We start from the raw sequence: 72,089 nt of genomic DNA on the forward strand, positions 1-72,089 counted from the left end.
TACCCGGTTGCCCTTTGCGGTTACCCTTCGCAGTTGGCCCTATCTTTCAGTCGGCCTTCGCCTCGACAGTCTCTCACAACCATCGTTTTCTTCATTATTCCCTTCGTTGGACTAAAGCTGTACTCGGAAATGGAGGACTACTGACACGGGTAAGCCCATACAGGCTACAGCCCACCATTTAGGACCCAATACATAACTCAAATATTAAGGCCCAATGCTGCTGGAGCTCAATATGGCATTAAGAACCAATAGCACCTAAACACGTGGCAAGAGAAAGACAAGCCACATAAGTAGACAAAGATCCTGCAAAGTTATTACATTGTACGTTAGCCATTAATGAAGGCCCTTGCAGTATTTATTGCGATAAGCTGTCCCTGTCGAGGCAGAACGGTCTCACCATGAACAAGGCAAGCTAGAGCATAGACTTTTGGCCATAGCGACAGGTCGGAAGGGACAACGAAATGATTACCAGAGGATATAAGTAGACGTTGAAGACAAGAAGAAGGTTAAGCTTTTTATCTCTAATCTATCTCTACATTCCACATTTTTTTCTAACTTGCTCGTCGGAGGGTTCGCTGGAGGACTCCCCGTTCCCTGTTGAACTCTTGTGCAGGTCTTCTGGTGGGCTTGACACCTCGGACTCTGGTTTGGGAAGCGTGGATCAATCCGACCTGTTCCATCCGGAACATGCTGCATCATCAGCAGAGGCTGTAGGTGTGGACCATCACGGGATGATGGAGAATGGTTGAGGTGGTCAAAAGAGGAAGTCGACGGTGGTGTGGTGATTAGTTAGAGTTAAAATTTTTTGATGGTTTGGAAATTAAGCTCTTAGATGTGGAAGATAAATGATATTTTAGTATTTTTATTTTAAGATAAAATGTAATTAAAAAAAGGATACTTCGTCCATAAATCTAAATCTTAATTTTCTTTGGCAAAAGATTTAGGTACTGAAATACTTTGTCCAAAAGGACAAACTTATACAAAATGACCAAAATTCACCTTTATATATATATATATACACTAGCGGTGGGGCACAAGCAATGCGTGTGCAACTCAAAAAAAAATTATAATATAAAAATAATGGTTGTTCTTTAATTAGAGTAATGTTAGAAATACAAAAATGTTTTACCAAATCTCTCACATAGGTGTGGGACCCACACAAACCCACATAATTATTCAATCCAAATAATATTGTGATAAAGATTACAAAAAAATTAAATAATTATTTTTAATTTTAATATCTTTTGGCATCCCCTTATTATTTATAAAAAAAATTATTTTTTATTTGTTTAACTAAATTTAAAATTGTATTGGTACATAATTTTTCAAGGTATCCTATCTCTCTATTATCTACAAATAATAAACTACTAATCAACAAAAAATAAACAAATAAATTGAACCTTATCAGCTATAACAAATAAATTTAAAATTTTGATTTGTCTTCAATTATATTTCTAAGTTTCATTTTTTAATTTTTTTTAGGAACAATCCAAATAGTTTTGTTATAATGATCATGAAAAAAATTAAATATTTATTTTTAATTTTAATATATTTTGGTGTCCTCCTTATTATCTATAATTTTTTTTTTATTTGCTTAACCAAATTTAAAATTATATTTGGACATAATTTCTCAAGATATCTTTCTTTCTTTCTTTTTTTTTTAATTTAAATATTTTTTGGAATCTTTTTATTATCTACAAATAAACTGCTAATCAATAAATATAAAAAATAAACAAATAAATTGAACCTGATGGTCTAGAAGGAACAATTATTTTGTATTCATATTTTCTCAGGTTCTTATGTACTACTTAAAAATTAACTAAGCAACAGGCTAATAGAACAATACCCCCATTTGAATTGGTTTATTAAAATTTTTATGATACATCATAATAAAATAATAAAGTAATAAAATTTTTTAAAAAATTGAGAAAAATTGAAGAAAAGAGTTTCCGTGAAATTTTTTTTAGAGAGAAATGGAAGAAGAAAAAAAAAATTTACAATATGCAATCTGTATTTTATATACCAATAACATAAAAATAAATTATATAAAGAAAACATACCTGACAATATTTATTTTTATATTTTTTACTTGAGTAGCAGTCACTTCCAAAATTAACAAAATGATTGAGATTAAAAATAAAAACAACAATAGAGTCTGATCCATTAAAATCAAATCCACCACCAATCTTCCAACCATGGTTGAACCCATTCAAATCCGACTCATTTGACTTCAAACTGTCAGACGAATTGATTGAATTGGTTAAGAGAGAGATTGGAAATCCCTTGAAAAGTTTGTGCAAAGGGATGAAGTAAAAAGTGAGGGAACAAACATGAGGGATGAAGTAAAAAAATATGATTGGGCAATTAAAGTGAGAGAAGATATATAGGTGTGAAATAATAAAATGTGAGGGAACAGAACATGTAGGGCAGTTGAGACGTAATTTTTTTTTTAAATATATAATTTACAGGTGACAAAAGCTTCAAGAGACTAAATTGAAGCTTCACTTAATAGGTTATGTTGTAAGATTTTACTTTGATTTCCTATTTCTATTCTTGACTGACTGAAAAATACCCAATTGTGTCTTTACACAAATATGGTGAGGTTCAAGAAAACCCATATACTACATCAAATTGTATATCGTTATCTTTAATCTGCATGGCCTATTGCGCAATTTGATGAAGTTACACAAAAACCCATTAAAAATTCACAGCAGGAACTTGACACACAACCTTCAAAGTCTCCAAAAAGTTTCAAAACAACGAATCCACAGAAGAACAGAACCACAAAAACTGATGCCCATTAACAAAACTCAGAGAAAAATGCACAAAACCCAATAACATAAAAATTGAAACTGAATCAAATAATTCAAAGAAAATGCAAAGAACTCACCAAATGTCCACAATTCAAAGTGGTGGGAAAAGGGAATGAATACCTTGGAAGAAGGCTCAAAGATAGACCCAAAAATTCCAGAAGATGATGAAGCAGAGGACTCCTTGGAACCGAAAAGATTAGAAGTGAATGATGAAGATGAAGGAGAACCATTTGCTTCTTCTCGACCATATTTCTTTATCTTTATCTTTATCTCTTCCTCTCTCTCTCTCTCTCTCTCTCTCTCTCTCTAAAACTCTCTTCGTATACCCATAAATGAGAGTAATGGAAGAGAGAAAGTCAAATATATAGAACAACCACCGTCAAAGAATACCCAGAAAGAATGAAACGACCGACAAATTTTGTAGAGAAACAAACAGAAAGTGCAGACGAAAACAAATGAAGAAGAAACGGAGAGAGAGATCGTTGATGTGTTTGTGTTTTTGTGTGAAAGAGAGAGAGGGAAATGAAAACTGTTTCTCACCAATTGAGTATTGGGTAGTTGATGAAGGAAGAAAGTGGAAAACGTGGGATGTTTTTTTTTTTTTTTTTCTTCAAATTACTTAAATTCCACGTGGCAACATATGGTAGAGGCTTCAATAGACCAAATTTAAGCCTCACTTAATATAATAGTATAGATAGTTGTAGACACCCCATTTTTGACCGTCCTCAAGACTTGGACGTCACCGCTCGAACACTCGGTGATTACTCATGTTTGTGTTTCATTTTGAGTTCCCGGAGGTCTCGGCTACGCGCCTTGCCTCAAGATCTCTCAACTCGACTGTTCTGTGTTTGGTTTTGCACCAAACACTTGTGTTTTTGCTTCTGAGGGTAGAAAGTAGCTTGTTAGCTACCCCTGACACCCACCGGCCTTGGTTTGAGGCAACCGGCCATGCTTTGAGGCTACCGGCCATTGGTGAATTATATCATTGGCCGGTCGGCACTCGGTATGGCCGGCCGGCCATCTGTTTGGCCGGTGACCTCCTTTTCTGGCTGGTAGTGCCTTTTTTACTTTTTTCAGGCATGGTGCATGCCAGCTGTGCCAGCTGGAATGCACCAAACCTGCCCCGGGGCATACATGTGGCTGTTTTGCCCCTTTTTGCACCCTTTTGGTCAAAGCTTCTTGAGGAAGCTTGACCCTTTGTCAAAGCTTCCTCAAGAAGCTTGCCAGTTGTCCTAGCTTCCTCAGGAAGCCTTGCCGCCTTTGCCCCCTTTGACTCTTTTTTGTTTAGCTTCTTTGAGAAGCTTAAAAGCTTTCCCTTGTCTATATAAGAGACCTCCCTTCTCCTTTGATTGGGTTGAGCAAAAAACCAGAGGGATATACATACATACATCTGAGATATACCTTCTCTCTCTATATCTCCCTCTCTCTCATCATTTGTTTGTGTTTGAGGGCCTTAAAGTGTATTTTATCCTTAGTTTTGCACACAAACACACACTACTACACCATACTTCAAATTTGAGAGGCTTTGAGGGTTTGTTCTTGAGGTTTTGGACTAGTTTTAATCAAAAGAAGAAGGCTGCACTTGCTGTTCATCAAGGGTTCTTCAAGGGTAACTCTTTTACTTTAGATTTTCCAATCTTGCACTAGACTTTTGCCTATCTTGCTCATTGTTTTAGACTTTGTGTATAACTGAAAAAAGTCTTATATTTTCATGCTTAAGATACTTCATAAAGGTTGTTTTGGTGTTGGGGGTCGATCTCCCCCTCTTAGGCCTTGTTTGGCCCTTTTGGTGCTCTCTTTGCTAAGCTTTGGTTACCCTCGAGTATTAGCCTTATCACCACTGAAATCCAGTGGATTTTCAGTGGTAAAGAAGAGGTTTTGAAGTCTTGCATAGGGGAGGGACACCCCTCTCCCTTTATCTCTCTTTTGCCCTCATTTTTGGCTCATAAGGGTAGCATGTATGCTTGGTTGTATTTGGCCCCCATTTCAGAAGTTTTTGGATGTTATTTGGTCCCTTATTGCCTCTGTTTTTTGTCAGATTTGTGGTCCCTTACATGCATAGTATACTTGCCTTGCATTCCTCCATTTTGCCTAGAATTAAGCCATGCATTTAGGCCATGATTCTTGCATGCTCTAGCTTAACTCCATGAAGGTCTTAGCATTATTTTTCCATGCTCAAGGACTGTTAGGGGCTCTTTTAGTCATATTTGCCATGTTTAGGGTAGCCTCGTTGCATTTTGGCTTGTGAGCCTTGAGCATGTGGGTCTCTAGCATGCTTAGCCTAGCTTATTCTCATGATTTGGAATCATTAGGGACCATGTTTCAGTCCATAAATCATGCTTGTATACATACACTCATCATCTCTTTCATGCTTTAGGGGAGCTGTTTTGTTGTGCCTTGAAATGAGCATTGTACATGCCTATATGTTTTAGGCTTTGAGTTGCCATAACAGTGGGTTTTGGGACTTATTTTGGTACATTAAAACTCTGTTTCTGATTGCATGATGCATGCCATGAGTGTTTGGGGTAGTTGTAGTGGAATGCCCCTTGTTTTGGACCTATTAGTATGCATGTTTGCGTGAACATTTATCCATCCTTTTTGGCATTTTTGGTTACTATTTTGGGAGTGGGTTGAGGTCTGCCCTTTGTGTCTTAGGTCCACCATTGCATGATCATGTTGCATTGGTTTTATGTTTGCATTGTATCATACTTGTATGCATGCATATTATTAGCTAGTTGCATTTCATGTCTTAGCTTACATGTTTCATTGCATTGCATTGCATCTTACATGCCTAGCATTGTACATTTGCATGTTTAGCTTGCATCACATTTTGCATTTTTTGCATCTTAGCCTCGTGTTGCATCTTTGAGCCAAGTTTGTGTACATACATTGCATTGTTTGGTTTGGGGTGTCAAACCAAACTTGAGGGGTGAGGAGTGTCCGTACTCCAAGTGACGAAACACATCTCAACCCTCGGTAGCCAATGCCCTTGATTTCAATATGAAAGGGTGTTAGCATTCATTTGTGTGTTGCATGCATTTACATTAAGTCGCAAACTTGGCCTCTTAGGCCATCATGCATCGAGATGCACAATTGATGGCCCGAGGGTCGAGGACCACGCTCCCTTGAGTTCATTGCATGATAGGGAGTGTAGCCATGCACACATTTGTTTGAAAACTCCATGCCATACACTGCTTGCCCTCTACTGCTGTCAGCTGCAGGTTTCAGCAAGAAGAATTGGCCGGCCGGCAGTGTTGGGTGCCGACCGGCAAAACATGTTTGGCCGAGAGCATAAGATTTGGCCGATAATCCCATTCCCATGGCCGGTGGCATTTTGTTCCGGCCGGTGACATTCCACAACGCTCAAGAAGCAGTTCTAGGGACTTTCAGAATTTTTAGAGGGGCAAGGCAGTGTAAACAGAGGCAACAGTGCTATGGCAGTGAGTTTCCGAGCGAGACGAGTCAAGCATGCATCATCCGCGCATCTCGAGACGGGGCTGCGGCCACCCTTCTTTCTGCATTTAATTTGTTAATTAATTAGAAATTGTGTCATAATTAATTTAGTATTATTTATTCGGACTGTAATATTTATTCGGACCCTCCGAGTGAGGGCAATTGTGTAATAAGTGTGCGTGAATGTGTGTATGTCTCCCAACCACACGTCTTTCTTCCCTTTTATTTACTAGCTTTCGATGGTTAGTCTAGGGCATGCTTCAATTAGCATATAGTATGATAGCATGTTTGCATCCATTCATTCGTCTTACATGCACCGGGCTCGGTACATCATACTAACTGCACTTGTATTTCAATTCCAAAGTTGAATACATGTTAGTTGTAGCATCATCACATGCCATCTTAGAATAGCCGAGCCTATTGTAGTTGCATCTTGTATGTGTTGCATTAGCCATCTTAACATGAGCTAGGATCATGCATTGATTACTAACTAGCTTTTGTTTTGGCTCGGAGTACTAGGTAAGCAGTTATGCTTTAGCATACCGCATGCGTGTGAGTGTTGCCATAATAGCATGATTACCATGAGGCTAGCTGCTTATGTGATATAACTGCTTGAGTGCCTGTGGGTGGAGGTCGAATTACCTAAATTGGAATAATGCATTAAAACTGTGAGTTTTAAGCCCACTAGATAGTGACAAAATCATCTTTTCTAAATCCCACTTGAGGGTGGCGAAATCTACATTTTTTAGCCTACTTGCGAATAGCAAACCATTTTCGAAACAAGCATGAAATGTTTTGTTCCAATTTAGGCGATTTGGTCTATACTTGTTTGTTGTGCGCACAACATAGTAATTCTAGGCTAATAACCAGAATAAGAACACATAACGTTTTCAAAATCGGATATCATGGTTAGTAAAGGCCGATCTTCGGATCGGGCGAGAGGGGGTGCTCATAGCTGACCTTCCCCAATCGTACCCAAGTTCCCGAGCTGAGGCAACTTTGGTGATGACGGACACGTTACCTTTGGCACCGAGTCAGGGTTTCCTAAATTTCTCAAAATAAAATATTTAGGTGGCAACTCTGTATCTGGCAAAGCAGTCCATGTTTGGCACTTCTTTTCAAAAATCTGTTTCTCAAAATGATTTGCCGAATTTGGACTCTTTGGTTCAGATTAAGAACCGTGACAATTTGAGAGTCCTGAACTATAGTGAGCCCAAAACGAACAGAACGGGACTCATCCTCCCGGGGCGTTCGGGGACGTCTACAGTTTCTAGCAACTCCGCTGGGGATTTAAAGAGCTTAACTCGAACTCGTGATATCCTGTTTTGATTTCATTTATGTGTCTCTTTGCATTGCATGTGCATTGGTGCGCCTAGGACACCATGTTTGCCATCTGCCATTCCTGAACGGTTTGCCGGAGGCTTGACTTTGTCAAAGCATGCCATAAGGCTAACCGGTTGTGGGCTCTAACAGTATGGGAACACAAACCCCGGTTTTACTGGGGCATCCTTTTTGACCATTCGACCTAGTGCATACTCGGAATCCGTAGTGACTATTCCAAACTAGGACAGGTTGCTTACCTGATAGGTTGTTTGAAACCGCTACGTGCGTAACGAAACCCTAGCTCCTGACAAAATAGGATAGGGAAACCCTACCCCAACATAGGGGTGTTTTGGCTCTCACTTATCTACTATGTGCTTTAGAGTGTGCCTCTACAGGGAATGCATGTATTAGTTTGCAAGTTTGAGTATCAGGCCTGTGGGCATCAGTATCAGTATTTGGGGAATCAGTTTTACTCGAGGGTATCAATTTTGGGACAGATATTTGGGGAACAGTTATCAGTACTGAGTATAGTCGTTCCACTATCCGTTCCAGTGAAATTGGGCTGAGATACTGTCTATTTTCTCTTTTGCTAGGTTAGAGCAGCAAACTGGAGTATCTACTTCACACCAGGCTTCTCCCCCACCAAGAGTTCGACAGCTAATGTCCAGGAAGATACGAACGTTCCGACAAGGCCAGCTCCGTCCCCAGTTCTACCCCAGCTATCTAAAACACCCACCAACCTACCAGACCTCCTCTTTGATGTCGAGACAGACCCCACAGCATTAAAGTTGAGCAAGCTCGAAAAGCTGTTCAAGAGATCCCAAGGAGTCAAGACCATCCCTGACATCAAAGATGGATATACCGACGCAGCTGTGACGCTGCCTGACAGATTCAAAATGCCGCACATTGATCGATTTGATGGGTCCGGGGACCCCATGGTACACCTGAGATTGTTTTTAGACATCTTAAGGCCAATGGGCCTCAGCAGACTTCAGAAGTTGTCTCTGATCGGCCGAACCCTGTCGGGTGTGGCAGTCATATGGTATGCCAAATTAGAAGATGATGTCAAGAGAAACTGGGACGAGATGACCAAGGCCTTCATTACGCAATACTCATACAATACACAAATCGAGATTACAACCCGTGATCTCGAGACAACAAGGCAAGAGCCTAAAGAGAGTTTCTCAGAATTTGTGACTGGATGGAGGGCCAAGGCTTTGATGATGACCTTAAGGCCTACAGACAAGGATCAAATACGGATGGTTGTGCGTAGCCTCCAGCCCAAAATAATGTAGAAGATGATCGTGCTCCCCTTCTCTACCTTTTCAGATTTGCATGAGATGGGAGTACAGATCGAGGATGCCATGAAGCAGGGCCTTATTGACCAAGAGAAGGAGCAGCCTAGGCGGGCATTTTCCCGCAATTCGAATGCAACCACCAGTGGTGATGCAGCCACAAGATCTTCTGAAGTGGGCATGGTCACCACCACCACATCAAAAACAGCTACCCCATTCACCGGTGCGTCCAGAAGTAGCTCACAGACGGCCAAATATCCACCCCGAGTCAAGAGGGTTTTCACCCCACTTTATATGCCTTTGTCAAAGGGTCTAGAGGTCTTAATCCGGAAAGGACATCTGAAACTGTTGGAACAACGGCCTCTACCCGATCCTCTCCCTCCCAAGCATGACTGGACTAAGTATTGTACCTACCATCAACAAACCGGTCATGAGACCGATAGCTGCTTTCGTCTGCGCCATGATGTACAAGATTTGTTTGACAACAAGGTCATTGCTGCACAAGCTCAGCAAAGTCTATCACCACTAGATCAGTGAACTTGGGGGATAGTACGAATATGTGATCAGGGGATGAACAACCTGCGGGCGGCACTCAGTTTACTCCAGATGTGGCATTTGGCATGCACTGTTTTGAGCATTTGCGAATGCTAGTTTTGTACTTTCTGACTTGGGTATTGGATCAGTCTTGTCATTTCGTATTGAGTTAGTCTTTTCTTACTGAGTCAGTCGGGTCTGTCTTGTTGTATCGAGTTAGTCCTGTTTTGTTAGAGTCAGGTGATTTCGGGGGTGTTACCTCGGACATCACTTGCTTGTTTTGTGTTTGCCTTTTTTTGCTTTCTTTTGAGTCTGTTTCTGCCTTGGAGCCAGTTATGCCAACAGATCTGAATGGAACAGCAGTGATTTTCACACTCTTGTGTTTGCTTCTGCCGTGTGCCAGTTGTGACAGAAATTCTAAATAAGATGGCAGTATTTGACTAGAAGCTGTGTATTTTTTGTGCCTTGCATTCATTGTATCGGCCTAAGTTTTCCAAAACTTTTTTTGAAACATTGTGATACAAAACGAAGAGGAAGGAATTCCTCGGCTTTTGCAAAATTTGATCAATTGTGAGAAAGAGAGACATGCTAAGCCCTTAATGATCAAGATCATGCTTGTTAATGTGAATACTGAGAAGGACCCTGACTTGATCCAGACTGGTTCCACACTATCTTCAGCGCGAGCGATTTTTCGCTTCTTTAAAAAACTTTCAAAAACAAAATGTTTTGCGCGATCTTGCGAAGACCTGTGTGGAATCGCTCTTGAGATTGTGCAGCTTAGGATCGCTCTCAGCCTTAAGACTTAAGCCCTTGCTTTAAAACCTTGAACCACAATTCGAAGTGTTCAACGATCGACCATCAAGGGAGGCCTGTGTGGCCAGATTGGAAGCAGCCCTTGGGCAAGAGGCACCAAAGTCAGTTCAAGAAGATCAGATCTCATCAGAAGAAGCTTGTAAAGCTAGAACAAAAGCACCCCTCTAACTAGAGGCAAAAATGTCTGATGTGCTCGAAGAGCCGAAGATGGGTCCTTCAGCGAATCAATACAGCAGTCATTTTCCTAAACTCAGATGACTTCAGGATCTCAAAACCATTTGGCATGGACTTGTTACAGTTTTACCCTTTGAGAGGCTCGCTGGGCCGAAAACCCGGAAGGGCGACCCAGGCAAAATTTAAAGCAAGAGAAAATACAAAAAACAAAATGCAAAAGAAATGAAAAGAGAAAAAAAAAAAAAGAAAAAAAGAGAAACAAAGAAAAGAAAAGAATTGAAAAAGGAAAGAAGAACAAAGCTCGCAAGGTCGAAAACCCGCAACGGGTACCTTAGCAAAAGTTAGAGCGTAAAAAGTGAAGGTTAAATACCCGAGTGTACCTTACCCGAACTACGTAAGGCTTAATTCCCATGATTGGGATACGTAGGCAACTTCGTCTTGAAGTCCAGCCACAAACACTTCGGATTCGACCATGTCCATGTAATGGTTTTGGCCATCATTATCTTCTCTGTATCCGAGAATTTGGTTGTGTTCGTCACTCTGAGGACTGACTACAATGCGCTGTGGTGCCATTCAAACAAGGGGCAACTTTCCGTTGCCATTCAATGCGCTACGGTACCGTCCAAACAAGGGGCAACTTTCCGTTGCCATGCAGTGTCCTCCAAGCCAGGGGCAATTTTCCTTCAGATCTAAGGTTGTGCATCTCGAGAGTAGGTTCCGTGCTCGTTGAGCAATGGTCATTTGCGAAAATAGTTTTTGAGAATTTTTACTGAGGTCGACTAATTCTCTTGAAAATTATTCCATTTTTCCAAAATTGAACCATTTCTTGGACCTAAAACAGGAAAATTTTCAGTGCTCATAGCCTGACTTGCATGGTTTTCAAATAAAAAATCGAACAAGTGTGTTAATCTAACTCTCATATTGGTCAAAATTGTTTTAGTAGAAAACCAAAACAAAAATGGTCATAATGATGAACTAAGGGCACAGTTTAGTTGGGCTTCCTGTCTTTCTCCCATCGCCAACATACTTGCCAAGAAGGACACAACTGAAGCTGACCACAACAAGGGCTGAAAGCTCTCTCGGCAACCTCCAAGTAACGAGGTATCAAGCCACGTACGAAGCATAAATCGGAGTAGGTCAAGATACTTCATTCCCCATCCGGAACCTTGACTGGACGTCACCAGAAGGAATAGCCGCGAGCTGATACTGTTGGGCGTGAACCCACAACTTCTTATTCATCTATCAACCACCCTGGGGAGGGATGAAAAATGAGAGAATAAAGAATAGAGAGATGTGAGTTGAGAGAAAAAGTGAGAAAATGGCTTTTTCAGAAAAACAGAGCCTGAGGGCCGAGTGATGTGAGAATCACAAATTAGAAAGGGTAGGAAATAATACCCAGAGAAACTGGCTCCTCGTGCACTGAGAGGTCTTTCGTCTTTGTAATACGTCTGTGTGTCATGTCTTTTGTTTTGTTCGTCTCGATTCTTGCTTTGAGTCGTTCCGAGCGTGTCTCGATGTGTTTAGGGTGTTTACTTTTGTTTTCCTTTGTTGAGTCATGATGCGCTGTGTCCATTCGTAGACTCAATACCCAGTTAAGAATTCATTTTCAATTTCGATTTCAAAATAAAATCGTTTTGTGCTCAGAATGCTGTGCCATTCTCCACATTTGTGCAAAATAGTATTTGTTCTTTCATAAAACTGCAGGGTTCAACCCAGGTCATGTCAAAACAGCAAAACCAGGACCTATTTGAAGCTATATGGGTTCCAGACTACAAAGCAAAAGAAAAGAGGGAAAATGTCGGGTATCTGAGTTTGTTTCAACTTCAGTAAGTTCTGAGACTACATTCCGTGTATACCTCTTCAAGTCTTGCCAATGCTCCGAAGTATGAGTGTGCCTCTACCTCAAGCTCAAGATCAAGTTTGCTTCAAGCCAGAATGGCAATCAGAAGTGCTCTCCTCGAGTACCGTTTCGTGCCAGGGACATCTTGGCTGTGTCTGCAATGAGTTCTTAGGAGACCAACTGCGACGGTGGAAACTAGAGTTCGAATAGTTGATGCCTAGAACGTAAAGGTTTGGGATTTCCGGGACTAAAGTCTGGTTTAAAATACCCAGGGGTGTATCCCCGGCTTGAAATCTGTATGGAAGCCCCATAGGTTGAGATAGCGTGTATCCACCTCAATTCTGGATACTGAACCAACCTAGTCTGTCACACCGTTGGAGAATACGGAAAGTTGTGAATATGATCAGGAAGAAAGGCAGCGTCCAAAGTGTTCTACGTGAAGAACCCTTGTCAGCATTTCAGAACCTTTGTACTATGATTTGAAGGTAAAGTGTTCGAAGAGCACAAGGGGAGATCCCCATCGGAGAAGAGCGGTTCACTGCCACTCACCTCATGAGGTGCTTTCTAAAGCGCTGCTTTGTCCATTTATTGCTTTCCTTAAGCATCATGCATTGTAATGCATTGCACCTATCAAGTTTCTTTCTCATTCATGCACGATATTGTATGTACGGTTCATTCAAAGAAGTTCCGTTTGAGATCATTTATTTAGTGTATCAATCACACTCCATTCAGTTAGTGTATCAATCACACTTCATTTATTTAGTGTATCAATCACACCTCATTCACCCTTAGTGTATCTATCACACTTTCTTACTTCACTTTTGTGTATCTATTACACTCTCATCTATTTAGTGTATCAATCACATTTCATTCACTTTGTGTATCTATTACACTCTCATTCATTTATTGTATCAATCACACTTCATTCATTTTGTGTATCTATCACGAACATATTCACTTTTGTGTATCTATCACACACATTCTCATTTTCTGTATCTATCACATTTCATTCATTTAGTGTATCAATCACACTTTATTTATTTTGTATATCAATCATACTTTGTTCACTAAGTGCATCTATCATACTTTGTTCACTAAGTGCATTTATCACACTTTGTGTTCATTTTTAGTATATCCATCATACTTTGTTCACTAAGTGCATCTATCACACTTTGTGTTCACTTTTAGTATATCAATCATACTTTGTTCACTAAGTGCATCTATCACACTTTGTGTTCACTTTTAGTATATCTATCATATTTTGTTCACTGAGTGCATCTATCACACTTTGTGTTCACTTTTAGTATATCCATCATACTTGTTCACTAAGTGCATTTATCACACTTTGTGTTCACGTTTAGTATATCCATCATACTTGTTCACTAAGTGCATCTATCACACTTTGTGTTCACCTTTAGTATATCTATTATACTTGTTCACTAAGTGCATCTATCACACTTTGTGTTCACCTTTAGTATATCAATCATACTTTGTTTACTAAGTGCATCTATCACACTTTGTGTTCACCTTTAGTATATCCATCATACTTGTTCACTAAGTGCATCTATCACACTTTGTGTTCACCTTTAGTATATCAATCATACTTTGTTCACTAAGTGCATCTATCACACTTTATGTTCACTTTTAGTATATCCATCATACTTGTTTACTAAGTGCATCTATCACACTTTGTGTTCACCTTTAGTATATCAATCATACTTTGTTCACTAAGTGCATCTATCACACTTTGTGTTCACTTTTAGTATATCCATCATACTTGTTCACTAAGTGCATCTATCACACTTTGTGTTCGCCTTTAGTATATCAATCATACTTTGTTCACTAAGTGCATCTATCACACTTTGTGTTCACTTTTAGTGTATCCATCACACTTGTTCACTTAGTACATCTATCACACTTTGTGTATCCACCACACCTGGTTCACTAAGTGCATCTATCACATTCTGTGTTCACCTTTTGTGTATCCATCACACTTTGTTCATATAGTGTATCTATCACATGCTCACTTTGTATATCTATCACACATTCGCTTTTTGTGTCTATCACACTGTGCTCACCACACTCGCTTAGTGTATCTATCACGCGCTCAGCTACTGTATCTATCACATTTTGCTTCATATAGTGTATCTATCACATGCTCACTTTGTGTATCTATCACACATTCGCTTTTTGTGTCCATCACACTATGCTCATCACATTCGCTTTGTGTATCAATCACACACTTTCGCTTTGTGCATCTATCGTACCTTGTTCACTTAGTGCATCTGTCACACTTTGTGTTTACCTTGTTTGTGTATCCATCACACTATATCCGCTCTGTGTATCTACCACACATGCTCACTTTGTGTATCCATCACATTGCATCCGCTTTGTGTATCTATCACACATGCACACTGTATTCGCAGTGAGAATTGCAGTAATTCTCTTACACCCTTTCTACATTGTAATGTAGCTTGGTTTCTACTTGCTTAAAACTGTTGCATTGTTATGCTTCGTTACAGTTTTCTTTACATGATCATAAGCTATGCTCGGCTTTGTGCATTGTTCTTGCATTTCGTCCCTACCCTCGGGCGCATATATTTGTCTCTAGTTTGTATGCTTTGTCTAAGTCTTCGGTCTTGTCAAAAATGGGTCATTTCTAGGCTTTGACATTCACTCCCGTCATTGTTATGACTTTCGAGTTCTGTCAAAGAGGGGCAACTGTAGACACCCCATTTTTGACCGTCCTCAAGACTTGGACGTCACCGCTCAAACACTCGGTGATTACTCATGTTTGTGTTTCGTTTTGAGTTCCCGGAGGTCTCGGCTACACGTCTTGCCTCAGGATCTCTCAACTCGACTGTTCTGTGTTTGGTTTTGCACCAAACACTTGTGTTTTTGCTTCTGAGGGTAGAAAGTAGCTTGTTAGCTACCCCTGACACCCACCGGCCTTGGTTTGAGGCAACCGGCTATGCTTTGAGGCTACCGGCCATTGGTGAATTATATTATTGGCCGGTTGGCACTCGGTATGGCCGGCCGACCATCTGTTTGGCCGATGACCTCCTTTTCAGGCCGGTAGCGCCTTTTTACCTTTTTCAGGCATGGTGCATGCCAGCTGTGCTAGCTGGAATGCACTAAACCTGCCCCGGGGCATACATGTGGCTGTTTTGCCCCTTTTTGCACCCTTTTGGTCAAAGCTTCTTGAGGAAGCTTGACCCTTTGTCAAAGCTTCCTCAAGAAGCTTGCCAGCTGTCCTAGCTTCCTCAAGAAGCCTTGCCCCCTTTGACTTTTTTTTGTTTAGCTTCTTTGAGAAGCTTCAAAGCTTTCCCTTGTCTATATAAGAGACCTCCCTTCTCCTTTGATTGGGTTGAGCAAAAAACCAGAGGGATATACATATATACATCTGAGATATACCTTCTCTCTCTATATCTCTCTCTCTCTCATCATTTGTTTGTGTTTGAGGGCCTTAAGGTGTATTTTATCCTTAGTTTTGCACAAAAACACACACTACTACACCATACTTCGAATTTGAGAGGCTTTGAGGGCTTGTTCTTGAGGTTTTGGACTGGTTTTGATCAAAAGAAAAAGGTTGCACTTGCTGTTCATCAAGGGTAACTCTTTTACTTTAGATTCCTCAATCTTGCACTAGACTTTTTCCTATCTTGCTCATTGTTTTAGACTTTGTGTATAACTGAAAAAAGTCTTATATTTTCATACTTAAGATACTTCATTAAGGTTGTTTTGGTGTTGGGGGTCGATCTCTCCCTCTTAGGCCTTGTTTGGCCCTTTTGGTGCTATCTTTGCTAAGCTTTGGTTACCCTCGAGTATTAGCCTTATCACCACTGAAATCCAGTGGATTTTCAGTGGTAAAGAAGAGGTTTTGAAGTCTTGCATAGGGGAGGGACACCCATTTCCCTTTATCTCTCTTTTGCCCTCATTTTTGGCTCATAAGGGTGGCATGTATGCTCGGTTGTATTTGGCCCCCATTTCAGAAGTTTTTGAATGTTATTTGGTCAGATTTGTGGTCCCTTACATGCATAGTATACTTGCCTTGCATTCTTTCATTTTGCTTAGAAGGAAGCCATGCATTTAGGCCATGATTCTTGCATGCTCTAACTTAACTCCATAAAGGTCTTAGCATTATTTTGCCATGCTCAAGAACTGTTGGGGGCTGTTTTAGTCATATTTGCCATGTTTAGGGTAGCCTCTTTGCATTTTGGCTTGTGAGCCTTGAGCATGTGGGTCTCTAGCATGCTTAGCCTAGCTTATTCTCATGATTTGGAATCATTAGGGACCATGTTTCAGTCCATAAATCATGCTTGTATGCATACACTCATCATCTCTTTCATGCTTTAGGGGAGCTGTTTTGTTGTGCCTTGAAATGAGCATTGTACATGCCTATGTGTTTTAGGCTTTGAGTTGCCATATCAGTGGGTTTTGGGACTTATTTTGGTACATTAAAACTCTGTTTTTGGTTGCATGATGCATGTCATGAGTGTTTGGGGTAGTTGTAGTGGAATGCCCCTTGTTTTGGACCTATTAGTATGCATGTTTGCGTGAACATTTATCCATCCTTTTTGGCATTTTTGGTTACTGTTTTGGGAGTGGGTTGAGGTCTGCCCTTTGTGTCTTAGGTCCACCATTGCATGATCATGTTGCATTGGTTTTATGTTTGCATTGTATCATACTTGTATGCGTGCATATTATTAGCTAGTTGCATTTCATGTCTTAGCTTACATGTTTCATTGCATTGCATTGCATTGCATCTTACATGCCTAGCATTGTACATTTGCATGTTTTGCATCTTAGCCTCGTGTTGCATCTTTGAGCCAAGTTTGTGTACATACATTGCATTGTTTGGTTTGGGGTGTCAAACCAAACTTGAGGGGTGAGGAGTGTCTGTACTGCAAGTGACGAAGCACATCTCAACCCTCGGTAGCCAATGCCCTTGATTTCAATATGAAAGGGTGTTAGCATTTATTTGTGTGTTGCATGCATTTACATTAAGTCGCAAACTTGGCCTCTTAGGCCATCATGCATCGAATGCACAATTGATGGCCCGAGGGTCGAGGACCACGCTCCCTTGAGTTCATTGCATGATAGGGAGTGTAGCCATGCACACATTTGTTTGAAAATTCCATGCCATACACTGCTTGCCCTCTGCTGCTGTCAGCTGCAGGTTTCAGCAGGAAAAATTGGGCGGCCGGCAGTGTTGGGTGCCCACCGGCAAAACATGTTTGGCCGAGAGCATAAGATTTGGCCGATAATCCCATTCCCATGGCCGGTGGCATTTTGTTCTGGCCGGTGACATTCCACAACGCTCAAGGAGCAGTTCTGGGGACTTTCAGAATTTTTAGAGGGGCAAGGCAGTGTAAACAGAGGCAACAGTGCTATGGCAGCGAGTTTCCGAGCGAGACGAGTCAAGCATGCATTATCCGCGCATCTCGAGACGGGGCTGCGGCCACCCTTCTTTCTGCATTTAATTTGTTAATTAATTAGAAATTCTGTAATAATTAATTTAGTATTATTTATTCGGACTGTAATATTTATTCGGACCCTCCGAGTGAGGGCAATTGTGTAATACGTGTGCGTGAGTGTGTATATGTCTCCCAACCCCACGTCTTTCTTCCCTTTTATTTACTAGCTTTCGATGGTTAGTCTAGGGTATGCTTCAATTAGCATATAGTATGATAGCATGTTTGCATCCATTCATTCGTTTTACATGCACCGGGCTCGGTACATCATACTAACTGCACTTGTATTTCAATTTCAAAGTAAATACATGTTAGTTGTAGCATCATCACATGCCATCTTAGAATAGCTGAGCCTATTGTAGTTGCATCTTGTATGTGTTGCATTAGCCATCTTAACATGAGCTAGGATCATGCATTGATTACTAACTAGCTTTTGTTTTAGCTCGGAGTACTAGGTAAGCAGTTATGCTTTAGCATACCGCATGCGTGTGAGTGTTGCCATAATAGCATGATTACCATGAGGCTAGCTGCTTATGTGATATAATTGCTTAAGTGCCTGTGGGTGGAGGTCGAATTACCTAAATTGGAATAATGCATTAAAACTGTGAGTTTTAAGCCCACTAGATAGTGGCAAAACCATCTTTTCTAAAGCCCATTTGAGGGTGGCGAAATCTACATTTTTTAGCCTACTTGCGAATAGCAAACCATTTTTGAAACAAGCATGAAATGTTTTGTTCCAATTTAGGCGATTTGGTCTATACTTGTTTGTTGTGCGCACAACATAGTAATTCTAGGCTAATAACCGGAATAAGAACACATAACGTTTTCAAAATCGGAAATCATGGTTAGTAGAGGCCGATCTTCGGATCGGGCAAGAGGGGGTGCTCATAGCTGACCTTCCCCAATCGTACCCAAGTTCCCGAGCCGAGGCAACTTTGGTGATGACAGACACGTGGCCTTTGGCACCGAGTCAGGGTTTCTTAAATTTCCCAAAATAAAATATTTAGGTAGCGACTCTGTATCTGGCAAAGTAGTCCATGTTTGGCACTTTTTTTCAAAAATCTGTTTCTCAAAACGATTTGCCAGATTTGGACTCTTTGGTTCAGATTAAGAACCGTGACAATTTGAGAGTCCTGAACTGTAGCGAGCCCAAAACGAACAGAACGAGACTCATCCTCCCGGGGCGTTCGGGGACGTCTACAATAGTATAGATATATATATCATATACACGATATTCAAATATTCAACATCATAAATTCACAGTTACACTATCTCTCTTCTATTATCTCTCCCTCTCTCTTCATCTCCAAACCCTAACCCTCTCTCTGGAGTTCCATCACTTTTCTGGCATTCTCTCCGGTCTTCGCCCGGCGGCTCTATCATTGACATCACCACTTCTGACTCTTTTTTCGCTTGCTCTCTCTCTCTCTCTCTCTCTCTCTCTCTCTCTCACACACACACACACTCATTGTTCATTTTCTCCCCATTCTTTGGCAGTGAGTCCAAGAATGTCTCAGCCTTATCTTTCTCAACTATGTCCATTGCTGTCAAAACCTCTCTCTCTCTCTCTCTCCATCTCTCTTCCATATTCGATACTACCACCACCACCGTTCTTCCCCACACCATCGCCGTCTTTTCAAATTTGGTCAAATTGAGTTTGTCTTGGCTTGTATCTACGCCGTTGGCTGTCAAGATCTATGCTGTCTTTGCTGAGATCTACTCTCGTCCCAGCCTCACAAATCTGTTGCTGGTAAGGATCAACGACATGGTTGCAACCAATGTCGATGGCAGAGCTTGAAACTTTCCGTTCAACAAACACGACGAGAACGCTTTATTACCTATATCTTCTCTCGTGAGAATCTTTATATCGACTGAGATTGGGACTAAAACAACATCATGATGATGATGGTCATCAATGTTTGCTAGATCGAATGAGATTCATGCGATTTGGACCGTTGCTCTCTCTGTCCTTATTCTCTCTATACCTTTTATGTATATATAGAAAGAATGAAGCTTATTATTTGATATTTTTTTGTTGTGATTTGTAGGTTATGGATCTTGCGTTTTTCCATCGTCCCGGAGGTATGTTCATTGTCATTTTTCTTTTCTGTTCTCTTCATATTCGTCTCTGTCACAAAAAATATATACATATTATAGATAGATTTATGTATTTATTAGTTTGTTTGAAAATGATTTGTGCTTTTATGTTTAGGGAAGCATATATACATATATACTTGGGTATTTATATCTATATATATGTATAGAGGAAGTATCTAATTTTGGATACACATTCCACATCCATTGATTCTTTGCTTATTTCTTGCAAATGTATACATGATGGCGGATGACTTGAATGAGTGAAGACCAAGAGAAAGAAGAAGAAATTTTGTTTTTGTTGAATTTTTTTTGTTCTTGTTTATGTATTTGTTTGTTCTTATATTTTATCTATTGATTAGTTTTGGTGTGGTTTGGTTTCTGTTGATCTAGGTCAATACAAGGCAACAAACAGAAAAAGATTTGAAGAAAGAGAAAAGCAAAGTTGGGGCTATATTTGTTCAATTTTATTTATTTATTTTTTTGCAGTTCTTCTTGTAACACATGATGATTTTTTTTTTTTTTTGTTATTGGCCCTGTTTGGTAGAGCTGTGGGAAAGTACTTATAACTTATGCCTAAACAGCTTATAGCTTATAACTATGAACATAAACTGATTTCTGACTTATAAATTAAGCATCTGCTGCCCAACTCAAAGAATAAGCTGATTTCTGACTTCCAAAAAGCTATAAGCAATAAGCTAAACTAAACACATCAAAATAACTTAAATTAAGCTGAAAGCTGAAATAAGCAGCTTATAAGCTGCACCAAACAGGCACATTGATTGTTGATGTTGTTGATGAAGAAGAAACAGATTGTTGTTGATGATGATGATGAAGAAACAATTTGCAACAGATAAAAAAATGGACAAATTTGTTCAAAAATTTGACATATTAAATACAATAGAGATTAAAAAAAGAGAGGTGTAACAATTCAACAGATAAAGAGAGGGAAGAGAGGTGTAACAATTCAACAGATAGAAAGAGAAAAACGGAGTGAAACAAAATAGATAGAGAGATAAATGTTGAAAATAATGTGAATTTGAATAGCTAGAAAAAATGGGTTATAAAAATTCGAAATGTAGGTTAAAAAATTCAACAAATAAAAAAAATTTAAACAGATAGACAAAAAATTTGAACAAGTAGACAAAAAATTTGAATAGATAGATAAAAAAATTTAAACAGATAGACATAAATTTACACTGATATTAAAAAAAAGTCAAATAGGTAAAAAGTTCAAGTAAAGTTAAAAACAAAATATCAATCCAAAAGAAAAAAAAAAATCACTAAATTTTTTCACAAAAAATAAATATGTCATCAACAAAAAATATCAACAGAAACTAGTAATATTTTATACCGTATCATACCCTTCATATTTTGAATAATTTTATTTTGAAAAAATTTCGAATATGTTTGGTTTGGATTTGTAGAGTGATTTTGAGAATTTTTTTAAAAAAAATTTGTTTGGTTAGCAATTTTTTCAAAATAATTTTCAAAAGGGCAATGCTAGAGACCCACTAAAAGTGGTGCTCTAAAGCAACCACTAATGATGTAGCATCCACTTTTTCAAAAAACAAAAAAAACAAAATAGACACAACAACATTGTGGCAGTGGGTGCCACATCATTAGTGGTGGCACTAATTAGTGCTCCTACTTATTTTCCTTTTCAAAATCACTTTCTCTCTCTTGTACATAAATCAATCACTTTTCTCTTTTCTCTCTCATTTTCAATCACTTTTTCTCTTACACACATCTAGTCAATTACAATAAAATATCAAATCATTCCAAACTCCAAAACTACTTTCAAAATACATAACCAAACAAATCAAAAAAATTTCTAAACTCTTTTCTTAAAACAATTTTTAAAAACTACTCTTTCAAAACCAAATCAAACATATCCTTCATTTAAGTGCATAGACCCTTTGTATTTTGAATAATTTTATCTTGAAAAAATTTGGACAAATTACATATACCCCTCGAAGTTTAGTAAAATTATAGATACCTCTAAGATTTAAGAAATTATAAATACCTTAAGGCCATGTTTGTTTGGATGGACATGAACTTGTGATTGGACTAATAGTTCAATAAAATTATTAATTCGATGTTTGGTTAAACAATTGAAGTATAGACTAATTATTTTAAACTTAACTTTTAATTAAGATATGATATATAATCCAACGAATTCGTAATCTCAGAATTATTAGTCATGGAAATGCTAATCCAGTCCGACCAAACAAACATGGCCTAAAGGTTATTTTGCATAGTATTATAGGGCAAATTTTATGAAAAGATAAATATCTCTTCTGTCGTCGTCATCAGCATCATCGGCGCAACTGATTGCCTTCTCCTTCTCTCTCCTCTACTTTCTATTCTTCCACCAGTCTCTCACTCTCTGTTGGTAAGAGTCTCTCTCTCTCTCTCTCTCTCTCTCTCTCTCTCTGTATATTCACCTTGTATAGTCTAATGGGTTCGATTCGATCCTTTGTTTGGGCAGGTCTAGTTAGGTTCTTCAATCGAAAAGACGAGAGACCCTATCGAGAATCGTATATTCCGAATCAACCGACCTCAGACCGGGCTTCCTTCGTAATTTATGCACTCTAGGGTTTCGATCCCTGATCTGGTCTCTTGTTTTTGGATTAAATTTGCTTTATTTATAGAGTGAGAGAGAAATATATATATATGTTTGGTGGAGGCGTTGTATCATTATTATCATCCAATTAAACTATTTAGGGTTTTGATTTGTATAGTCTCTCTCGAATTAATGAACAGTTTTGCGTATTAGTAGAGGATTAGTGAAACTTTTATTAATTTTTATTTATTGCTATATCGCTGTTGCGCTGATATAATTGAAGCTCGATTGTCTTTGATTTTGAAACAGAAAAAGAGAAAATTGCAAGATATATTATTATTGTCATATGCGTTTTTAAGTTTTGATAAAATATTCACACAGAAACGCAAACAAAAGAAAAGAAAATTTAAAAAAAAAGGAAAGAAGAAAGATTAAAAGGAAAGAAAAGGAATTTATGGGTAGCCCTGGATCGAGCAACTCTGCCACTGCACAGCGACTAGGCTTGTCGGATCCAATATTTACCGGAGGGCCTACAGAGTTCGATGTGATTAAGACCCGCGAGTTGGAAAAGGTTGGTTTTTGATGCTACTATTGAAAGAAATCTATTATGTCTCATTTTGTGTACATTTTTGTTGGTTGGTAATGATGCAAAATAGAAGAATTTTAATTTTTGAACACGGAATAGTAAGCCATTACTTGTTGGAAAGTGAGTGATCTACAATTTTTAATTCTATGCTTGTTTTGATAATGAGGAAAAATTTGAGAAACTATACCAAATGTATACATATGTATAAAGCTAAACTGAGAGATGCTCTTTTGTAGCCTTTTGTACTTTGCCCCCCTTTCCTGAAGAATTATTCAAATTTTGGTCAGAAATGCCTGCACCAGTTGCATTGCACACAAAATGTTTTCTTGCTTTGAACACATAGATGTGTGTTAAGAAATGCATCCAAGTGGATAGTTTGGTGAAGCTCACGTGAGTAAAGGTTTCTCTTTTGTGGTTCCATACAACTGAAATATCTATGATCAAAAACATTTAGTACCTGGCATTCCTGTAGAACAAAACAAGTTGAACATAAAAGTTTTATTTGGAGTTGCAGATCTTTGATTGTATATATTTGATTATGGTTTGTGTGTGCAATCAGTTTCTTGCAGATGTGGGATTATATGAAAGTCAGGAAGAAGCTATTAAAAGGGAGGAAGTGTTGGGGAGATTAGACCAGGTTGAATTGTCTTGTCATTTGGAGTTACTATTGTTAAATTATGCTTGTGTAATTTGTTAATACAAACTTGTTGCAAATTGAACAGATAGTGAAGATATGGGTGAAGAACATTTCCCGTGCTAAAGGTTTCAATGAGCAACTAGTCCAAGAAGCTAATGCAAAGATCTTCACATTTGGTTCCTATCGGCTGGGTGTATGAGTCCCCTCTCTCTCTCTCTCTCTCTCTCTCTCTCTCTCTCTACTTTTTTGCTACGAATTGATTTTACTTGCTTGTCCACATTGATTTTACAAATTGACTACAACAGTATGGCAAAAGTCTTGCTATTGTCAAAAATAGCACAAAACTCAATTTTGGGCTCTCCAATGGCTACCTAAACCTTGTGTCACATTTGGCACAAGGTTTAGCTATAGTAGCTAAAGTTTCATAACCCTTTTATGGGACCCACATGTAATGTTTATATTTGGCATTTTATGAGAAAAATAGAAGAAATAGCATTTGTACCATCGGAGCAACATTGCTAAAATATATCAATAGCTAGCCATTTAGCTATTGAACCATTGGAGATACTCTAAAATGTGTACTACCTTGTTGAAGTAGGGATGATGGCATCTCTATAAATTTTATTCAATGGGTCATTGTCAAGTTAGCATCAATTTGAATGTTAAGTTGTATTGAACCTATCAAAATCCAATTTTGAATTATATGTGGAAAAAATTTAGATCAATTTCCAGACATTCATCAAACTCATTTTTACTGTCCTAGTTTGACAAATTTTCGATTATGCCTTGAGAGCTCGTTTGGGAATTGACTATTTTAGTTGGCTTTTTACGAAAAAAGCATGCAAAAAAAGTAGAGAATGATGTGATTGGGTGTTTTGGTTTTTTGGTTATTTTAGCCAAAAAGTTATCTTCCCAAACACCTTCACAAACGTTATAAAAATGATTTTTGTTTATTTTATCCATATTATATTTTAACTATTGAATATCAGTTAAGCTACTTAGGTTTGTTTTGAGAACTAGCTATTTTAGTTGGCCTTTTGATTTTTTATGAAAAAACGTGTAGAAAAGTAAGAGAAAAGAGTTGATTTTTGGTGTTAACTTTTTTGCTTTTTGGACTATTTTAGGTGGTTCTCAAACTTTGCCTTAATCTCAAGTTTTTATGTATCCCATTTATTTTCGAAGACAATTATTTCCATTTATTAATTTTTTGGAAAACATTTCCATTTAATTTTATCTTCTTTGAAGCCTACAAGAAATTATAATACATAGCAATTAATTCAAACATGTTTTCATGATTTCTTGTGAAAGTCATATAATAATACTCAAGTAATTAGTGTATAGTGTCTAATGATTGCATATATTTTAATGTTCAACACCGCTAACTAATGAAATTAAAATAAAAGAAATTAGTACTCAAGTACACAATGTTTGAAGTTTAATATTATATGCTTCACAGCTTAATTTTATAGCAAGTAAAAAAAAATGGATTGTTTAGTTAATACGAAATCCAAATTAAGTTAATTTACTTTAATTGACTTTTATCAAAGAAGAAAAGGAAATTAAATTGCAACTTATATAATTTCTAAGGTAAAATAGTATAAAATTTAAAATAAAATGTTACAAAAAAAAGGTGATGTTTACGTTTTATGTTTATTCACTAGTAACTAAAGAATTACAAAATAATTTAGGAATCAATTAGAGAAGTAAATAATATGTTTAATGTTTTTGTATGAAGATAGCAGTGAGAGAATGGATACTTGTTCATAGGTTACTTTGGAATGTGTTTGATTACAAGCTTTGTGAATAAGAGGGTAAATTTTTTTAAAGTATCTCAATAGCAAAATTGAATATTTATCAAACTAGGAGGGCAAAAGTGAAGTTTTACCATTCCTCAAGTAATCCACACAATGTATGCTCTGTTTCACCAATTACCTGACAATTTCACGTTAATTGAAGAAAATAATGAACTATTTCAAACAAAAATGTAAAAGCTATATTTCCTTAAGTTTATCATCTTTTGTGAATATGGTTTGGCATATTTTTTAACAAAAGATTGGTATAAGGCTGCTACTATAATTTTATCTTAGGTCAAAATTAGTTGTCTTTGGTCTTATGGATTATGAGATTTGGTATCTAAGGTGTAAAATGTATTTTAAGGCAATGTTGGACTAAAGGTCAAATTATTAAATGCGAATGAGTCATTTTGAAAGAATAAAGATGTAAATTGAAATTTCCAATAGGTTTATTAGTAACATTGGTGCTATTTACACCATTAGATACTCTTTAATGGGTGCTCTGTAGGACACCACGAGGTTGAAAAAAATCATTTTCTCAGTTTTTTTCTTCTTTCCCTCTCTCCGTCCCTCCCTTCATATTTCCGCTTTTTCCTGTGTGGGTATGTGTGATTGCCCCTTCGTTGGGGACTGGGTGTAGTTGAAAAAAATCACAGCCTCCAAACTGACTTTTATATATTTCTAAACTTCTTTATCACTTTTAAATATTCAACATAGGCACCCATATACCCTCCCTCCAGATCAGATGGGCACAATTTTAGCGGGAGAAATTGCTTCCGCTCTCAGTAAAGAACCTCCTGCCAAATATCTTCTTGCTCTTGATATGATTGAATCAAGAAGATTTTTTTAAGTGTGGTTCAACTGTGTTTGGCTGACTTGGGGCTCAACATTTAGCCATATGAATAAGGCGACCTTTTAGAGAAACATAGATTTACATATATAAAATAATGATCACCAATGTAAACTCAAAGAGCAGTGAAAACTATGAAGGACCAATTCAAACTATATTTATTAACTAAAAAACCAAAAGGAGATAGATTACCATTACTTCAGAAATTTAACATATTAATAATAATAATAATAGTAATGTGATGTGAGCTATGAAGCATCAACACTCCAAAACAAACGTCGTAAGGGTGTTGGACACAGGGACATTGCGGGGAGACGTATGGGACACTTCATGTGATGTGTCCCTTTATTTAATTAGTTTTTTCTAGTGAACATGTCTGGGACATGCTGGGATCATGCTAGGAACACAACAACTAATTCCCCCCTCCCCCCCCAATTTTTTATAGTGCTTTTGATAAATGTTGGATGTCGAATATTTATTACTTTTTGTTTAGGTTTAAATACTTAATAGATGATCCATAAAAAAGATATAAATTATAAATGTTAATTTGAAATTGATATATTTTTCTTTAAATATCGAATTAGTGTTAGTTTTTGTTAATTTTGATTGTTTGTGAATGTAATATTAATCTATATAGAAAATAAAAATATATGAAAAAATATGTTATTGCTATGTCCCCATCGTGTCTGTGTCCCCATTTTTTATGAAATCACCATGTCTTGTGTCCATATCCTTGCTTGTTATGATGTGAACACAAATTTTGCTAAGGATTGCTTAAGAGTTAGCCTTAAGATTATAAATCTTGTTTGTTGTTATATTGAATTTTTTAAATTGAGTTTCTCTGGGTGTGGTTGTCAAATAGGTACACGGCCCTGGTGCGGATATAGACACACTATGTGTTGGACCAAGACATGCCACTCGAGATGTATGATGAGAACTTTCTCCTCCGTGAGCAGCAATTTGCATTTCTTTTTAGTTTTCCTCTAATGGAGATTGATAAGTCTAATTTTTCTTCTATAACTCAATGCAGGAAGATTTCTTTGGTAAATTATACAAAATGCTGGCAGAGATGCCTGAAATTCAAGAATTACATCCAGTCCCTGATGCTCATGTTCCAGTATTGAAGTTCAAATTCAGTGGTGTGTCAATAGATCTTCTTTATGCAAATGTAGCACTTTGGGCTATTCCTGAAGTAAGTAATTTTTTTTTATGGTTACCTTGTATTCACTTTCTGAATGTGGTTTAACAAACATTTAACGAAAAACAGGATAAAATGGTTTTAAGTATTCAACTTTTGTAGTGACCTTCGTTTTTGATGATAGTGTTGCTTGTGTAGGGGGCAAGTGTGCATCCTAAAAGTAAAAGGTTACCACTATTATCTTCCTGGATGATAGTATAAAGATCTAATTCTTGATGACTTATATATATAAAAAAAGATAATACAAAGATGTAAAAATTTACTTTGTTTTTAAGTGACCAATCCTTTTCATGTTTAAATGAAAAGAGTATAAATATTAGTTCAAAATTGCTGCTCATAAATCTTTGTGCCAGCTGTAGTAGTATTCTTACATCTTCTGATATTTAGATCTTAAATAAAAACCAAAAAGTCCTGTCAGTTTGATTTGTTCCCCTAATTTTTAGAGCTAGTACTAGTTATTACTGTTAATAATTGGAGTTTTATAAACAAGGAAAATGTATTCCATTTATCATTTGGTATATTATGTGGTGTTGATATTCTCTGGTGGACTAGTTTACACCACAACTGGAAGTTGGGAGGAGATTTTTTTGTGAAGAATCATTTGGTAGGTTTAGTGAAAAACTTGGGCTGCGGTGGGGGAAGCCATCGAGTTTGAGAGAAGATATAGGTTTTAGACTATTTCTCTGTGACAAAATGCGTCCTGGGCTTATAATGTAATTGGGCATGGTAGTTTAGATAGATGTCTATAAGTGTGTTCTGTTGAAGATGCCGGTCAGCTGTCACAAGCGTCAAAGTTCAGTTGTTCCTTTACTCAGACAAGTATACATGTATTCATGTAGATTGCATCCGAGGGTCATGTTGTTCTAAGTTACCTCATTGGAAATGTTTTTTGAGTATGAGGAGTTATTTTAAACCTTGGGTATTGTTTTTTTTACCTTTCAAACTTGTATTTTTAACAAGAAGCAAAGACTGATGCTTGCTTAGTGGTTGCTAGTTGTGTTTGATTGCCGTAGGTGATGTAGTGCTAGTGTTGATTCATTTTATAAACTTTTTTTGGGGTTCATTCTCTAGTAGGTAACACTCACACTCAATGATTGAGCGCTCAATCTTTTACTTGAGTCTTTAAAAATTCTAGTGAGCAACACTCGCTAGGTAATTGAGCACCCAACATATGTTTTCTGCAACTCGACCTGTTTTAGGTTTTAGTATTCACTGTGCATCTATATACCTTCACAATTCTTGTTTTTAGGGATGCTGACTTTTAAGCGTATTATTGAGTCTTGTAAACGAGTGATTTTATTGAGTATTTTTCCTTCAAAACCCTTAAATACATTGTATCATACCAATGGAGCTGTTAGTGCAAAGACGTAGGTGAGGTGCTTCCTTCCTGGTGATTGTGGAGTACTAGAAAGATCTCAAAATTAGGTTAATTGAGGTGTGGTTGTAAGTTCTCGTGTCTATCGTTTTTGAAATTTTAGATTTGCTTAGTGGACTATTGTTCGGGAGTTGGGATCATGAGTTTTTCCTCTCGAAGAGTTTTCCTTGAGGTTTTCCATGTTAAGTCACTGTGTTATGCTTTACGTACTTACTTATTGTTGTGATTTGTAATAAAAATCCTAACTGAGAATTGGCTGGTAATTTTAAGAGGTTAAATTGGCCTGTTCACCGCTGTCCAGGAGCAATTTCCTTCGACTTTGTAATTTTAAAATTCATATTTATTGGAATTGTTGAACATATATATTACAACTAAGAAAAAAATTACTTCTTATAATATTTTATATATAAAATACATAAATGCTCCCCTAAGAAGTATGGACACAGACACATAACACGACACGACATGGATATGCGGACACAGGAATTTTTATAAAATGCATGACACGACACATTGCAGACACGTGCAAACATATAATTTTATTTATTTATTTTTATTTCATATTTTTAAATATTTGATATTTATTTTATGTCAAATATTTAAGTTTATGAAATTTATCAACCGTAAATATGCTATTTTAATTAAAAAATGGTCCTTAATGCTTCGCCAACGTGTCTCTAGCGTGTCTTAAATGTCTCAATGTGTTCGACTCTCTCTAGCTTGTCTGACATGTGTTCAGAATGTGTCCATGTTTGACATGTGTCGGACACTTGTATGCATAGTTATCAGAATCCCGATCCGGATCTTACGATCTATTTAAGTACAATCGATCCGGATCATGTAAAAAACTCCTTATAGGTAGGATCTTTCGATCCTGGTAGTGGGATCTTATAGGATCGTAGAATCCCGATCCGAATCCGATCCTATCCGATCCAATTTACAAGCCTTATTTTGTATTGTATGACATATTTTATTGTAAATTTTATGTTTGTTGTCTAAATACCAATTTATGTGGTCAAAATAAATAATAAAAATTAAGTAGTATTGAATCAAATAGACTAAGAAAAACAAACTAGGAAACAAACATTCAAAAATTGCGGTAATTTAAAAAAATTAAATAGTCGGAAAAACAAACATAGCTTTAGCAGAGTCTAAGGAGGGTAAGATGATTGCAATTTTATCCCAATTTTTGGAGAGATTATTTTTGTGACTTGAATCCGCTCCACCAGGGATGTTAACGACAAACCTTATCATTCGGTTAAGTTATTCTTTTGAGTTTTTAATATATTTTCATATCCAACTTTGTTAAATATTTTTTCTTCACTTTTTATGCATTATTGTAGATTGTAAAGTATTTTGTTATAGAATTTTTCTTCTTCTTCACCTTCTTTTTTGATGAAATACAATACTTTTGCCATCGAGTCTTCTATTGTATAATATTACATGTACATTTTACATAGAGTATTATATTTTTCATAATATCTTCACTTTTTTTTAATAGAATATAGGCTCATTTCGTGTATACTTTATAAGAAATATTTATTTAAATTAAATTATTATGTAATTTGTCCTTTTCGGCAGGATCTTACGATCCTCGATCCGATTCTACGATCCGATCCTATCAACACCTCCAACGATCCAACGTAGGATCCCGATTTTAACAACCTTGCTTGTATGTCACCTCCGGAGAGGTGTCTGTGCTTCATGGACACTCCCTAGGTGCTCCCAATCTTATACTCACCCCCGTTTCTTTTTTGTGAAGCTATGCATATGACCCCTTGCTTGGATGCTTGGTTTGTGTGTGTACATTCTAACGCAGAGCAGCATGTTAGGAACTAAAATAATGTTGCTTGTGGTCGATTCTGTCTTAGGGTAAAGCTACGGAAAGCTTATAGATTTGGGATTAAGATTGTAAGCTTTTATAGATTGAAGAGGATCAGGATTAGAATTTTCTTTGTTTGGAGATTAGTGTTGTATTTCCGTAATTTAGTTGTTGTTATGGGTCTGTTTGTCATTCAAAGAACAAAATTTGATTGTGGAGAACTAAAGATAAGAATATTCAAGGGTTCCTACTGTGAATCCCTTTGCTAGATAGTTTTAGTGATTACATCATATAATAATCCATGGTATGAATCACGGATAAGGACCCAATAGTATAAACCAAATCAAGCCTTAAGTCCCACATAAATCCTTTTTTTCCATTTGACTCTATTCAAGGTCATGTCGTTAGTTAAATTGAGGCGATTCATATCTCTATTTACTACACCAGCCCACATCAATCTAGGTCTGCCCCTTCCTAACACTTCCATCTACCGTTATTGTATCGCATCTCTTCACTACTGCCTCTGTTGGTCTTCTTTGTATATACTATTGGGTCAAATTAAGGACCTAATAGTATATTTATACTAAAAATAAGACCCTCGTACCACTATTACAACCTATGAGCAAGAATTCTTTGAATTTACTAGAATACCCTTGGTTCAACATAAGAAAATAACAATAAAACAACAGTGAGCTGCATATTAGGTTATAGTCATCATCATAGAATAGGAATAAATTTAACTAAAATGTGATTGGAGATGTCCTTAGTGGGCCCATGTGAAAATCTCAATTTGCCTACTTTTTTTCAAGTTCTACCTCATTCTGATTTTGCCTCCTTACATTGCCACTTCTCTGTGCAGTTTATCATTGAGACCTTCATTTTTTTTTTTTTTTTGTTGATAAATTCATCGAGACCTTCATTCTTGAACATCCTCATATTTGGCTAATCTTTGTTTAGGCATGCCATTGTGTTTAGGGCCTACTCTTAAAAAAGAGAATAGTTTGAAGTATATTTCTTCCCTCTTGTTTGTTTGTATGCCATTCTTTATTAAATATGTTGTGTTATGGAAAAGTGTGTATTTATTATCATCATCTGACTAAGAGCCTACATTAGTATTCTTAGCGTGGCAGGCTTCAGTTAATACTTTTATGGCTTGTGGAATCTGACTGTCAACTTGTCAAAACTTTTTAAGGTTGGTTGAGGCATCTCCAAACATGTTCATCTATTGCAGGACTTGGATGTTTCACAAGATTCAATACTACAGAATGTAGATGAACAGACAGTTCGTAGCCTCAATGGATGCAGAGTTACAGACCAAATTTTGCGTTTGGTGCCAAATATTCAGGTTGTATTTAATATATTTGTGCACAAATTTGCCTTTTTCTTACTTTATTTTTATATATGCATTGCTGATTATGTTTATTGTTTGTCTTGTCAGAACTTTCGTACTACGCTGAGATGTATGAGATTCTGGGCAAAGAGACGTGGGGTTTATTCAAATGTGAGGAAGTTATTTTCATGCTGAATGTTTCTCTGTTGTGACCACTGTTGTCGCATTTATCTGACTATGTCAATTATTTGTTTCTGTTGCAACCAGGTTACGGGGTTTCTTGGTGGTATTAATTGGGCATTACTCGTTGCTCGTATATGCCAGCTTTACCCAAATGCACTGCCTAGCATGTTGGTGTCAAGGTTCTTCAGGGTCTATAATCTGTGGAGGTGGCCAAACCCTGTCATGCTATGTCCTATTCAGGAAGGTTCTCTGGGACTTTCTGTTTGGGATCCTAGAAAAAATTTTCGGGACAGACAGCATCTGATGCCGATCATAACGCCTGCATATCCTTGCATGAACTCTAGTTACAACGTGTCAACAAGTACATTGCGTGTTATGATGGATGAGTTTCAGAGAGGCAATGAAATTTGTGAGGTACCTTCGTGAATTTTAAGTTTTATGTTGATTTTGGAGATGTTTACAGTGTGAATCATTAGATGATTTGTGGCAATTTGGTTGATTAAGCTTTATTTCGCAAGAACAATGCTGCAGTTTTAGCTATACAACCTTTGATGTTCAATGTACTATAAGTTACTATAATTTAACCATTATTCTTTGACTTCAATTATGTTTATCACCACTTTTCTACTTGGTAGGCATATCGTCCTTTTCCATCCTAGTTACTTTTGTCCATGTCTTAGAATCTTGGATCTGTTGACTTTCTGTTTTCTAAGGAATATTTTTATGTTTTATTGCCCTTGTGAACATGAATTTTTATGTTTGATTGCCTGCTTCTCTATGGCTGCTGTTGGAACTTGTTTAATTGAACATGTAAGCTTATAAATGCTTCATGCATGACTTTTCTCCAAATGTTTGTCTTCTTGAAGTTTCTATGAATATACCTCCCTCAGATTGGCTGTTTTTTAGAGCTTGGTGGCTAGTGTCGGCTTTGTTAATTTGTTGCTTGGAAATATTTCTCTGTTACCTAGGAGGAATTATCCTGTCTTCCAAGAATTCTAGGTTGGTGGTGTACCCAACCAATAACAGTGGCCTAAGAATTACATGGCACTAAAAACAAGGAAATGGTGGAGAAATGACATGATCTCATTGGATGGACACATGGTCTTCCTGACCCATAGGATAACTTCTGATTACCTAGTGTCTGGTCCTTGTTTATGTTGGTCTTATACAGTTGTGGGATAAATCTATAAAATGTTTATGTTGGTCATATACAGTTGTGGGATAAATCTATAAAATGTTCCTAGAGATGAGACGTCTCTTTTTCCTTTCTGTGTTGCATTAAATCTGAAGTCAAATTGGGAGGACCCACGTGGACAAGGGTGTAAGTATGAGGGGACCTTATTCGTAGTGATGAGGTAGAATGGAAGCCAGCTCTATCAAAAAATTTTCTCCACATTTAGATAAACATAAGTTATTGATTGGCAATGTTGTGTGAATTTTTGTACTTTTTTTGAGTAACTACAATTTACTTAATGATGCGTTGACTTATACCAGCTTTGCGTACCTCACCATTTTAACTGGTAGGGATTTGCACCCATTAGTTTATAGTATGCAAAGAGGGTAGACTTATGCCAGCTTTGCGTACCTCACCATTTTAACTGTTAGGGATTTGCACCCATTAGTTAATAGTATGCAAAGTGGGTACACAGGAGGGAAAAAAATGTTATGATGACTACATTTGCTAACCATATTTTGTTTACCATACTATTGCATTGGTAACAGACACGAGTGAAGGAACCAATTAGAATAATACAATGGTGACACATGGGATGGTAAACAACTTTTGGTTAGTAGTATGTAAAGTGGGTACACAGGAGGGAAAAAATGTTATGATGACTACGTTTGCTAACCATATTTTGTTTACCATACTATTGCATTGGTAACAGACACGAGTGAAGGGACCAATTAGAATAATACAATGGTGACTCATGGGATGGTAAACAACTTTTGGTACATAAATGTGCTTATCCTAGCATTATTGAAAAAAATGGAGTGGGTATTTTTCTCACTTGTGATAATTATTCTTCTAGCTTCCCTCTCCCTTCTCCTTTCTTTTGTTTTTGTTTTTGTTTTTGTTTTGTTTTTGTTTCTTCCATTAATGTACAGTGGTGAAATGAACTATTTTGGCCTAAATTTGTTTGTACAAGGGTTGTGTTAATCATAAATCCCAAATCATAAATTTTTAGAAGTATTGGATCTTCTTGTTTCTTCTTTAAGATCACAAAGGGATGGGGAGAGGGAGGGGGTGGTTAGTGGTGGTGTGCGGATTATTAGGCCAGGGATTAAACTGATGGTGGGATAAACCTTGGCACATGTTTTAACAGTTGACGTCATGTGGGCCCACTTATCCCATCCATTATTGCAGTGCCCATCAAACACTAGATCAGGGTGGTACATGTTATATATAGTCCTTGGGTTGGATGTCTGGGGCCTAATTATCCCAGGCTTCCAATCCTTTCTTGGTATGCAAACCGGCCTGTAAAAACTTGAGTGTTTTTTTTAGAAATGCTTGGCTTGGTTAGTTGGTTTAATGATTTCTGATATGTCTATTTGCTATGATCTGGATATTGAGACATTATGATAATCCAGGTGTCTTATAATTTCATTTCGTAGTTTTTTCTTGTATTTTTCATTTAGTTAAGTAAAATATATTAGCATTTTGATATAAATATTTGTAAGAAGCTTATTAGTGTAATTCTGGTATGTGATTTGACCATATATATGGGTGCCTCTATATGCACCCAAAAAAATTTGTTGGACACTGATTTCTTAAGGCATCCCACTCCAAATTTGAATTATTATTATTATTATTATTTTTTGTTGAACACCCAAATAATCCCAACTATACCTCGACCCACTCACCAACCACACCCTCCTAGCCACCTCCACTACTGCCTTCTGACACCCCTATCCCCTCCCTACTGTCTGTAGCTCCCTCACCTTCTCTCTGTCTCTCTGAGTCTCTGAAAACCCTGGTTCTAGGGTTCGTGGCGAGGAAGGCAGGGGAGGGAGGTTCGTGATGGGGAGGGGCTGGAAGGGGGGAGGGAATTGCAGGGTCTTGGCCGGGGAGACGAGCTGGGTTAGGGCTTTGCAGTGAGGGAGGGGGTCACGTCGAAGAAGGGGGGGAGGAGGTTGTGGCGACGAGGAGGAGTTTGGGGAAGGTTGGCCGGAGCAGGGAGTGGCTGGCTGGAGTTAGGGTTAGGGTTTGTCCCTTTTGGTAATTTTATTTTGGGGTAAAATGGTATTAAATAATTTTTTTTTTTTGAAAAATCGTGTGTCCAACTAAGTTTTTGGTGTGCATTTAGAGGCTCCCCATATATACACATTGGAAAATACCAGTGTCTTCTTTGTAGGAATGTGGTTCGATATAAATAACACTAAACATGTATATTGATGAAAAATTTCATCAACAATCATTAGAACTAGTTGTTTGTAAAACATTTGAGCATCTGCTGTTGCTGGGGTTTCTCCATTTTGGAAAGGTTTTTTCTCATGGGACGAAACATATTATTCATGGCCTTGAAGTTAGCTTCTGAATTTCCAATCCTCATTGGGTTAAGAATCCTAGTTTTGTTCACTTCCACATTTGACCCGAGTCTTCTTCTAAAAGTGTTATTCCCTTTTGAGGCCATGATTGATGTCAATTGAGATTTTGACTACCTCACTTAGTGCTTTGAAACTCTTTTCATTCTGCTGTGAGCTAGCTCTATAACTGTTCTCTCTCTCTCTCTCTCTCTCTGACTGACTATTATTTATTTGTGCTATGTAATTTTTTTTTCTATAATTTTATGTATTCTTGCAGTCGATGGTGAAGAACGAGGCTGGATGGATGACCCTGTTTGAGCCTTTCCCATTTTTTGAAGCATACGGAAATTATTTGCAGATAGATATAGCAGCTGAGGATGATGATAACTTGAGGAAATGGAAAGGCTGGATTGAGTCTCGGATTCGCCAGCTTACTTTGAAGGTGATACCATCTTTCTCTTTTCTTATTTTGTCGTCAGCACTAAAATTTTCTTGAAGCTCTATTCTCATGCTGGCATTCAATTATTCAGATTGAGAGGGACACAAATAGCATGCTTCAGTGCCACCCACACCCTGGTGAATTTTCTGATAAATCCAGACCGTTTCATTATTGTTATTTCATGGGTCTGCGGCGGAAGGCAGGCACTAATGCTCAGGAAGGTGAACAATTCGATATAAGGTTGACTGTGAAGGAATTTAAGGACTCTGTGTTCAGGTACCACTCCTGGAGTGCCGGAACGTTGATCGATGTATGCCACGTAAGACGTAAGAACATTCCTCTTTTTGTATTTCCGGGTGGGATTCGGCCACCCCAACCTACAAAAGTAGCTGGAGAAACTCTTTCTACTGCAAAAAGAAAGCGTAGCTCTGGTTCTCCAGATGCTGCAATGAATGGGAAGAAGATAAAATTGGATGAAGTTGATTCGGGGACTAACTCAAGGGGACCCCAATGTCATGCAGTAGAGACTGATCATGCAGGTTTGCCTGTTGAAGCAAGCGCAAACGAACAATTTGAAGCTGATGTAGAGAGCATCTCAAATAATGCAAGATGTCCCAAGAATATCTTGTGCCGTGATCAGGAAGTTGAAGGATCTGTTAGATGCAGCCCACCTGCTGGGCCTTCATCTTTTTCGAGTGTTTCATTAAGCGCAGGGGAGGAGAAGCAGCTTAACACGGAGCAACCCAGTGGACCATTTGTGAGCTGTCACCATAGTCCTTTGAAAGAACTTGATGATCTTGAAAATGATGCAGGATTGACTAATCAAGTTCATGATTTTGGTGGGACCATGAAAGTTGGCCCTGTGCAGCCTTTGACAGCCAAAGAAGAAGGCGGCGTTGCAGAAGCAGGGAAAGGGGTTGGTTCTTCCTTGAAGTTCTTGCAGAATGGAGGCTTGGAGGAGCTTGAGGTGTTGTCAGATAACTCCTTTCACCTTAACATGTGCACACCATTTATTTATATATATTTTCTGTTCCTGATTTTCTATTCTTTAATACGTGCCTGTAAAATCCTTGATGGGTTCATACTGCTTCGGTTTCTGTTTTTGGATGCATTCATTAACCTCAAATTCCAGGTTACACACAAAAAAAGAGGGTAAATTACACTGACCTCCTTTGAGATTTGGAGAAAATACTGTTAGTCCTACAATCTCGACATCATTACACAAACCTTCCCTTTAGTAATGGCCAGACTAACAGAACTATCAAATTTGTGAGATTACACTTACCCAATTTGTGAGATTACACTCCCTCTCGTCCGTCTAACTCCCCTTCCCCCTCTCTTTTTCTCTAAATCCACCATTAAGAGAGACCGGTGTTATTATGTAAAAAATGTGGGGCTAATTGTATTTTTTCCAAATATCTAGTGAGGTTAGTGTAAATTTTACCCCCTTACACACCCTTGCAAAAAGAAAAAAAGAAAAAATTCAGCAGTATCAATCTATGAAATTTGAACTCTTCTTTTGACCCCTCAACCCCCTTGCAGTTGATCAATGAACTACTTTACACGACGTAGTTTTCAGTACATATCTGTGTTGCATATCTTGTGTCATCTAGATATAATTTTTTAGGCTTTTTTAATCTCAGTATTCTTCTTCAGGGAATAACAAATCTCACCTGTTACCAAATCTGGTAGCTAATTGTTAGCTAAACATATTGAGTTTGTTCATGTCTGACACTTGTCTCTCCTTTTCTACCTGAATAAAGCCTATCGAGCTCACTGCACCTATCTCCAATGTAGCATCCACTTCTACATCGGTGGCCCCTATGAAGCCACGTATCAGGTGATTTATCTGTCAATTAAAGTTACAATTGAACCATCTGAGATGGTTGACTTTTCTTATTGCAAAATATCTTTTAGGTACGTGATTCTGTTTAATTTAAACTGGTTGGTTGTTTTTTTTGTTTAATTATCTGCAGGTTGAACTTCACTTCATTGACGAAAGCAACTGGGCAATAGCGTATGATACAATGTGGCTTAAATTGGGCAGGGCTGGAATAAAGCTCCTTAATCATCCTACGTGGCGGAATGAGGATCCTTCCCAGACTCGGCAGGTATAATCGCACATTTTGTATGAATGAGGATCATTCATACAAGGTATATATGCATGTATGCCTTTATCATCAGAATAGGGATGTTTCTTGATCAAGTGATGGAATGAGGATCCTTCTGAGTTTACCAGTCATGATCATTGAACTGGAATCTTCTTAATCACCTACACCAACCTCCTCTTTAACCATGTAACCCTATGCAAAGAAACCGAGTGCTAGCCATGCACAGTTTAGTAACTTGTATCATTAGTTGAAGCGATCAACTGATACTTGAACACTTGTATTTTTGAGTTGCTTGCAATTAATCAATTCACGTCACCACGGCGAGTTCTATAGTTTCTTCATATTTAGATTTTGGTAGGTTAGTTTCTTGGCAATGGAATTCTTTCAGCATGCTTATTTTAAGAGGTTCTAGTTTGGTTAAATTTTCTTAGCACAGACTACAGACTAATGTTGTCTTATCAATCGTCATCATATATAGTACACTCTTGGGATGGTTTGACTTTTGCCAAGACAATTATTGATCTGTGATGCTCTCTGCCCAGTTTAGTGAAAGAAATTGGTGGTGAACGTATGAGTTTCCATGTTCTCTTTTTACAAGTTCTTTTGGGGTTCAGTTTTGGCCTTTTTATTGTCAAATGAGGTTCTAATGGTTTAGTGAAGATGGTTTGGATGGGCCTGCATTCAGATACACATACCAAAGATGAAGTATGTTTTTATTTGTGTAAATTACACTGACCTCCCTTGAAGTTGGGAGAAAATCTAGCCAGCCGCACAGTTTTTGCATAATATATTGGAATCTCTTAATGTTTTATTTTGCATAATGTTTAGCCCATTTTTATCAATAATTTATTAGTTACATGGATGGAAAAATAATAGGTGTTATTAGCACTTATTTTTCTTCTTTGGATCTCCATCTCTTTTTTTTTCTTTTCTTTTTTTAATTCCAATTTTGTCCAACCATGAAGTTTGATTTTTACTTTTGATGGGTCGTTGAATACACCAAAATTAAATACAAAATTACACTAAATTCTTTTAAAATAATAGCAAGTCCAGGTATCGATCCACAAGGACAATTGTGAAATTAAATTAATTTAGTTGTTAAATTTTTAAATTAATTTTGATAAAAAGATTAATTGTTCATAACTTAATTTAATAACAAATAAATTAAACCAAGTAATTAAATTATTAATTATAAATAAAATTGGATTTATTAATTGGGGGAAAAACCTTGGGCAAAGAATTCATCACTAGTCATGTAAATAGGGTTTTCAATTGAAATCAATTATGTTATGGTTCGAATGAAATAATGTTTCGCAATTACAAGTTCAAAGCATTTAACAAGAAAATTATCACGTTCAATGTACGAGCACGAACTATCTCAAGTAGTACGAATCGTTCACTCTGAACTAAGGTAGTGACACGACTCGTCTCTCGTAGTATGGTTCGTCTCATACCTTAAATGTGAAAGAATAGAAAGCGTTTGTATGGAAAACATTCAACAATCACAGAAAATCGAATATTTGAAGAAATAATGGAAAATATATATATAAGACTTCTAAAATACCATACAAATGTTCAAACCTTTACACAATTAAAAATTAAAAACAAAAAACTAATTACATGGTTAGAGTTTCATCAAAGCCCTAGAAAAGACAACTAGCCGCTTATGGAAGAGTGAGAAGAGGAAGAAGATGAGGAAGAAGACCCCACGGAAGTATCCTTCAAGCTTTTTGGAGCCAATCCTCTCTTGAAACCCTAGCCTCTCTTTTCTTGCCAAAACAATTTCAGAACCCTAATCTAGCCTTTTTCTTACCTATTTATACTTTTGCTCTCTTCCAAACAGGTTTAAAACATCAGGCACATTTTCCTAGAAAAGTCAAGGCACGTGTGAAAAAGTCAACGCACGTGCAGGAATCTGTTTTCGCTCCAAATTCTGTCTTTTTGCCCATTTTATGCTCCGACTATGTACAACCTGATTGACATTAAACACACATAAAATATACAGTTTAACAAGAAAGTAAAGTTAAGAGATCCTAATTAACGGCCTCAATGTTACACAATTCGGCCTTAATCAACTTTTATCTTTAATCTTCTAATCCTAATTTCTCACACCCTAACCCTAGCCATTCCCATCACCTCCGACTGTCGCCGCTGTCGCCTACCCTTCCTGTCACTGTTTGCCACAGCCCAAACCCTAGCCTACTATAGTAGAAGTAATTGAATCGGAGAAACCAAAGCCAATCGATCCCCGAAAAGTCCCTGCATTGTTGATTTTGTTCAGAGAGGAGAGCAATAGAGTTCCAAGAAAAAGGCTCTTAAGTTCACTTATCCACCTCCTTCGCCTCCTGCAACGGCGACCAAAGTGGAAGAGCCACCACCAGCCCAAAAGATTCTGACGGTAACAGTTGAACCCATTTTTGATACTGCACCAAAACCTCCAGATACTGAAACCTACATCTCAGAAGAATCAGGGATCGTCGAAGAAATTGCATCCAAATTCGAAGAAAAGTCCCCTGAATCAGTGGTTGTAGAGAAAGAGATTGTTGAGATTGCGAAGATTGAGACTACTGATTCCCCACTCGAGGAGGTTTTGATTTGGGGTGTGCCGCTGTTCAAGGATAATAGAATCGATGTGATTTTACTAAAATTCTTACAATCCAGAGATTTCAAGGTGAAAGACGCAATTGCAATGCTTAGGAACACAATACTTTTTAGAAAAGAGCTCAATATTGATGCCTTAATCGATGAGGACCTTGGCGAAGATCTCAAAAAGGTTAGGCTCATGCACTGTTTTGACAAGGAGACCTTGTGTGTTACAATGTGTATGGTGAGTTTCAGAACAAAGAATGGTCACATCGGTCGGACGTGAAATGGAGGAGGCCGTTGGTGAGTGGACTGCGAATTGACTACTGGAGGCAACTGAAGTACTACTGGAGGTGGTGGTCGGGAGTGGGGGCTAGGGTTTGGGGTTAGAGGTATAGTTTGTATTAAGGTGGGGGTTCAAAGAGAAAAGGGAAGAGATTCATTTTGTTGGGTGGGTGTTCAAAGAGAAAAGCGGTATAGTTAGTATTAAGGTGGGGTTCAAAGAGAAAAAGGAAGGAATTAATTTGTTGGGTGGGTGTTCAAAGAAATGGAATGGGGCAAAGTAAAGAGGTGGGTGCTAATAGCAGCCCCCAAAAAATATTGTCATGTATTTTACATTAAAATATATATTTTATCTTATTATTCTTGTATTTTCACACTATTTGTATTAATTTTGGTCCTTAGCCTTACTAAAAGGTAAGTTGGTGTAATTATATCACAAGTATAGAGCTCGCTTGTATTTTTTCAAATTTTAGTACAGGTCAGTGTAATTTACTCCTTTTATTTTGAATTAGCTAAATAAAAATGAAATAGTTGTATTAGCTTATAACCAAACAATTGCAATGCCATTTTTTTCTCTCCTGATAATCGAGAATCGGTAGGTTCCTTTCAACCCATTTTTAAAGGTGTGGTTGATTCATAAATTTAGGGAGGAATTTGAAAAGAAAAAAAAAAGAAAAAAAAAAAGAGTGAAATGTAAATAAAACATAATTATATTTTATACATTTTTTTCTTTTCTTTTTTAAATTCTTCTTTAAATTTATAAACCAAACACAATCTAAGACTGCAAACTTGAAATGTGTTAACCTTACCAGGTTATCAACATGAAAATAACCAACCAAACAGGATTGTTAAACAATTATTCACCTTATTTGGTTTACAATGGTTTTTTTTAAGTGAATTTTTTAATATTTTATGTAAATTTTTTTTATTTTTTAGATATAACTAATTTAGATATACTTAAAAAGTATAATATTTATGAAAAGAACTTAAAAAAATTTATCAAATACAAAACTTATAAAAATTTTTAAAATTTTAAAATTATTTTTGAAATTCTAAATCAAATAGAGTGATTATTTCTCTTTCTCTTTCTCTTCCTCATCCTATTTGTTAATGTCACATATTTTGACATTTTAGTTCTTTGATTGCTATAGTGAAAGCCACCATGGGATTAGTTTCTTTCTTCTTTCTTTGGTTTCCTGTGTTGGTTCTGCTTCTGGTTGTTTTGAACTTCCTTTGAATCAAAAAAAAAAAAGAAAAGAAAGCCACCATGGTTGTACAATCCCCAATGTTGTCTCAAGACGTGTCCTCATCATACTACGATTACCGTAAAATTAATTAAATTATAAAAAATAGTCGAGACATTTAATTTATCATTCTTAAAAATTATTTATAATAATTTGTTTGATAAGTGTCAAATTTTAATTTGATAAACAATTCATCATTTCAGATCTAATCTTAATATCACATCATTATGAGTGATTCAGGAGTGATAAATTAAAAAGATGTAATATTGCTATTAAATTATTTGAATTTGATTCATATCAATTTGTTATGTGAATAAAGTTAGTTTGAATATATACATTTTAAAATTTGTTAAATTTTTTAACTAAACTTAAATAACATACTAATTAATTTGAAGTAAACAACTCAATCTTAAATATATTTTAAAACTCATTTAGTTTTCAAATCAAATAATTTGTTACTTAGCTTCCTGCCTATGTATTATTATAATTGTATTTTTTGAAAAAGTTGAATTAGAACCCATAAAGTAGAGGAGCTCCATTAAAGTTGGGTTCAGATTTGTTTAAATGATAAATAAGTCAGTTTTAAACTTTAATTAAAATTCATCATTAAATTTGAACAATTTTTTACACAACTGCTGCTGCTATTGTAGTTGTATCTATATCTATAACAACCTATCTATAAAAGCAGGAAAATCTGTGTTAAACATAACACCAGTGTGTGTCTAATAACCTAGTTGAAATGGCCAATTCACCCTCCTTGAAGATTGCTGATCAAACTCCAGCAAGCACTGCATCAATTGCAGCTTCTCTAACAGAGACAAAAAAATATATATATATTTCATCATATACACAAACACATGTATATACAATATGATATATAAATTATATATATATAGAAAAAAAAATTTACATATCATATAAAAATTTCTAATAGGACGAAAAAATTTTTTGCTGCAAAATAGAAAGAGAATGCAAGATGGGAGAAGAATGAGATATATATTTTTTATACTAGGAACCATTTATGTATAAAATAATATATACATATATATATATATATATATATATATATATATATGTATGTATTTTAAAGTTGTGTGTCCACTACAAGAATTTACACATTTGCCGACCACTTTTGCCGACCAAAAAAATTTTGGTCGCAAAAAAATAACATTTGGCGACCAAATTTTAATTTGTCCCGAATAATCAATATTTTTGGCGACCAAATATGAGTTGGTCGCAGAAGGTCAAATTTTGGCGACCAAAAATTAGTTAGTCGCAGAAATTGGTATGCTTTTGGCGACCAACAACAAATTTGGTCGCGAAAGGTTACATTTTGGCGACCAAAAAAAATTAGTCGCCAAATTAATACTTTTAGCGACTAATATTTTAGTCGCCGTTGATCGAGATTTGGCGACTAAAAAAGTTTGTTGGCGAAGGTACCTTTTTTGCGACTAATATGGTGTTTTGGTCGCCAAAAATTGGGGAGGGAAATTTGAAACATGGAGGGGGGAAATGGAATTTTTTGGCGACAAAAAAAATTTGATGAGGTTAATTTCAAAACGACGTCGTTTTGTACAAGGAAAACAGAAAAAAAAATTAAAAAAAGCCCTGATCTCCTCTCTGTCTCCAACTCGCTCTCTGTGTATCTGTGTAGTATATTCATCCGCCCTCTCCCTCTCTCTGTGTTCTCTCTCTCAATCGGTGCCCACTCTCTCTAGCTCACCGATGTCCTTTACCACCATTGCGAACGTCCGTCGCACTTCGCCATCGCCCTCGCCCTCGCCCTCTGTCTAATGGACTCCTCATTTCTGGGGGATCCTCACCCAATCTCACCTCATCGCTGACCAGCGTCGCACGCCACTGCTAGCGCCACCGCCACCGCCGCCGCCGCCGCCGCCGCCGCATCCTCACAGGTTCTCTCTCACTCTCGGTCTGTCTCTCGCTCTCTCCCTCTCTAGCCTTTGCCCTCAGTCTCTCTCTGTCTCTCTCTCTCTCTCTCTATATATATATATATAATGCGGTGAGGGGGAAATTTGATTGCATTTTTGGTCCATTTTTTATTGAGTTCTTTTGGGTTTGTCATCTTATTCTCTGCTCTTAGGTTTCTGGTATTGATAACCTCTTCTGGGTTTCGATGTTTTTTGAGATTTAGGTTCAATACAGCTTGGTACGTACGAGTGAAAAAAGAGACTGACAATCTAATTCGAGACAATCCCTCAAAAATTTTGATATAGTTTATCAAAATTGTAAATCCTAATTCGACTCTAAATCAATCATATGTCTATATATATGTGTATATATATATATATATGTATTTGGGTTGCTAATTGGTGGGTATAGTGGTATTGGTATAAAAGGCAGGGCAGGAGTGAGTTCTTAGATCTCTCACGCAAAAATGATGTGAATTAATATTTGGTGTTGTGAGCCCCACGAGCATTATCAGAGCAATATTCAAAGTTGAAGAAGAAAGATGTGAAGTGATTGATGCCCTCCCTGTTCATGAAAACAATATGTTACAACATGTTGCAAACTTGTTGTGAGGTATGGTGGATCTTTGATTGGAATTTTATTTATGCTTGATTCAACACACTAAGATTTCATTTTGGTGCTTTAATTGCAGTGTGTTTGATTTCTTTTAACTCTTGATAATATAATTGTTTTTTACACACATCTCAATTTTTTGTTTCATGGTTTGTTTGTTGCTTGTGTTTTTTTTTTCCATTTAGGGCTTCTTGATCCAGTTCACTTTCACTCAGTTCTTCAAAGATAGTGAGTGTTCAGGATAATATTTCTATGCTACAAATAAGTCCACCATTCCCAACCGTTACAGGATAATGATATATATTTCTATTGTACAATTCAAGATGTTTAGATTTTTTTTTTTCAATCCAGAGGAGGAAAGAAAATGAACAAATGGATTTTATTTCATTCCCACAACTCACAATTATACTTCACATTGTCTATGCATCATATACTTAGATATTGATTACAAAGCAACTAAATTGATGGCTATATTTTTTAATTATGCAGGTGTGTAATTGGCTCTCCGCATTTATTATGTAAATGTTGGTAATTATGTCTTCTCTGCATGTATGTATGTTAGTAATTATACAAGCGTGTTCAATTATTTTTGAATCTGAATCAAATCTTTTTAGCTGAATGAGTCGGCTAGGATAGACTTGGATATGGCGAAGGTTCTATATACTTGAGTGATAAATTTTTGTGTTTAGAATGGAATTTTTGTGATATACTTGAGTGATAAATCTTTTTATGTCCATTTTTGTCGTTTCAGCTAAATTTTTGAGGTTCTATATACTTGAGTGATAAATTTTTGTGTTTAGAATGGAATTTTTGTGATATACTTGAGTGATAAATCTTTTTATGTCCATTTTTGTCGTTTCAGCTAAATTTTTGAGGTTCTATATACTTGAGTGATAAATTTTTGTTAAGGCACACAATTGAGATGAGTTGGTCATATTTAATTGTTTATACCGCAGATGAGGAGTTCTAAGGAACATCCTGTTTACAATTTAATCTCTTGTTGGTTAACTGTATATATGGAATTTTCTCATGTTTTGTAGTGCAGGTTTGACAGATTTCAAATCCATCATGTTCTTTTTAAGAGGTTTGAAGAGGTTTGACAAATTGATTGTATATATGGAGTTCTTTTTGGTTTTTTCTTAAGCTTATGAGTTAAGGTGGTATCTTCAAATTGAAATCCAAAACCCACATGGGAATCTCTGATTGGTGGATTGGGAATTTGATCTTTTATTCGATACTGAGCTCTTGAGGAATTGATGATGACTGCAGTATGCTGAATTTGCATTCTGACAAGTGACAACACTGGTCAAGGAATTGATCGCTTTTGGTTCTGACTTCGGGTTGTCTTGTTTAGGATCATTACTTTGCATGAACAGAATTGGTAGAAATTTTAATTAGCATAGAATAGATAACAGTGCCTAGAGGCTGAAATACTAGTACTTTACTACTTTAGTGTGATTTCGCCGTGATGAGGAGTGGAGTGAGTTGTTCATTATAATTATCATTTTTAGTATTATCTTCAGAGGGCATAAATTGCCTATCTTACCAGTGTTTAAACCATCATGTTTGTTTCTTGAAATCTAGAATTTGAAAAGCTATATAGGGGAATTAGACAAGTGCTAAATGCATATATCTTGCCACAATTATCTATATACATGTTTGATGGTCTATATTTTCATGTATGCTTGTATCAACCAATACAAAGGTTCACTAAGCAATTATGCTTGTAGACACTTGTTATGATTGAGGTTGAATTCTTTTAAATTTTGAAATTGGGTTGATTATGTAGTGATATGGTAAATGTAGAGTAAAACTAGGAAAGAAGGCTTGAAGCTAAAAACAGAGTTCAATGCTCAATTCTTGGAAGAATGAAACAAATTGAGTGTCTTATCATTCCTAAGATTAGTGTCATCTTTCCAGGTATCAATTGTCACTCATTCTTATTGCTATAGCCTATATGTTGATATTATAAACATGATTCTAAAATGTGTACTGAATTAAATTTCAAATTCACGTGAAACTAACAAACTGAAAAGAAAAAGACACGATCTTGGTTTTGTTTGAGTTTTTAACTGATTTGAGTATATTTGCACCTTATTGTTACTTGATTTTGGGAAGTGTGGACTCTTATGGTCACCTTATTGTTTCTAAGTTGGATACTAGTGGTAAAGGTACCCTCCTTTTTGGTTGTGTATATTCCTTTGGGCTTTGATTTTATTATATTTCTTTCCAATAGTCCTAGTTTCATTTCCAATAGAATTCTGGAGACAAATCTAACAGTGCAGACCTGTCTAAAGGTGGGTCACACTTTCTGCTTCCCCCTAGGAGGGGCCTGAGTTTGTAATTGATACTTTTATGTAACAGCCACGTGCTCCACATTTTTAAATGCATTGATTTTCTACCTATACTATTTTGCATTTTCAAAAGAAATGTAATGCTCATTCAATATATGTCTCCATTAGTCCACTAGGGACACAGCTAATAAGCCGACTACCTTTGTCCTGTATTACCTTCATCTTTCAATATCTAATGTATATTCATGGACATCTGTACCATGTTAGAAATTGAATTACAACACAATAGCTAAAGTTTTGTGCCTTAGTAGCTTCCCTCAGATTTCTTTTCTGGGTTAACGTTTGATTTGCACTTCTCCCTACTTATTTCAGATGTTGATAGGCTTACATTTTCAGTATCACCTCGAGATTGTGGTGTTGGAGAGGGTGGTTGGGCAGGGCTTTGCTTCAGTCCAAGTCAATGGTCCATGGTATCTAATGGCTTTCATATGTATTACTTCAACTTATGTGGTATGACAATTTGTTAATGTCAGAGAGTCATGATGTTTGTCCATGACTAACAAGCTGGAAGAAACATAAGTAGCTGATATCTGTGTGCTAAGTTATGTTGTTTCCATTGTCCATTCTTCTTTTGTTTATCTTCTATTTCTTCAATCAAAAAATGTTTTGGAGCTCTAATTTGTGAGCTCTAATAGCTCTAATGTGTATGTGAGGCCCATTTGATGTGATGTTTGGCCTTTTTTTTCTTTTTTTTTTTTTGACTTTTGACCTCACTAGAGCTCAATTAGAGCTCTAATTTTAGAGGGATGTATCATTGTTGTTTTGAACCCAAACTTTGATTGAAAATGAGCTAGAATAATCCGTCAAATATCATCTCAGGGAGGCCTAAACTAATAAGGCCAGCAATTTTGTAATGGAATGAGTTAATTAGAGAAAAACAATTGAGTTGGTTCAAAGTTTATTTTATTTTATTTTTTCTCTTTTTTTTGTTTAGAGATTTTTTGAAAAATTAGCATATCATAATTCGTGGCTGGGAAACTTTCAATTCAAGTCATCTTATAATCAAATTACCATATTGGGCCCAAATAAAAGTTACAAATTGCTGGTAATCTAAAAAAATTAGCATATTACCATTTCGTAATCTAAGGGTTTTAAGTAATTAAAAAAAGTTACAAATTGTAGCTTAAGAAATTTTCAAATTTTTTTTTTTATAAAAGATATAATGTAATATTGCAACCAAACACCATTAGTCAACTTTTTTAAAGCAAATAAGCTAAATAAGTTGATCTATAAGTGCTACTAAATGGGGCTATTTTTTTTTTTTGTCCTTATTAGATAAGTTATTGCAGTTTATCTATCGGTTGTTGTTTTATGTGAGGCATTTTCTTTGCAGGTTGTGGCACATATTGCAGAACTCTCAGATATTGATATTCCCATTTGTTTGTTGCATTTTGTGATAAAATGGTTAAGGTGGTTGTGCTATGGATGTAGGGGGTTTGGTGTCAAGAGTTGACACAGAGAGGTTATCTGACAATATCTGTTATATGTGGGCAACTATGTTTGCATGATTTTTTTCTCTTCAAAAAAATCTAAGTGTTTCTCTTTTGTGTGCGTGTGTGTACATGTCTATGTATGTATGTATGTATTGCATGGTTCTTCTTTTAAGAATTGAACCTGCAAGCCTGCCCCTCCCTCTTTGATGCCATGGCAGCATCATGGTGTTAGAACACCTTTGCTGTAAAGTACAGGTAATTTTGGGCATGTTGTTCCTAGAAGTATATTGTAATTAGGAAGTTCAACAAAGTTGTGGCATTGAAACTGTTGACCACCTTTGAAGATATCATTGGTAATAAACTTGAACTGGAGAAGGTTTCACATATCATGACGGCTACTGTTGATTTATTTTTTGGGCACATTTATGATAATTGTCGGGGCATTGGATTTATTTTTGGGGTTTGTTTTTTCTCCCCTTTTTTCTGAATGTTATTTTGTCTGTCTAACTTGTGACCAGATCTATTAAAGTGATGATGGAATCAGGTTGTGAAGAGGTATGCTGTCAATATAAGAGTTTTATGCCTTAAATTATAAATTTACACTATGACAATTAGTCCTTCTCGCTTTCTCATCTCTTTGTGCCTAAAGCTGAAACTGAATACTATGAAAACAGAAATTAAGAAATGTACATTATAGATGAGGTGGTTTTCTATGCACCTAAACAAATTATAAATTATTGATTGGTTTTCTATGCACCTAAACAGTTCATTGCTATATATGTTAAATTCCTAGTATGATTCAGAAATGTACATTATAGATGAGGTGGTTCATTTTGGATAATGCTATGAAAACAGAATAAGTTTTGGCCCAAAGAAAATGATATGTTATACTAGTAAGAATAGCTTTTCTTGGATATATTCCATGCTAAAAACCTACAGCAACCATTTATATGTGTTCTCAATGATTATAAATACTATCATGTTATTTACTTTGTTTTGGTTCTCCAGTGTGAGCAGTTCATTGCTAATAGCATGTATGTGCTTCAAATGCCACTTATTCATTATTTATCAGACTCAAAAATTTGGTATGCACTGCCTATCAAAAGTCTACAAAGAAAATCTAAAATTTGAGAAAACACTTATATTAAATACACTGTTTTTGTTATTATTGTATAGTGTACAACTGATGAGACTACATTATACTTCATACTGCACACAAAAATGCATTTTAGAAACTCATGCATTATTTTTACGAAGACCACCTTTCCACTTCACATTTCAATTTTAAATCACCTTCTGTTAATAAGGTTGTAATCATACTATACCAAGTAAATTTAATGGAGAACTTCACATTTATGTCCATGTTTGTATTCTAGTTTTGTCCATGTTTTTATTCTAGAATACTTGTACATCATATATATTATGACAGCCTGGCGGCTGCCACATTAACCCCATAAATAGATTTTTGGCAACCTATAAACATCAAAATGCGACATTTGTGTTAGGTACTTGACTTTCAGAAAAAAAAAAAAAAAAATTCCTGAATCTTCAAGGGTTTTTTGGAGAAGTTTTTTGTGGCATTTGGAATGGGACAGATGTTGCCATTAAAGTTTTTCTTGAACAAGATTTAACTGTTGAGAACATCGAAGACTTCTTCAATGAGATATCTATTCTAAGGTTTGTCTTAATTGATCTATTTGCAATCGTAGCTTCTCATATTTCCCCTCCTCCACTTTGTTCTTGTCCATGCGATTGACTTTTTCTTTTCTTTTCTTTTCTCCTTTTCATACACAGCCGTCTACGCCACCCAAATGGTAATGTCCTGCATTTGTTTGATCAACTTAACTCTGCCATATTATGTTTACACTTTACACTATAGGATTTGTGAATGGAAAAAATACTCAATTTTTTTCTTTTGATGTTCATATCAGAAATAATTTAGTGTAGTGATATGAAGAAAATAATACATTTTGTTTTTCTAGAATGACCATCAAAGTGTGAGACAAGAGTAATAAAAAACAATATGGCTTTGCTTACTTCTCTTATAGCCTTTTTCTACTTATTCTTCCCCATTACTCTTCTCCTCCATTTCTACTCTTTTCTCCATGCAATAGATGAAATACAAAGAATTATACCTACCAATTCTGATCAACAATTCACTAAATTATAAAACAATTAAGTTCCTTTAAGAAAAAAAAGATATCAATCCATTGCTTAAAGGTTACAAGTGACAATTAAGTGTACTGTTGAAATGCAATTATCTTCAATTAAGTGTACTGTATGTTTTTGTTGGTAACTTGGCGATTCAATTTCTCAGTTTTCTTTCAATGAGATTTGATCGCTTTATGGAGATATAAATGTACTTTTGGTCCATATATTTCTCTGTTTATGGTCTATAGTGTTTTAATTGGATCATTGACATAATTACACAAGTCTACAAGACTTAGATCCCATTTTTTTAGTGTAATTAAAACCATGAAGTCATATGACATGGTTTTCTTCTATGTTCTTTGGACCGGAATGTCTACAACTACAAGTTTATTGTCTTGAAATTTGTATTTACATGCATATTCTTGGCAGCATATTTTCTTGTATTTGCATGCATTAGTTGAAATCAAGTAGGTTGGTGGCTCTGTTTGGTGCAGTTTACTATGACCCCTCTCTTTTCTTTTCTTTTTTCCTTTTTTAAATTTGACTTTCTTTGTGGTTGCTTTCATTTGAAGGCATAATAGTTTGGTCTTTATTGATTGATTTAAGAGAGCAAAAACTTTTGGTTTCTTCATTATGTTAACGGAGCACAAATTAATACTAACATCAAACTTTTGATTTATGTATTGAATAATTAATTTTGTTGGTTTGAATGATATCTGATTAATTTTGGTGGTTTCTTTTAAAATGTCTTCATTGGAAAGAAGTTTAGTTCTAACACTTACTATCTCACCAGGTTGATGTGGCAGAGCTACGGCAAAAGCTGCAAACTATGGAGACCTAACAAAAAGAACTTGAACTTCTTCAAAGACAAAAGGCTGCCTCTGAACAAGCTGCCTTGAGTGCAAAACAGAGGCAGAGCTCGAGCGGCATGTAGGGTTGGCTTGCCGAATCCCCTCCTAGCCAAGATGCCAATGACGCCTATAAATTCGAACCCCAAATACACAGTAATTCCTAGTTTTGGAACTCAAAATCAATTTAATTTTTTTGCCCATTTAAAGTATTTTTTTTCTTAACCCAGTTCTTTTCAGATATGGAAATAAGATATTCAGTTTCTCTTTGCTAGAGGGAATATGGTAGGTTTACATGTTTGTAATTAGAGACATGAACATGTTTAACTGCTGGAGACATTTTTTGTGGAAGAGATAGTTTCTAAGAAGAGCTTAGTAATTGGAGACATAATCATTGTCAATTAATCCTTCATGATTAGTGGTTAATCGGCCATTTATGTTACAGGCTGCAGATGCAGTTTTTAGTGCAGAACCTTGGACAGTGCCATGGACAGCAAAGACCATTCTGCAGGTAAATTATTTTTTCATTTATTGTATAGTTGTTATTTTTAGGGATTTCATAGTTTATGTACTAAACAATTTGATATTCTCAAACTAGCTAGTGTCTTTCTTTCTTTAAAACCCTTGTTCATTATCTCATTGGCATTTCTACGGGAATCGCAGTGTTTCTCCTCTCTGTCTCCCTGCTTTTGTTTCCTCTATGCTATATTATTGTACTCAGATCACTTTTCTAAGATTTTCCTACTTTATTCTATAAGAAGAAAAATCAACTCTGTTCCTTTATTTATTCATTCCCATATCAGTTTGTTTTTGTGGGTTTTTTTTTTTTTTTTCATCAGAGAGTCAAGAAATGGAATATGCAACAAAACCATCTTCAAATATATCAGACATTGTCTGCAAATTTGCCAAAGTTTGCAGATTTAGATCCATTGGTGTCTTCTCCACTAAAAATCCCACCCACAACCACCAACCTATCATTGATTTTGGCAACAATGTCCCATCATCGGAAGACAGCAGTGATGCCACGGAAGAGGCAGAGTGCGACATTGAGAAAATCCATCCCAACCCAGTTGAGATTCAACCCAAAACCACTGAATGTGTTAACATGGAGATCTTGAAGGTGTGTCATCTGCAATTGTAGTTTTTGAAATCATGGTCTCGTTGAATTTGTTATTTGACAAATTTGCATTATATTTGTGTGATATAATATTTTTTTTCCTTTTATTTTTTGGTTGTGTTTGTTACTTGATTTTGGTTTAGAATAATTATGCAATGTTTATCTAAATTTAGTTAATATATTGAAATAGCAGCAATGGCCATTTTTGTATCCCTACAAAGTTGTGAATGGTCGAGTTTAGATTTTATGGCATTAACAATGAAGAATCAAATGTCTTGATTCTTATAATATAACAGTGAAGCATAAAATACTTGTGATCATTAAGTCTTGTTGACGTTTGTAGGGATAGATGTCTGGGGATTGTTAGTAGTCCAAATGCTTCATAAATGTTTTTAATAATCAATACCAATTCAAAAGAAAAAAACTTGCCTTGTCTGGGGATTGTTAGTGGTCTGCATGTTGCTGTGTAACAAGGTGGCAACTTGAGTAATTTGAAACCCAAATATACTTGATTTAGAGTACACAACAAACTCAATCGCTGTAACTTAAAGTTATTACGATTCTTTCGTCATGAGTTTCATAGAATAGAAAGCCTATAGAATATGAGCTGCTTTTGATAAAATAAATTGGTCCACTTTTTTGGTTCTTCAAATTATTCTAGACATTCTATGAATTACTGAGGAATTGTCTATTGGCCAATTAGATTGGCTTTTAAATTAATAGAACAAAGATGACATTTCTAGTGAATATTAGTTACTTAACATCCATCCACTTTTTGAGAAGGGTGACATTTTTGTTGAATCATTACCTTCGATGGCTTAGTTCATTAGATCATGATATCACCACCACCACCACTACTACCACAATCACTGTCTCCTCCTTCTCATCATTGTTATTTCTATAAACAAATACGTTCCCTCTTCCATGTCCCCATCATTTAAAGCTCAATCCTTTTCCATGAATAGCTAATCGTTTATTCATCCTAACTTGTCATCTTGTAAGTAATTTGTTGCTTGCATATGAAAGAGCTAAGGGAATTCATCTCTTCTGTAATCGAACAGATTGAATTTGATAGATCTGCTGAAACTGTCACGTATGGTTCTAGTAGAGATCTTTTCAAATTTTCGAGTTTTAGCATTCCTTGCAAATTAATGTTTGTATAGCCATAAGCAAACTCAGTTCTAGATCTTTGTGTGGACCAAAAATGTTCAGATATTCACAAGCCTCTCTTGGTTAGGCTGGCCAAAGAGTTTTTGAATTGATCAAACTTTGCAAAGGCTCCTGACCTTATGAAATATTATCATGTGGGAAAAGCTAACAAGGATGGAGCTTGTTTTTGTGTTCTTTTTGGGAAAATTTTGTTGTTGATTGTAGAAATGTCAATTGGTATGCATGTTAAATGTCCTAAGCACATTCAATTAGTTTCTTTGAAATTAAATATTTGTCTCGTTGTTGTGAAAGATCAAATATTGAAATCCGACCTATCTGCCTGGTGAGGAGAAAGAGTTATCATGCATTTTATTAGATGATGAGAGCAAAGGACGAATTAGATGAAAAAGAGAGTGATGTGACACAATTAAGCAGCTATTGGAGAAACAAACAGAGAGATGTTTGTATATATGGTTCCTGGTACCTCTTTGGTATTGTAGTAAGATACCATTCAAACTTTAAGAGGTGAGGGGAAAAGAAATTTGATGAGGTTAATTTTCTTCAAGGAAGATCATTTGTTAATTGCATGTTTAACCTATTGACTACACAATAGATCTACTGAAATGTGTCTCTGTCCTGTGATGCCATTGATGAAGTGTTGAACATGCACGTCAAAGAGGAAAAACAGAAAGATAGAGAGATTGTAATTCTTTACTCGACTTTGTGTTGTCTATGAAATTTCTTAGGTTTTTTCCCTACAAGGGTAGTAACCAACCAAATACTTCGATTATTTGATTAAAATCCTATTAATGTACCTGCAAATATACTCATTTGTTGTTGTTGATGAAAAACTGTTAGCATACTACAGCATACGGATGAGATCTTTGTTATAGGAAGCATAGCATTGTTTGTTATTAGTAAGGAAAAAGTGTTACTGGGACAGCATCTTTGTTAACTGTTGTTTTTATCACAATTAATGCCTTTTTTTTCCCTTCTTTAATTTGCTTTTCCCCTTTTTTTGCATCTTTGTGCTTTTGTGTATCTGGGACAGCATCTTTTTTTTGGGTAGGCATGGGACAACATCTTAAGCTTTCTTTCATTGCAGGTACCTGGATCATAATCAATTTACTGGGAGCATCCCGGATGCATTCTATAAGCACACTTTCTTGAAAGAAATGTGAGTTTCTATCTTCAATCAGTACAAGCAAATTGCAATTACCCAACACTAGGTGAAATGCTAATTGATTAAATGTTGTCATAGGTATATTGAAGGAAATGCTTTTCGGCCAGGTGTGAACCCTATTGGCGTCCACAATGTCCTTGAAGTTTCTGACACAGAGTTCTTGTTTTAGTCAAAGCTTCCACATATTATTTACTCGTAGAATTGTTTCTTTTTGTTCTTGCTAAAACTAGGGTGTTTCAGTTTGAGTTGGAATGTAGTTCTATAAATAGGATGTATATAATGTACACTAGTGTTTTGGGAAATTTAAGAAATTTTGGAAGTAGGTTGTTTGACAGTTTAGAAAGGTGTTGTTGGATTCTTTGGTTGTCATTATTTTGTGTGAACAATGTCTGGTGGAACACCATGGTGGGGATGTCTGGTTGTTTCAGTTTGAATTGGAACAATGTCTGGTTGTTTGACAGAAATTTAATAAATCGAATGTTAATGAATTATGTATTGTGTCAAATGTTAATGATTCAGTTAATTTGAGTGATGCTTTAAAATTATAGGTTTATTATGGATTGAATAAATTATTAGGAATTACAAGTGTATTGTTTTCCTACTTTGGCGACCAATTTATTAGTCGCGACAAATAAATAATTTTTTTTCGCAAAAAATGACAATTGCCGACCAAGAGTTTTGGTCGCAAAAAATACATCTATTGCCGACCAAAATAGCTCTTGGTCGTGGAAACTCACTTTTGCCGACCAAAAGTTTTGGTCGCGAAAAGTAACAAATGGAGACCAAAACCTTTTTTGGTCGTGGAATGTCACAATTGGCGACCAAACTTTTTTGTCACGGAATGTCACGATTGGCGACCAAAATTTTTGGTCGCGGAATGTCACAATTGGCGACCAAACTTTTTGGTCGCGGAATGTCATGATTGGCGACCAAAATTTTTGGTCGCAGAATGGCACAATTGGCGACCAAACTTTTTGGTCGTTGAATGTGATAATTGGCGACCAAACTTTTTGGTCGGGAAAACATCACTTTTCGCGACCAAAGTGTTTTAGCGACTAAATGAATTAGTCGCGGTAATGATATATTTCGCGACCAAAAATTTAGTCGGCAAATCTGACTTTTGCCGACCAACCAAAATTTTGGTCGCGAATTACTTTTGCCGACCCTCAATTGGCGACCAAAGTAGCGACCAAAAAATTTGGTCGCGGATAACTTTTGCCGACCAAAAATAGACTTTTAGCGACCAATTTTTTTGTTGCCAAAAGTGTTAATTCTTGTAGTGGTCAAACAATATTTTTCATAGAAACAGGAGGTCATGGCTACCATAATCTTCTCTTAGTTCCGTCCCTGTTCTCTAACAAGCTGTGCATTACCTCTTGCCACCTGTGTTGTTGTAGCTTTTCACCGAGGCTTGTCACACAAGTTGCGCGATGTCAAGAGGTGTAGAGTGTTTCATTGCATTGGTGCAAAATAAATTGCGTTTTGTCAATGAAACAGAAGAGGTATGACATTCTACAATTTCCATTTTCCAGTTGCTGTGAAATCCACTTCTTTCTTCCATTGTCATCTATGAAGCACGGATACTTTAAATAGGAAGACGTATTCGTATCGGATACCGATATTCCTTGGATACTTATGGATACGTATCAGATACTTATTAAAAGTATCAGATACTTCTTAATTAATTTTGAAGTATCGAATGCTCCAAATCACATATTATCGGATACTTAATTAATTTTGAAGTATCAAATGCTCCAAGTCACGTATTACTCTTTTTACGAAATTAGAATTGTATCATTTCTTACATAATATCATAATATAATATAATTACGAGGATAAATAAAATATTTTTACAATAGTTTGCTTAGTTTTTTATTTATTTATTTATTTTATTTTTTATAAAGATAACATAGTAAGTTAAAGTAATGGAATTCATCAAATTGACATATCTTCATTGTATCATGTATGTCCTCTATAACTACATAGAAGTAATGATTAATAAGATAATATAATAATAGTGAAATTAACTATCAATAAATAAATAAGCAAATAAACTTGCATAGAATATTTTTGACAAGTGTAAAAGAAAAAAACATAGGATCAAGTTGTGGATTGTTTTGATATTATAATATCAACATATTAGACTTGATATTGAAAGAAATATTTGCAAAACCTATTGAAAATTTAAAAACTAAACTAGCTACTGGCTTAAATTAATACATAATTCTTAAAAATTAATATTTTGCATTATAAAGTTACTGTGGTTTATTAACATTCTTGAGCTTATGTGTAACTCACTGCTAATAATTTATTTATTATTTATTTTTTACAAACATATCCTAGCCGTACCCGTATCCTACTTTTTTAAATTTTGTTGTATCGCCGTATCCGTATCGTATTGTATCGTATCTGTGCCTTGTATTCGTATCCGTGCTTTTTAGATTGTCATATATTTGTTTCATTGAAAATTGTGTTATAGATATCTGTTTGTGAGCCTGGTTAGTGTCTATATTGAATTTAATTTCTATTTGTTGAAATTAATTGTTCATGAATTTGTGTTTTGGGATGAAATTCTTCATTTTTTTTTTAAATTTAAAATTTGTTAAAATTCCTGCCCACCAAATGTTTGATTATTGCCCAACTAATGTTTGTTACTTTGTTCCCATTTTGCAAAACGAAATTGAAACATGCTCACGTCATGTCTTGGATCACGAATACAATAGATATAGTGAAATATAGGATTGCTTGATTGACTTTAGTCTAAACCGATAATCTGCCTAATTTTCCATAAATCAATGTTAGATTACATTTGGAACATGGCGTATTTTGAAAATTCTGTAGGTTTTAAGATAAAGGGAATAGAAATTAAGTCGGTTTTATAAATATATATATATATAGCATGACCCTGTTTGTTACATATTATTTTAACCAAATTATGGATTCTAGCTTAAAAAACGCTATGTTTAAGTGCTTGGTATAAATTAATCAAAAAGCTGGAATCTGTTTCAGCTTTTTTCCTTTGAAAAAAAAAAATTGGTTTTCAAAAGCTGCCCAACAGCTGCTTCAGATTGAGAGAAACACGGAGGGATATACAAAATTACTTAAATATCCTTGTCATTTCCAAACATTTACATTTATGCCACCTTATCACTTACCTCTCTTCTTTTAAAAACACAACAGCAGCAACAACGCCGGCAGTGGCGACGGCAACGGCGACACTGCCTTTCGCCTCTGCCTCCGCCGTGGTTCTCCTCTCTTCTCTTGCCGCCTCTGCCTTCGTTCTCCTCTCGCCTCCTCTCTCTCTTTCCCTCTCAATCGCCTCTGATTGCAAACCCTAACAAAAGTAAAAGTAACCCCAAAATACGTAAAGATAAATTCTAAAAGTAAAGATTTATATTAAAAAAAAATCCATAACAATTCATATATTAAAAAAATCCATTAAACAAACACTACAAAACTTATTAATTAATTCTTAATCTAATAATTAATTACAAAAGTAAAGATAAATTTTAATCTAGTAATTAATTACAAAAAGCAAAGATAAATTCACCTCACAATAATAGGGGTAAAAAAGACATTTATTCGATAAAAAACTACTTCATAGTTTATTAAACAAGCATTACTCAGCAACTTAAAACTATAATTTAGTAGATATATCAAACAGATTAACAATTTTTGATTAAAATTATAATCTATAATTTATTAAGTTATAAGTTATAATTTATTTTAACAACTGCACCAAACGATCCTTATATATAGTGTGACTAGGACATAATTAACAACACTAACCCTTTGCAGCATCAGGAAGACGGCCTCCAATTGGTTGCGCTGGCTTGTCCTGAGATTAAGAGGAGGATTTCAATTACAACTGAAAATAAGTTGAGAAGCTAAAAATTATGGTTCCGTTTGATGTAGCTGTTAAAGCAACTTATAGATTATAGCTTAATAGATTATAAATTATGACTTTAATCAGAAGTTGTTAATCTGTTTGGTCTAACTGTTGGATTATAGATTTAAGTTGCTGAGTAGTGTTTATTAAATAAGTTGTGAAATAACTTTTTCAATTAATTTTTATTTTTTGTTTGTCTATATTTCTCATAAAAAATAATAATAATAATCTATAGTCCATTTGAGTCTTTTTCTATTTTTAAAAAAATAAAAAATAAAAAAATTTAAGAGTATAATCATAAATTAACATGTCCACAGCAGAAGCTGATAATCAGAAGCAAGGGGTGAGCAGCTTCTCAGAATCAGCTTTTTTGAGTTAAAATAAGCTGTTAAAATCAGAAGCTGTTTGAAATAAGTTTAACCAAACAGTCCAAAATAATTTTTTCGAAACTAAAAGTCATAAATTGACTCTGAAAAGCTGAAACAAACACCCCTATATAACTAGACAAATGCCAATACCACAACACATCAAACTTCAAGGGTGATTGATTCGCAAGTTTGTGTGCATGTGTCAACACACGTGGGGGACATTAAAAATGATTGTTTGTTGATTATTTTTATTTTTTTATTTTCTTTTAAAAATTTACTCCTATTTTTCTGTATAACTTATTTTTCTTGCTATTATTAACCTAAACAGTAAACCAGAAATGAAATCTCTTATAATTTATTTTACATATTTTATTTTTATATTCCTTCGTTTTTGTTATTTGTTCGTCGCTGCTGTCAATTTAACCTAACCAGTTAGGTCTATTATTAATTCAAGGGTTGAGTTGGGTGCATCAACCTGTCAATTTACCTTTAAAAATCTTCAATGCCCCTTCTTTGATGATCTTCTACCATGATATATATATATATATTTTGTGTCAATTCGGTTGAAGATTATATTCTAACAATATATATTTATAAGCTTAATAATCAATACAAAAAAAATCTACTATAAGGGGAAAAAAAAAAATCTCATAATGAGTAAAAAATAATAAATATTTGTTTTTGAATAAAAATTGACCTTCTAACTTTTTAATTTAAATTGTTAGAAATCTATATGTATATATAAAGAAAGTGATTTTTTTAAGAACTATGATTGTGGGAGTTCCAAACTTCCAAACTAATCTTGTTAATTTGTTAATTTTTAAAGAAATAAAAAAAAAGTCTATTGGTTAGTTCCTTAAGTCAAAAATCCAAAAACAAAAAAAATTCTAATTATCTATAATTTTGAATTTTAAAAATTCAAAACAATATGATAAGTCACCTTCACCCTTTCCAAAAATAATGTTGATCAAAACAATTCAAATAAAAAAAATAAAGACACTAATTATCTATGATTTTGAATTTTAAAATTCAAAATAATATGATAAGTCACCTTTATCCCACTCTTAACTTTTTTGAAAATAATATAAATCTAAAATTTTGAAAGCCCAATCAAATTAAAAATTCAATACAATTCTCTCTCTAAAATACTCAATATTTGATCTTTTTTCAGTCCGGCCAACTCCTCCTCAAATGTAATGATGCAATGGTTATTCTCTCTCTTTGCCAATAGTCCAAACTTATATTTCAAGTTTGTTTCCAAATGTAATGATGCAATGGTTATTCTCTCTCTTTGCCAATAGTCCAAACTTATATTTCAAGTTTGTTTCCAAATGTAATGATGCAATGATTATTCTCTCTATTTTATTTCGAGTTTGTTTGTTTGTATTTTTTTTTAATATTTTCGTGTGAGTATTTTTTTTCCCTATATGGATTTTTTTTTTTTCCAACTAAATTGTTAACTATCTTTGTTTTGGGAGTTGATTTGATTTTTTCTTTTTTGGTGGATGTTTGTGTATTTTTTATATTTTTGTTATTATTTCTTTTGATATATGTGAATTGATAATATAGTTATGAGTTTTTTTTTTAAAATTTTTTTTATTTATAATAGAATAAGGCGTCTTATATTGTTTTTATGATTTGGCCATTTTTTAAATTTCTTAAACAATATTTTCAAATTTTTTATTCGTAAAAAATTAAAAACATTTAATTGACTTGCCCATCAATAAATAAAATTTTAAATAATGAACACTATTTCATAATTTATAGATTTAAAAAAAAAATTTATAACATCCACATATGGAATAAGAAAACCTAAAATCAAGCATTTGTTTTTTATTTTTCATTTTTAACTCTTTAAAACTCTAACAGTACCTTTTTATTTCCACAATATTGTCTTTTTATATTTACAAAGATAAAAAAATTAGATCGGAGTTGCATAATGGTTAGTGGAGGTGGTGAGCATGGCAACAATAAAGGTGATGATGAGTTCGGCCAGAGCATTGTTTGGGTGGATTTTGAAAAGGTGAATATTAAAAGAATAGTAGATAGTTTGGGTGATGAATTGATTTAGAAAACTAATGTATGGTTGAGATTAAGTATGAATCTTACCATATAAAAATTGAATATGGATCATATATTATTTTTTTTTATATAAGTTTTGGGTACTTTTGTATAACTCTAAAAAATTATTGTGATCACATGTTATTTATTATTTGATATATTATTGTTGTATTATTGTAATGAATATTATTATTAATGTCTATTATCAATGCAGTGGTGAGACGTCACATGATAAATAAAAATATGTTTTGTTATTATTATTATTAATAATATATTTCTTTATTTACTTTTTTATAATGTTCAAAAAATTAATTTATGTTTAATGTTTATTGTTAGTTTTTGTAGATGAGAAGTCAAAAACAAATTTTAACCGAATTCAAGTTATAATTAATTTGAGATTGAAAAAGAAATTATAATTATATATAATTTTAAAATATTTTTTAAAAAAAATACAAGGAAAAATTGAAACTATAAATTAAAATTATCAAACAACCTAATTCTATGAAAAAATTTAAATGAAAAATTGATCAAATTTGAATTTATAATTATTAAATGTTTTTAATAAGCCATTAATTTTTTTTATTTAGGTTCTAGCCTGATATGGTCTTAAATAGTTTTTCAGATATCAATATATCTTAATATTGATACAATTAATATTAGACATATTTTAAAAAGGGTAAATTATATCGATAGTCCCTGCATTTTGCCTCTTGTGTCCATTTGGTCTTTGTAATTTCAATTAATTTGATTTTTACCCCTAATTTTAGATTTTGTATTAATTTGGTCCAATTGATAACGTCGATTAAGATTTTTGAAAGAAAATAGTTATTGAGTTGGTTGAGATTAACTTATTAAGTTGAACAAGTTTATAATTTTGTCTATAAAAGTATAATAGATGCTACTCATGTGGGTATTTTCAATTAAAAAAACACTAGCAATTATAACAATTTGACCAAATTGAGACAAAATTATAAATTTAGGGTCAAAATTGAGCAAATTAAAATTGCAATGACAAAAATAGCACGAGTTAAAATATAGGGATTACCAATGTAATTTATCCTTTCAAGAATAAGTACATAATTTCTTAATTAATTTTGAATTTGTTAATAAATATACCAAACAAATATGTACATATTTCCTATTTTTGTTATAAATTTTTAAAAAATATATATTTACTAATTAAAAATTAAATAAATGCGTAAGTCTACTAACTCATAGATTGGATATGAACTAGACGATTTTCTAAGAATTAGGCTTAAATCAATAATTATTAGCAAAAAAAAATCGATTTGAACTAAATTTCCTTAGCTACTTTTTAATGTTTAATTCAATATTAGAATCCCTAATTTAGCTCATATCAATCACGAACTGATAAACTATGATATAATTTAAATATAAAATTTAAATTTATTAGGACTAGAATATTACCTACAATTTAGGGTGGCTTTATCTTAAATAATTTTTTTATACATAAATATATAACTATTCATTTAATTGTTTTAAACATAAATATATAGTTTTTTTAAAAAAAAAACTTTAGTTCAAACTTTTTAATAAATCTGCGTACAATAAGTCCATATTTCTTATTTTTATTATAAAAAAATATTTACAAATATTTATTTACTAATTTAATAAATAGATAGGTCAAATGATTCATATAAGTTGGGAACATAACATGACAATTTTTAATGATTAGGTGAAGGACAAATTAGCGTAAATCTAATGTTAAGAATTTAGTATCACAAGTGAATCCTAATTCATTTTTACATAAATCTTATAACGTAAGACAAATTATAATTTTTAGATTTCACAAAACATGAAAAAATTACTATATTGACAATGTAATTTACCACTATCATATGATAAATTAAATTTATGAAACTCATAAGGTGAAATATATTTATATTTTATAATAAATATAATTTTTGTAATTTATTTTTTAATTTTTACCACTTAAATTATGACATATATTTGTTATTAAGAATTTAGCACACAATTAATGGCATAAGAATAAAAAAAAAATTCTTAATGTAACTGTGATAAAAATAAATAAAATTTAATTAATTCTAAATTATTTTTACTAAATATTATAGATAATTTTTTTAAATTATTATTTAATTTTAAAAATTAATTTTTAATTATTTATTTATACCTGGGCATAGTACAGTTATCATGCTAGTTTATATAGAATGAAAACAAACGAAGGGGTTGTTTGGATGTTCTAAATAAGTGCATTTTTTGTTTTTTTAGAATAAGAAGTTGAGGAAAAAAATATGAATGTTTGAGTTAACTTTTTTTCTTTTTACGAAAAAATGTATAATAAAAAATTATATAAATAAAGTGTATAGGGGAATAAAGTTGAGTAGGTTATACCGCTGCCCTATTTGGGCAACGTGTCTTACATAACAAATTATTGCCTCCTTCGAGGCAAAGTGTTTGGACAGTGATGGTCGGTCCGCAAGAGCCACCACGGGTCCCATTTTAATAATCTGAACCGTCAACATGTACAACTCGTCAAGTATTATATGCCTATAAAAAATCACGTTGATCGGATATCAATAATTATATGATCGGATTAGTTTTTTTTCAACAGTTAACTATCACACCATCCGTTTTGTTTATATAAAACTGATTTGATCATATAGTTAACGATATCCGATCAACGTGATTTTTTACAGGTATATAGTACTCGACAAATTCTACATATTCAACGGTTCAGATTTTCAAAACGGAACCCTTAGTGGGCTCCCAAGGGCCCAACATTACCATCAAATTTTGTAGCTTTATATATATATATATATATATTTTTTTTGCCCAAAAAGTATATGACCTACCTTCCTGCTGAGGCAGTACGACTGACAGTAAATTTCCAACTTTTATATTACAAAAATGTATAAAATATTTTTTTAATATTTTTTATTTGTGAATAGTAATGACTTTTTTACTTTTTATATAACTTTTTGACTTTTTAAATTTTTTGAGACTTGTCAAACGGACCTAAATAGGAATCGATTTCTTTTTCTTTCCCTCTCCCAATCCAACCCGCTAACCAAGGCATGAGTTTGAGTGGTCCCAAAAATTAGCCACCACAAAAAAGTGTTGAGGTGTTTGGGAAGAGCCTTTTTTTAACTTTTTTTTGGTTAAAATAGTATTAAAAATAAAATAGATTAAAATAATGAATAAGACAAAATATCACGTCAAATCCATAATTATTTTATTTTTTCTCTCACAAACATTACATCCAACTACAAAAAAAATTCAACTATCTTCCCAAACACAAAAATTTTAGCCTCTTAAAATAGCTAAAAATTAAAATAGCCTCCTAAAATAGCCAAAAACTAAAATAGCCTACTAAATAGCAACTTCCTAAACACCCACAATGTGCTTTATGCATAACTTCAAGGGACAACGGTTTGTATGATCAAATGTTTTGGATTTGAAATTTATACCAACCTTCTGATAGTCCTTGACTGAAATTGGGGCCTGAGGGATGGATTCCTCAACATCTTTTCCGAATTAGCTCGTAGAGTTGGGTCATAAATGGATCTGGTCTAGAGAGTTTCTAGTAATAAATAAATAAATAAATAAAATAAAAATAAAAATATGTTGTATATATGAGGGGAGCGAAAAGACACTCATGTTAGTTTGTAGCAAAAAGACACCCCTCCTTATTGGAGTGTGAGATCCAATTTATTTTGAAAAAAGAGTTTAATTTGACTTAGTATTAATTATAATATATTTTTATATATTATATTTAATTTATGAAGACCTAATTTAATTTGGTTACAATTAGAGTTTTGATAAAATAAACCTAAAATTTAACAATATATATAATATTGTTTTGATTGTCCCGTGGCATATCTAGCGGCAGCAACAAATTTGTTTCGGCAACTTATCTTAGTGTATAACTCTAACTTGTTGGGTTTTTCAATTAAGCATTGATTGTTGCTCTGGGTTTTTGACTTGGTCAATCAAGAATTGACGCCTTGGTTTGGTGCTCTATTTTGAAGCGGCTGATTCGTTTTTGGTGTTGATTTGGTTCATTATTTTGGATCTTCTTCAACTTTAGTTCTGAAGATTTTGATTCATCTATTTGGTGAGGTCTTTCCTCTTGTTTATTTGTGATTATTTAGAATTCACCTAAGGGTGGTTTTGTGAGACCATTAGTGTCTCGTTTGTAATCGTTTGGAACTTATTTGGTTGATAGTGGAATCGGATTTCGATCCCGTGAACGTACCTCACATTGAGTGAACCACGTAAAAATTCTTGTGTTGCTCTTGATTTAATTTTTTCGCATTAGTTTTTATTCCCATTGATTGATTTACTTGTGGGGAATCACATATTTTCTCTAACAACTGATATCAGAGCTTACGATTTATTTGGGTTTATATATTTGTGTAAGTCAATGGAGGAGAATGTGGATCGTATGTCTAGCTTCAATGGAAGTAATTGGGTAACTTGGAAAACTAAAATGGAGGACCTATTATTTTGTAAATATTTGTATGGACCCATTGAGGGTGATAGTGGCAAACTCGAAGGTATGAAAGATGATGAATGGAATAGGCTTAATCGAAAAGCCGTTGGTGTTATCCGTCAATGGATTGATGACAGTGTGTTTCATCATGTTGCTACTGAAACTTCAGCACATGATTTATGGAAAAAATTAGAGGGTCTTTATGATAGGAAATCAGCCACAAATAAAGCTTTTCTGTTTCGTAAGTTGGTTAATTTAAAATATAAAGAGGGCAACCCTATTCCGGAACATCTAAATGAAATAAAAAGTATTGTTAACCAACTTGCTTTTATGAAAATTGTTTTTGATGATGAGTTGCAGGCTTTGATGCTACTTAGTTCCTTACTCGAAAGTTGGGAGACTTTGGTTGTGACCGTCAGTAATTCGGCGCCTGATGGAGTTGTCACAATGGGCCAAGTCACTAGTAGCCTGTTGAATGAAAAAACTAGAAGAAAATCAGCGGGTTCCTCTCATTCAGAAGCATTTGTTGTGAGAGGCCGAAGCAAAACAAGGGGGGGAGTAAGACTGCTCATGGTCGTGATCAAAGTCGTGACAAATCAAAAGATGGTTCTTTTTCAAAGAAAGATATTGAGTGCCATTATTGCCATGAGAAATGGCACATGAAGCGAAAATGCCGAAAGCTCAAGAACAAGGAGAAAAGGCGTGACAAAAGTGTGGATAAGAAGCAAGAAGACACAACGGCAGTTACTACCAATGGTGATCTCATGGTCGTTTGTGAAGATGATTGTATCAATTTTGTGGGCCAAGAGAGCAATTGGGTCATTGATTCCGGTGCTTCTTTTCATGTGACTTCTCGAGTTGATTTCTTCACTACCTACACTGCAGGAGATTATGGTTCTGTTCGAATGGGTAATGAAGGTTTGTCCAAGAGTATCGGCATGGGTGATGTTTGCTTGGAAACAAATTTGGGCTGCAAGTTGTTGCTTAAAGATATGAGGCATGTTCCCGACATTCGCCTCAATTTGATCTCTACTGGGAAGCTAGATGATGAAGGCTTCAACAACAAATTTGGTGATGGAATATGGAAGCTCACAAAGGGTTCTTTGGTGGTGGCTAAGTGCAAGAAGACTCATACACTTTATTCGATACAAGGAAAAATTTGTAAAGGTGTTGTCAATGCACTTCAAGATGATACTTCTACCGAATTGTGGCACAAACGGCTTGGCCATATGAGTGAAAAGGGGCTGCAAGTTTTGTTCAAGAAAGAGCTTTTACCCGGTTTTAAAGGTACACATCATAAAACTTGTGGTCATTGTTTGGCGGGTAAACAACATAGAGTTTCTTTTCATAAAAATGTTGCTTCTAGAAAAGAAGATGTTTTGGAGTTGATTCATTCGGATGTTTGTGGTCCTTTAAAAGTTAGAACACATGGTGGTGCACTTTATTTTGTTACTTTCATTGATGATTATTCAAGGAAAGTTTGGGATTTTTTACTAAAAACTAAAGATCAAATTCTAGAAGTATTTAAGCATTTTCAGGCTATGGTTGAAAGAAAAACAGGGCAGAAATTGAAGTGCATCCGATCAGATAATGGTGGTGAATACATTGGGCCATTTGATGAGTATTGTCGCAGCCAAGGTATTCGGCACCAAAAGACAGTTAAGAAGACTCATCAACAAAATGGGGTTGCCGAGAGGATGAACCGCACCATTGTGGAAAGAACAAGGTGTTTGCTTTCACAAGCTAAATTGCCAAGATCCTTTTGGGGTGAGGCATTGAAGACAGCGGTTGACGTGATCAATTTGTCTCCTTCCTATCCTTTGAATGGTGATGTTCCAAAAAGAGTTTGGACCGGTAAAGATGTGTCTTATGACCACTTGAAAGTATTTGGTTGCCGAGCTTTTGTTCACATTCCAAAAGATGAGAGGTCCAAGCTTGATAGTAAGTCAAGACAATGTATTTTTCTTGGCTATGGGCGTGATGAATTTGGGTATAGATTGTGGGATCTGGTCGACAAGAAAGTTATTCGAAGCCGTGATGTTGTGTTTCTTGAAGACCAAACAATTGAAGACTTTGGCAAAGGTGATCAACTGGAGTCAAAAACTAGTGATCTCATTGACATAGATCCATCTCCTTCATCTTCAGTTCATGATAAAAATGGGGGAGATGTACAGCCACCTATTGAAGATGTGGAGGATGATGCTAATCCTAATGAAGTTGAGCCAGAAATTGAGGAAGAGCATCCAACTCAAGTACCGTCACCACAACTTGAGTTGAGGAAATCTACAAGAGACTGACAACCTTCAAGAAAGTATCTTCCCAATGAATTTGTGTTGATTTCCGATCAAGGGGAGCCCGAGAGCTACTAAGAAGCAATTGAGCATGCAAAGAAAGTTGATTGGAAAAAGGCCATGGAAGAGGAGATGAACTCCTTACTTGAAAATCACACCTATGACTTAGTAAAGTTGCCTAAGGGGAGGAAAATTCTGAAAAATAAGTGGGTCTTCAAATTGAAGAATGATGGCAAGAATCTGAGGTACAAAGCACGTCTTGTTGTGAAAGGCTTTGGGCAAAAGAAAGGTGTTGATTTTGACAAGATTTTCTCGCCGGTTGTGAAGATGTCTTCTATTCGGGTTGTACTTGGCATGGCTGTAAGTATGAACCTTGAAGTTGAGCAACTTGATGTGAAGACCGCATTTCTTCATGGTGATCTTGAAGAAGAAATTTATATGGAGCAACTGGAAGGCTTTGTAGAGAAAGGGAAAGAGAAATTTGTTTGCAAATTGAAGAAAAGTTTGTATGGACTCAAGTAAGCCCCGCGGCAATGGTACAAAAAATTTGACTCCTTCATGATGAATAATGGTTTTTCTAAAACCACTTCGGACCATTGTGTGTTTGTGAAAAAATTATCGGTTGGTAAATTTATTATTCTTTTGCTCTATGTTGATGACATGTTAATTGTGGGTCAAGATTCTATCATGATTAACAAGTTGAAGTTAGAATTGAGTAAATCTTTTGCTATGAAAGATTTGGGGCCGGCAAAGTAAATTCTTGGTATGAAAATTGTTCGTGATCGCAAAAAGGGGCAGATTTGGTTGTCTCAAGAAAGCTACATTGAGAAAGTTCTTGAGAGGTTCAATATGGATAAAGCAAAGCCGGTTGGTTGTCCACTTGCGGGTCACTTCAAGCTTAGTTCGAATCAATGTCCTACAAGTGAGAAAGACAAAGAAGAGATGTTGAAAGTTCCTTATGCTTCAGCAGTTGGTTCTTTGATATACGCCATGATTTGTACAAGGCCGGATATTGCTCACGCCGTTGGTGTGGTGAGTCGTTTTCTCTCTAATCCGGGTAAAGAACATTGGGCAGCGGTAAAATGGATTCTAAGGTATCTTCGAGGGACTTCGAAGGTGTGTTTGTGTTTTGGGGATGGTAAGCCGATGTTTGATGGGTTCACAGATTCTGACATGGCTGGTGATGTTGATTCTAGGAAATCTACTTCGGGGTATTTGATAACTTTTGCAGGGGGAGCTGTGGCATGGCAATCTAAATTACAAAAATGTGTTGCTCTCTCAACTACCGAAGCTGAATTTATTGCCATTACGGAAGCTTGCAAAGAAGAGTTATGGTTGAAGAAATTTTTGCAAGAATTGGGTTTAAAGCAAGAAAAGTATGTGCTTTATTGTGATAGTCAAAGTGCTATTCACTTGAGTAAAAATTCTACTTTTCATTCGAGATCGAAACACATTGATGTGAGATACCATGGGATTCGTGATGTTTAGATTCGAAATTGTTGCAACTCGAAAAGGTTCACACAGATGATAATATTTCAGATATGTTGACAAAGACTTTGTTGAGGGACAAACATTTGAAGTGTCGAACTTTGGCGGGTATGGTTGATATCTCCACTTAAGTCGGTAAGGGGAGAATTGTTGGGTATACCTCCTTATTGGAGTGTGGGACCCAATTGATTTTGAAAAAAGAGTTTAATTTGGTTTAGTATTAATTATAATATATTTTTATATATTATATTTAATTTGTGAAGACCTAATTCAATTTGGTTACAATTAGAGTTTTGATAAAATAAACCTAAGATTTAACAATATATATAATATTGTTTTGATTGTCCCGTGGCATATCTAGCGGCGGCAACAAATTTGTTTCGGCAACTGTGCTTAGTGTATAACTCTAACTTGTTGGGTTTTTCAATTAAGTATTGATTGTTGCTCTGGGTTTTTGACTTGGTCAATCATGAATTGATGCCTTGGTTTGGTGCTCTACTTTGAAGCGGCTGATTCGTTTTCCGTGGTGATTTGGTTTATTATTTTGGATCTTTTTCAATTTTGGTTCTGAAGATTTTGATTTATCTATTTGGTGAGATCTTTCATCTTGTTTATTTGTGATTATTTGGAATTCACCTAAGGGTGGTTTTGTGAGACTATTAGTGTCTCGTTTGTAATCGTTTAGAACTTATTTGGTTGATAGTGGAATCGGATTTCGATCCCGTGGACGTACCTCACATTGAGGGAACCACGTAAAAATTCTTGTGTTACTATTTAATTTTTTCATATTAATTTTTATTCCCATTAATTGATTTATTTATAGAAAATCACATATTTTTCCTAACAGAAAAACCCCCCCACAACTCCTCCTCGTGTGGGGACAAATGAATAGAGCACTGTCTACGCTCTCATCAATTTGACTTGCCTATCTAGACGTTTGGTTACAATAAATACATCAGCCCAATCAACTTCCAATGTTCTGTTTTTTTTCTTTTAACGACGAGAATTCAGTCTAGGTTGGTTTCTTTGGACCCACCTCAAGTGTGTAAATTCAAGATTTAAAGTCGAACCTTTAAATCTATGAATCAGACAAACAAAAAGTAAGTCGAACTTCAAATCTTTCTTAATAGAATTTTAAAAACTAACCGTTCAAGTTAGTCTCCAGGATTTTAATGAACATGGGTTGGTTTACTTTGTTACTAAGAAACTAGCACTTTTAACTGCTCCAATAGATTTATGCTAACAAAATGTTTTTTTGGGTGATAGTGGTGAGAGTCACTACTTGATGATTAATGCAGAGGGTGGTGGATGGAGGAGGTACAAATTAGATTGAGGGATTAATTGTATTCAACATCTTGTGGTATTGAGTAATATTCAGTTGACATTATTACTATATCTCATGTACATTTTGATTTATTAATAATGTTAGGATAATTATATTTTTTTTATTACTTTTGTTTATTATTTTATATGTCAATACTACGTTGATAATAAACATGAGTGATGAAACCTTATAATTGAAAATCGCGCCATGTCGTGTTTGCATTGTGTCATCGTGGGTTTGTATTCAAAACACCCGAATACTAACATGACATATTTAATTAAACGTGTCAATTATCTTGATAATGACTTGACCAACTTATAATTGTGTTAATCTGAACATGACATGCCTAATATAGTTAGTATAAGAATTTGTTTTATATTATAAACAGATCGTACAACTTATTTGAAGATAACTCATTTTACATCATATGTTGTTTAAATATTTACGCTCAATTCATGAAAAATTCAAAAGACATGCATCAAATCTGAACTATTGTCGTCAATTACTATCCAAACATCGAACAAAATTTTAAAAATAAAACAAATTTTCATCTAATACCAAAATCAAACCTAATCTAATGGCCGAGAATAAAACATTTAAAGTCCTATAACTGTCATATTGAGGTTGCATTTCGATTATTAACAAGTTAATAGCATATTCGTGTCTACGTGTTGACACAAAATTTTACATAAGTAAGATAAATTGTGTAAGTTATGTGTTCAATCTACATACAACTCTTCTACTATTTATTTTATTGTGTCATATTATATTCGTATTGATTTTAAAAAATAATCAACCTTAACTCTCTCAGTATCAGTATTGTTTGAATCACGTGACAATTTTTTTTTTTTTTTTTTTTTTTTTTTTGTTGATTTTCACAGCAAATTATTATTGGCGTATTGGTTACCCCTTAGAAGTGCAATCCCTAGCGGGCTCTGGAGGCGGGATTGGTTAGGGGACAGCCTTATGAAAAGACACCGCCTTAGTGAAAAAAAGATGAAAAAATTATAGTAACTGGTGTTATATGTATCAATTAGTATATTAATTAATTTATTAATATATATTATAATATTATTATTAA

At 35.0% G+C, this 72,089-nt stretch overlaps 2 protein-coding genes across 11 annotated transcripts; both read left to right on the forward strand.

The window, feature by feature from the left end:
• Window positions 1-22,081: 22,081 nt before the first annotated feature.
• LOC114269006 (nuclear poly(A) polymerase 1) lies at window positions 22,082-38,569 on the forward strand. Of its 5 annotated transcripts, XM_082892517.1 has the most exons (14): window positions 22,082-22,208; window positions 22,305-22,950; window positions 23,202-23,355; window positions 23,525-23,602; window positions 23,688-23,795; window positions 27,108-27,170; window positions 27,276-27,437; window positions 31,872-31,985; window positions 32,079-32,141; window positions 32,238-32,567; window positions 35,956-36,120; window positions 36,209-37,084; window positions 37,881-37,957; window positions 38,094-38,569. In XM_082892517.1, the coding sequence occupies exons 7-14, from the start codon at window positions 27,303-27,305 to the stop codon at window positions 38,131-38,133; spliced, it is 1,800 nt and encodes a 599-aa protein (XP_082748643.1). In that variant the 5' UTR covers window positions 22,082-22,208; window positions 22,305-22,950; window positions 23,202-23,355; window positions 23,525-23,602; window positions 23,688-23,795; window positions 27,108-27,170; window positions 27,276-27,302; the 3' UTR covers window positions 38,134-38,569. The 5 variants fall into 5 exon arrangements, 3 of the variants coding, with proteins under 3 accessions (XP_082748643.1, XP_082748642.1, XP_082748641.1); XR_014342699.1 differs by lacking the exon at window positions 23,202-23,355 and having other exon boundaries at window positions 37,774-37,957; XM_082892516.1 differs by lacking the exon at window positions 23,202-23,355.
• A 7,374-nt stretch (window positions 38,570-45,943) lies between these two features.
• On the forward strand, window positions 45,944-55,604 carry LOC114287822 (uncharacterized). 6 transcript variants are annotated; one of them, XM_082892518.1, is made up of 9 exons: window positions 45,944-47,642; window positions 49,184-49,220; window positions 50,171-50,342; window positions 50,460-50,479; window positions 51,610-51,820; window positions 52,110-52,175; window positions 52,504-52,784; window positions 55,036-55,107; window positions 55,192-55,604. In XM_082892518.1, the coding sequence occupies exons 5-7, from the start codon at window positions 51,782-51,784 to the stop codon at window positions 52,780-52,782; spliced, it is 384 nt and encodes a 127-aa protein (XP_082748644.1). In that variant the 5' UTR covers window positions 45,944-47,642; window positions 49,184-49,220; window positions 50,171-50,342; window positions 50,460-50,479; window positions 51,610-51,781; the 3' UTR covers window positions 52,783-52,784; window positions 55,036-55,107; window positions 55,192-55,604. The 6 variants fall into 6 exon arrangements, 5 of the variants coding, with proteins under 5 accessions (XP_082748644.1, XP_082748648.1, XP_082748649.1 ...); XM_082892522.1 differs by lacking the exon at window positions 50,460-50,479; XR_014342700.1 differs by lacking the exons at window positions 50,171-50,342; window positions 50,460-50,479 and having other exon boundaries at window positions 45,958-47,049; window positions 47,545-47,642.
• Window positions 55,605-72,089: the final 16,485 nt, after the last annotated feature.

Source organism: Camellia sinensis, chromosome 10 (genome assembly GCF_055761805.1).
Source record: "Camellia sinensis isolate YWXY chromosome 10, ASM5576180v1, whole genome shotgun sequence".
In the NCBI taxonomy this organism is placed as follows: domain Eukaryota; kingdom Viridiplantae; phylum Streptophyta; class Magnoliopsida; order Ericales; family Theaceae; genus Camellia; species Camellia sinensis.

Bases quoted from the DNA above. Each gene is read 5' to 3' on its own strand.
- LOC114269006 (XM_082892515.1), top strand. From the start codon at position 22,834: ATGGGTAGCCCTGGATCGAGCAACTCTGCCACTGCACAGCGACTAGGC. The intron at 22,951-23,524 runs GTTGGTTTTTGA...GTGTGCAATCAG, and splicing joins AGACCCGCGAGTTGGAAAAG to TTTCTTGCAGATGTGGGATT. The intron at 37,085-37,880 runs GTGTTGTCAGAT...ACCTGAATAAAG, and splicing joins GAGGCTTGGAGGAGCTTGAG to CCTATCGAGCTCACTGCACC.
- LOC114287822 (XM_082892518.1), top strand. From the start codon at position 51,782: ATGCCAATGACGCCTATAAATTCGAACCCCAAATACACA. The intron at 51,821-52,109 runs GTAATTCCTAGT...TTTATGTTACAG, and splicing joins ATTCGAACCCCAAATACACA to GCTGCAGATGCAGTTTTTAG. The intron at 52,176-52,503 runs GTAAATTATTTT...TTTTTTCATCAG, and splicing joins CAGCAAAGACCATTCTGCAG to AGAGTCAAGAAATGGAATAT.